At 46.1% G+C, this 56,607-nt stretch overlaps 1 pseudogene; it reads right to left on the reverse strand.

The window, feature by feature from the left end:
* Window positions 1-14,318: 14,318 nt before the first annotated feature.
* On the reverse strand, window positions 14,319-15,545 carry LOC121047225 (annotated as a pseudogene).
* Between the last annotated feature and the right edge of the window lie 41,062 nt (window positions 15,546-56,607).

Raw genomic sequence — 56,607 nt, forward strand, 5'->3', positions numbered from 1 at the left:
GCGGCGGCGCTGCGGTCGTTTACGGACTGGAGGATCCGACCGGCTCCGAGCGTTCCGAAGGCCTTTAGCGAGTAGCTTTGTCTTGCGTTTTGGCCATTTCGCGGTACGGCAGCGTGAAGTGGCTCCCATTCTGAACTGGTCTTTACCCCGTGTTTGCTGTCGCTTGTGGCCAATGAAGTGTCATGCCGAATTAGTGTTTAATCGCGTAGCAAATGCAATGAGAGTCGCTCTGGCTGCCCGCTGTATACAGTCTATCCAGAACAGAATAAAAGGTTAAAAAGCGCGAACAAACGAGGACAATAAAGAAACACGGACGACAGGACAGGCGCTTCTCCTGTCGTCCGTGTTTCTTTATTGTCCTCGTTTATTCGCGCTTTTTAACCTTTTATTCAGTAATGGACCAACTAGCCCAAACCCAAGTTTTAATATCCAGAACACGCTTTAGTGGCGCCCTCTCGCGCCGTCGACACGCAGTGCGGCAGTCGTGAGCGCTCGCTGAGCTGACTATCCCTCCTCTAGTTCACGGCCACTCAAGCAACAAAGAACGTCATGAGGGAGGTTATTTTTCGCTTGTTTTTGTAATTTTAATTTCCCTATAACTTTTAAAATAAAGCGAAATTCGAGAGAAAAAGAAGTTACATTACGTTACTACGGTCAGTGCGCTGAGGTTTGGTGCAAATTAAAAAACAGTAAAAAAGTGCTTGCAGGGCCCCCTTAAAAGGATACTTCAACGAAATTTGAAATATTCCCGTCGTGTTCAAAAATAGGTTGAATATGATCCACAATATCCGTAAATGACAATCGCACGTTTGTATTTTGATCCTGGTGGCTGTATATTTCGTTATATACGGCCCACTCTGGCAAGCGCTCGGAGAAGGCCCAGCTTAGAGCACGCGACATCCAACGCAATCGTGACGTAGGTCGTCTCAAGACGAGCAAAGCTACGGCGAGGCTGACGTAGAGAGGATGGCCTAGTCGTTCCAGCCACCGAAGCGGCTGCTTTTGTACGAATTTTGAGTGACGGGTTAATCTTCTATAATCTTCTAGGGGGACAATAGCGACTTCTGCGACACACAAAAGAGATTCTCGGGAAGAGGGAAGTTCCTCCTTCCCCCCTTCTCTCGTCGTGGCCGAAGACGAGACGACCTCCGTCACTAGCTGTCAAGGTTCCTAGACGAGCATTACAAACGAGGCGTTAGCGACATCCACCAGGTGCTCTTTGCTAATCGTTTAATTCGTTTTAAAATTCCTTTTCGAGACTTTTTTTAACAAGATATTGGTATGTTCCATGTGATACTGCTCTTTTGAACACATATAGACCAAAAAAATGAGCACCGAAATTTCGTTGTAGTATCCCTTTAAGAAACTGCTATTTCCGGTCGATTTAAAGAGCCTGGCGTCTCCTTGTTTCACCCTGTAGATATAGTTTAAGGAGAATATTAGGCTGTGTATATTATACAGCACAAACTAGTGGTAAACGCAGCCGACAAAAACTGGTCCGTGCGCCGCGACTCAAACGAACTCGACGCACCATGTGAGACGTCGTCCTGTCTATTTTTTGTCCCTTCTACGTTTTTTATGTTTCTTCTCAAACCCAGTCTCAGGCTAATTCAACATAGAAGACTGATGCTGCCGCCATCTATGTTGTAGAAAAGGTACTGACCTCAACCCGAAACTAGCGCTTTTCTGTTCGGAGCATAGGCATCAACGAGGTTGATAGGCATGATAGGCATACACAAGATAAAGAGCGGACATTGTCATAGGCTCCAGCGGCCCAGATAGCCGGGTGACAGCTAGCGCTCCTAGCGGGCGGCATTAAAGGGATACTACAACGAAATTTCGGCGCTCATTTTTTGGTCTATATGTGTCCAAAAGAGCAGTATCACATGGAACATACCATTATCTTGTTAAAAAAAGTCTCGAAAAGGAATTTTAAAACGAATTAAACGATTAGCAAAGAGCCCCTGGTGGATGTCGCTAACGCCTCGTTTGTAATGCTCGTCTAGGAACCTTGACAGCTAGTGACGGAGGTTGTCTCGTCTTCGGCCACGACGAGAGAAGGGAGGAAGGAGGAACTCCCCTCTTCCCGAGAATCCCTTTTGTGTGTCGCAGAAGTCGCCATTGTCCCCCTAGAAGATTATAGAAGATTAACCCGTCACTCAAAATTCGTACAAAAGCAGCCGCTTCGGTGGCTGGAATGACTAGGCCATCCTCTCGACGTCAGCCTCGCCGTAGCTTTGCTCGTCTTAAGACGACCTACGTCACGATTGCGTTGGATGTCACGTGCTCTAAGCTGGGCCTTCTCCGAGCGCTTGCCAGAGTGGGCCGTTTATAACGAAAAATACAGCCACCAGGATCAAAATACAAACGTGGGATTGTCATTTACGGATATTGTGGATCATATTCAACCTATTCTTGAACACGACGGGAATATTTCAAATTTCGTTGAAGTATCCCTTTAAACACAATCTAGTTCCAATTCGGGTCAAGTTACTTTCGGTTTGGGTTTCGGCGTTTCTGCTCTGGTTTCTCCGGATACCCTTCTCCTTCTTTTTCTCCCCATCTTTCCTTGTTACGTCGCTCCTCGCAACGCTCTCGGGAGCTCTTCAGCCACTGTTTCTTTCCTTCTTTTTTTTTTTTTAATGTTGACGCACTTTTATTTTTGATTTTTATGATATAATCCATGCAAAATGTGTAAAACAAGATTTCCACTTCACAAAACAGATGCGTATATCATCTTTGTTTGTTTTTTCTACTGCAAAACATAGAAGTTACACAACATCCACATTGACTCTGGTGAAACACTTTGGGGTTAACAACAGTAAGTGGTTCGAAAATATTTTATTGGAACACTCGTATATATATGATTTACTTCAGACGCTCTGTATGTTTTATAAGAAACAAATATTAATACTCACAAAAATAAATCAATATGAAGGAGTTCGGCATATCGTACACTTCGTAATAGAGGTTTAGCGGAATCAAGTTGACGAAAAGTTTCCACAGGGAGCACGCTGAATGGCCCATTCGCTTTCACGCTGACTCGGGCTCGAGAAGTCCAGAAATAATTAAGACATCGCTATCATTACCAGTCATAAGAATATAATAAGAGTGCAAAGCACACAGCGAAGGGTACGAATTCCCAATTTCAGGCTATTATAAAACATACGAATTGGCATAGCCTGAAACACACTGCGGGCAAGCCAATACCAAACACTGGGAGCTCTATTCGGAATCTGACAATATTCAACGTTCCTAAACATTCCTCGAAATGCATTTGATCAGAAAGAAAGTATAGCTAAAAGAAAAGCGGCTAAAAAACTAAGACAGTGGACACAAAAGTGGATACATTTTCTTTCTAATATCTATAGCATCTATACACTATTTTCCATAGAAATTCTGTAGAAAGTGGATAAATACTTTTGCAAAAGGGCCGTGATACACGTTTGCTGGGAATAAGGGAAACAAATTTTTCAAGTGAAAGCTGCACCGCTCAATTAATACGCCCTTCTGTTTCTGATTTGTCAACCACCTTTGTTAATACACTATTAACAGTTAAACTTGTCTAGTTGCTTTACTGCAACTGAAGAGTGTAACCAAACTTTGTCCAGGTTTCGGTTAAGAAATCGAACATGCCAACACAAGCGTACTCTGCAAAACATTTTTAAAAACCATTTGTGGCACTCTGAGCAATGCCAAAACTACCCAGACCTGAAATTGTATGATACAAGACAGCACACACTCCTCAAACATGCGCCACGTACTCTATTACGGCAAGAAAGCGATTTTCTAGTTGCTGAATGAAATTAAAGGCAGCCTGGGATGATATATTAGATTCCCGAAGAGCTTTCCAGGCACGTGATATGCTTTAAGCACAAGTAAGTGCTGGTGAGGCCTGGCCAAGCTGTCAGACTCTTCCCTCAGCGGCTGAGAACAGCCACAGCTGTGGGTTGTCAGTTCAAGGAAATGCTTGATAAAATAGCCCCCAACGTAACAAGTGGACGAGTCATCAAATAAGTACGTTAAACCTGATGTCTGATGTCAGCTCAGAAATATCCTCGACTGGCGGGGAGTTATCAATTGGAAGGTATTTCACATTGTCTGCAATTGAACTTTCATGATGCAAACATATTGGCAACTCCTTCAAGAGGTCCAGCCTTGTCATCCTCTACGTTTCCATTGTTCGACAGTTTGAACAATTCCTTTATCCCTATCTGTTTCAGTCCTGAGGTGAACTGATACACCTTTGGGTTTGTATTGCAGCCCTGCATTTGTCATATAGGAACCGTGCGGATCTAATTCAAGCCCCGACCAGGGCGCCCCTAGCGGCAAACGGGTCCGTTGCATCGGGCATCTTCTGCCAGTCGCTGCGTTGGTTGTGCGTTGTAGTGGGTTAGCGCTGTAATTTCTGAGATAGCTATTCCGCACCAAGAAAGCCGCAACAATTGCTGCGTGGTCGGCAAGATCGCGCACGGCACGAAGTGCTACATCGTCCCTTCGAAGCCGTACGAGGCGGAGTACTGCGCGACCTGGGCACGACTTGTGCGTCCATACAGGTTAGTGGTGTTTCTTACCTTCCAGTTCGCGCTTTGTTTAAGCTGCTGACGAATAATACAATTAACTTTTTTTTTTCTTCTAGCGACGATGGAACAGCATCGACACCGACGGCAAACTCTAAAGTATGCAGCAAATACTTCACCGGAATCGAGAAGCGGAATGCGGTCGCCCTCCTAAGCCTACCGTTGGATGTTTCCATCAGCCTACAGGAAGATAGTAAAGAGAATCGCGGAACGGCGCGAAAAAAAATCGCCCAGTTATTGTCAAGCTGATTCAGAAACAAACGTACATAATTACCGCTGTCCACTCAACGCCAACAAAATTTTTTGGCGGGCGCGCTTAATTTTGTTTGCAGAGTACGGCGCTCCGTGACATCCACTTGTCCGTCGAAACGGACCTCCTTCACGTCGCACACGCGGCCAGATTCATGAAACAGTTTTCTCTTCGTCATAGTGGCACCACGGAAGAAGCTTTCTGAATTCGTAACCGCCTTAAACCCCGTCGTAATCACCCCGGGAACACTGTCCGCTGTGCTGCTAGTCGCCACTGCTTCCCCCGATGATTCTGCACCGGCTACCGAAGGAGCTTTCCGGATTCTTAGTCGCCCACTATCCTCTGTGCTGTTCGTTGCTATTACCTCGCGATGATTCTGAGCCGGCGGCACCGGCTTCCGAAGGAACTTTCCGAACACGTAACTGCCTTAAATTCCGTCGTAATCACGACGGGGACACTGTACGCCGTGCTGTTCGTCGCCATTGCTGCCCGATGCTCCTGCGGTGGCTACAGCCAGGTCGCGGCGAACAATAGGCGACCGCCGCGACACGGCCGGCTTGCTCGCCTCCTATAGCCCCAAAAAACGTTCTCAAGTGGGCAGTGCTTAAAGGCTCCCAGAAGTTAAAGGGCAACTCCGCTCAATTCCGAAGATTTCGGGATAATGAGTGATTTCGAATTAAAAAGCCCTAGTAAAAGACACTACGTCGTTTGCTTCGCGAAAAATGGGATATATATTTTTAAATCTAATTTTAAACACGAGCGAAAATAGAAACCGAAACTTCGGCTCCGTCCGGCAACATTGGCCTCGGGCCGCCAAGTACGTGACCATCACGTGGTACGAGATGTCACGTGATCCTCGGCACAACGACGGGTATGATGGGGGCGGGCGTGCGGCAGGCGGTAGTGTCGTCTGCACCGCACTCTTCGCCACGTTTTGGTGTCTACGGCATTCGACGACGTCTGCACAACTGCGGCATAAGTCTGCGACTCTGCGCACGTGGTGTCCATAGTGTGGACGAAACTCCTGAGAGGCAATAATCACAAACGGTGAGACGACGACGGTGGTTGTGACGCGGAAGACGGCGGTAACGGTGGGACCACGGCGGGAGGTTGGTCTGCTCCCAAGAAGCGCGCTGCGCAGGCGCGTACGCCAATCACGTGGACACCGCTGAGCGCCGAGAGGCAACGTTGCTGACGTCATGCGCTACGCTCGATCGGAGAAGTAAAAACAAAGAAAAAGGGGCCATGATGATGACGTTTAGCTCAATGTTGGCTGCGCCCATGCCGTAGCCTTGACTGCGCTGTTGGTTGCGCCTGAATTCGCCCGCTCGAGACAGCCGATTTCGACAACTTGGTGAGTTGCGAAGTTTGCCGGACCGCTTAAGAAACATTTAGACAGAACTGCGTCGTAATATTTGACGTGTGGTCTTCGTAGGCGATACTGAAGAAAACTGCATTATTTTTTCAAAACCAAAAATGAAGCGGGGTTGCCCTTAAAGGGGTTATGCCATGAAAATTAAACGGATAGATTATTCTTGAAATGGAATGCTCATAGGCTACTTAGTATATACACCAAGTTACGAAATTTTTAGAGCTCTGATGATTGCAATATTCAATTTACGAATTTTTATAATTTTCATCTGGCGATCAGGCAACACTGCTCAAGTTAGTCACACCATGGTGTACATAAACCACGTGACCATGAACACTCTCTCATTCTAGGCGCCCCCATGATCGCCCAAGCTCTTCTCGTCGCGGTACGAACAAAACCGCTCAAACAGCTCGGTAAACTGAAAGCTAATGGGGAATAGACTACTTCCATAAAGCCCTGCATGCAACACGGCGCGCGTTTCACTCTGGGAACTAGTTGGCCAGGGAGGAGGGTGGCATGGTTTCGGTTTCGATCGACACGTCGACAAGAGATTATTTTCTGGTCCCGAGAGCGTCATTTGTGGTCTCTAAACTAACCTAAATGGTCATACCTCGAAGCTTTAGCACAATCCCGAGACGTATAGCTTGTCTTAACACATGTTTGTTGTATTTTTGTAATTGAGCCTTCCTGTTAGCGTTCCAGTCGAGGTATGTGGACGAGCCAGTGCTGGGATTCTCGACGCTGCGAAGCTCGGGTGCTCGGGAATCTTGCTTGTGTACGAATCAACAAGCTGTCAACCAATAAGTATGCCTACATCGAGCTCGCGCCTTTACATTAGTGTTTTTGATCAGGAAGTTTGCTTGGTGCGTCCATAAACGAAATATTACTTTTTGCAATTACTGTTTTTCTTAATGTGCCTGAGTATGCGAGGTAAAACTCGGAGGTGCCATTGAAAAGCTCAATTTTAACACACTTATCTCTGATCTGTACTGACCCGCAGCACTGCACGAAGTGAAGTCCCCACCCGCTTGCATTCCACTAATATTCAACATCGCGTATGCGCATAAAGTTATCCTGCAATCATAGTCGAATTCGCGCATACAGGCCGTTTTAAGAATGCAAAAGTCGAGCACTTGTGTGAAGAATGTCGCACCGTTCGCCGGCAGTGCGTCAGACGGGCATGAACCCCTATGCGCACCGCATTGGGGTTCATGCATGCCCGTCCGGCGCACGGTACGACATTCTCCAGACAAGTGCTCGAACGAATTCAAAGCGCATTTGACGGCTGCTAATGGCCATAATATTTGTTATGTGATTGCTTTCTTCCTGCCTGAGTATGCCGAGATAATTTCAGACACACCGTTCCCGGCACAGATCTCGGGCGTCAGTAAAAGCTCGTCCAAAAAGGCTTAGCGAGGTGTAGGGGACACTTGTTAGGGCCTCCGTCGTAGCTAGCCGAACGCAGCGTTTGCGAAAAGTTAATCTTCTATCAGCATAAAATTCTAGTGGGAGATATATGATGACACGAGGAAGACATCATAGTAACTTTTGTGCAGTAGTGAGGTCGAATTTATTGCGTTTCCTTAAAAGTTCATGCGCAAACGCTGGCCTCAACTTTGATACCCTGTGAGGATGCGGCTTGCTTTTCGCCCAATGAAGTAACGAGAAGCGGACGTTTGGCAAACAAAATGCGTGTAAGGCTCCAGACGAACAAATTTCAGTTGTAGGTCACTGGTACTAAACGGGATTACTGACATTGAGCTCAAAGATGCACTCGTGGGGTGAGGTGACCAAGCCACGACTTACTACGTTCGCATACGCACGCACACTATCCGGTGTTTCGGGAACCAAGGAAAGTGCCCCGGTCTTCGTTTTGTATCGCTCGAGAATGAGTCTATTGCACGTTCGTGAAAAGTCAGATAAGCGAAAACGCAAGCAGCGCGTTTGGTCGCGGCGTGATAGCATGAGATGAAGCTGCTCAGTCGAAACCGAAACCGAGTGGCCAACTAGTTCCCAGAGTGCACTGCGTTCTATTTCGCCGCGATGGGGCGCGTCGGTTTTGGAAGAAGTCCATTGTAGTAGACCGTTCCCGCAGCCCGCTAAGCACCCGGATAGCGCTCCGTAATCCGCCACAAGACCTAGAACTATGCAGACAAGGCTGGCGGCGCGCATGCGCAGCTGCGGCGTTTTCTTCGGGGATACCGTAGCGGAGGAAAAAACGGTCTACTACAATTCCCTATTCTCGCTCTCGCCCCCCGGCCGGTTGACCTTCCAGCCTGCATGCGCCTGCGAGACATTCCCGGACGACGGTGACCACGGCGAACTCGTCGTCGCTGGAACTCGTCGCCAGCGGGTTGCAGTCAAAATGAACAGCTTCCAACATCTCTTGATTACAATCACTCTCATCGCTGCTGCGATCAATGTCGAACACTTCGACAAGGCGATCGATGCCGTAGACGTAATCGTCACAGACCGGATGCTGGAAACGTGGAAGGTAAACGAGGAAGCTGAGGCTCGATACGCCAAGAGAGCGAAGTCTGTGAGTGCGTGCAATTAGACACCACGCTGGAGGCTGGCTACGTCATCACCCTCCAGGTCCGGCCGGATCTGCCCCTCCGAGGGGCCCGCATATAAATCGATTTATCCACGAAACTATCGCGCCTTTTTCAAAACAAATTTAGCAGGATTATAGGAACATACAATGGGTCCTAGCAGTATAGTTATGTAATATTTTATTTTTGGCGTGTCATAACCCTTTTAAAGAGGGTCCCTACGTGAAGGTAGGTATGGGGGGGGGGGGGGGTTGACGAGATGTATTGGATGCACACAAAATAACGTCTACTGCTGACTCTGACCACGCTGAACCTGCAACCCTCAAATTGCTAATCCCCAAATGTCACATCACTGGAAACAAGCTATTTTATTGCAAGATATGATTTTGATTTAACTAATGCTAGGGCTGTGGAGGTGGGTCTCAGACCATCCGTTAAAATCAGTGGGGGGTGCAAGACCCCCTGAGACCCCCAGACTTTAAGCCCTGCAAGTGGGTCTTGCTACAGGCGTCCTGTAAGTAAGAACTTAAAGTCATGGCATAAATCTAGAAGGAGATGCTGGCAGTGGTTTTTGCACTGTGCAAATTTCATCAGTACACCTTTGGTCGCCATACGAGAGTCATCACGGACCACAAGCCTCTACAGTTAATCTCTGGCAAGCAACTAGATCAGGTCCCCAGACGACTGCAAGGAATGCTCCTCCAGACTCAAAGGTATGACATTTTAGGTGTTTGCATTAGAGAGAGGGACCTAAAATGACTTTGGATCAAGAAATGGTATCAATTATAATTAATTCTATTTGTTGATCCAAAGTCATTTTAGGTGTTTGCATGAGAGAGAGAGAGAGGGACCTAAAATGACTTTGGATCAGAAATGAAATTAATTATAATTATTCCATTTGTTGACACAAAGTCATTTTAGGTGTTTCCAATAGAGAGAGGGACCTAAAATGACTTTGGATCAAGAAATGAAATTAATTATAATTAATTCCGTTTGTTGTTCCAAAGTCATTTTAGGTGTTTGCGTGAGAGAGAGGGTTTGCGATGGTCGACGCCTGATTCATTTTCGCATTCGGTCGTGATCATCTGCTATTCTAACTAAAATTCAACAAGTAATGTGTTAATCTTACAAAACGATTGCCACAACAAAATGTAAAGAGTATACATATACTTTTTATCACATTCCATGCAAGTAAAAGTATGATCTCTTTTATTTCGGTTTTACTACTTTCTCAGACATTTGACTTGCTGCCTTGCCTCTAGGATTTCGCTCAATCAATGTATCCAGAGCTACTAGTCTTTTCTTTTTCTTTTTGCTTGTTTTTTGGATTTTTTTTTAATTGTCACAACTGCAGTTTTTATTAATCCTAAAAAGGTGTTTCTTGTTATTTAAAGGAATCGCAGCAAGAGCGTTATTTAAAAACAGATAAAATTGTAAATTCTGGGGCAAGGATGCTTGTTTCGGCTCCGTTTGTGTGAAAGCCATACCGATGCTGTTACCTTGGTTTCCTTTTAATGAACATTATGAAATGATTGTATTAACGCGTTAACTTGCGTTGATCTTATTTTTCTTCCTGGTGTTTCGATTGAACGGGTGGGACTAACAGTAAAAACCGTGTAAGGCGCAGTAGTGCAAGTGAATGATTTCCTAAAAAGGATCACAGTTAAAAAATAAGACACGCGCAAAATACAAAAAAAAAAAGATGTCCGTAGCGCGATTTGAACCCGGAAATTTCGCGCCGCGATGACAAGTACCGGCGCTTTAACCTCTCGACCACAACAAATCTTTTTTTTCTTTAATGTATGGAAATTTTTACAAGTGACATAACATGTTGATACTTATGGTATATACAGTTATAGAACATTCACTTTCACACCTTATTTCCATACCAATGTCACGCACACACACCTTAAATATGGCATCTTGTACATGTGGCCAGTGGATGTGATAAATTTAGACACAGCAATTGCATCGACGAGTGTAACACAATGGTCACAGAAGGATATATCGTCAATAGAGCATTCAGAAATCTGGGAGACCCAGACATGCATCGAACAGGGCAAACCACTCCGGTTAGCTGTGAGGTGAAGCGTATACGCTCCTCACTTGCGCTACCAGTTCTAGAAAAAGAGATTTTGTCGTACGGGGTTTTTCTGCATGTCTGTCGATCATGCGACATTTCCATAGACTATGAAGTCCCAACAGAGCGAACATGTCGTACGGGACGGTTTCGTTTTCAGCGAACGGGAGGAAGCGGAGACTGTAGTCATTAGAGAGTTTTAGTAGATCGTTCCCATGACTCCGATAACGATATCCCGATACTCCGCCACCGCCTCCCTTGCGCATGCATAGTATCGTTATCGGGGCTATAGGAGGTATCGGAACGATCTACTAAAACTCTCTATTAAGAATTAGATCTTTTTTTAGCGTGCGTTGTAGAACATCCCAAAACAAAAACGCGTCGTTGCAATAAATAAAACAGTGCTCTATGGTCTCTGGCTTGTTACAGAGTCTGCAATTAACAGTCCACCGTACAAATATTGCTTTTTCCTGGAGGTAAGTTTTTACTGGTAGGGTTGATGTATGCAATTTGAAGAAGAACGTCTTGGTTGCGGGAGGCACGCCCATTTTCTTGACTCTTTTGAGAACATCATTGATGGGTTCTAGCGTGAAACGGGTACGATAGAGTGGTAGTGAAAACAAGCTTTCCGTAATATTCCTTGACAGTGTCTTCCTGGACACGCTAAACAAATATTCCAATGAAAACCGTGTTTTCAGAAAATTTAAGGTATCGACAACTTCCTTTAAAAATCCCCAGGGCCTATTTTTTGACGTTTCGCCCGTTGAAACAACAATATAACTTAAACTCTCAGCAAGGCGTGATTTGAGTATGACTCTAAGGAACTCGTGATTGGCATTTTTAAAGAAAAAGAATCTTGACACTAACTGGCGGACAAATATGTGACATAGTCCTAAACCACCGGATTCGAGAGGGAGGAATAGGTTGTCCCTTTTAACACGTTCCCACGTTGAGCACCATATCAAAGTGGCGAATATTCTATGGAATTTTTGGATGTCTGTTCGAGCACAATGAAGCACTTGAAGAACGTACATAAGCTTTGAAGCGAGGAATATATTACAGACGCTTGCTCTAGTAAAGATGGAAATGTCTCTACCCTTCCACGCATCAGCCTTCCTTTTCAGTGTGGTCGCAAGGGCGGACCAGTACGTCGAGCTACTACGAATTTGTGAGAGCGGTACTCCAAGATATGTGATCGGACCCTGATTCCACTCTATCCCTGCAAAAAAAACGAGGTTTTGTGGCCCAGGAACCGCACCAGAATCCGTTGCATTTGGATGGATTCACTGAAGCCCCAGTGACTGCGCAGTAACGCGCTGTTTGATCAAGCGCTTTCTCGACACTCTTCTTGTCAACGCAAAAAAATCCAACATCGTCTGCGTATGCGAGGACTTTTACCTCGACATTTTCCACAGAGTACCCACGAATACATTCTATTTTCAGGATGCTGAGGCATAAGGGCTCTAAATACAATGCAAAGAGGAGGGGAGATAGAGGGCAGCCCTGCCTTACCGAAGATTTGATCTTAATTTCATCAGAAAGTGTGTTATTGATTTTCAGTCTTGTCGAACTATGCATGTAGCAAAGTCGAATACATTCCAAAAGTGTCTCTCCCAGGTTTACGTGCTCAAGAAGGGCAAATAGAAATGAATGACTCACGCGATCAAAGGCTTTTGTAAGGTCTATTTGTACAAGTGCAACCTGGTCATTACTGTCTGACACAGACTCTAGGACGGAACGGGCAACATGTATGTTCGTTTGAATAGATCTGCCCCGTATCCCACAAGTTTGGTGCTCACCTACCAGCTTTTCTATTACGCACTGAAGTCTTTCATTGAGAACTTTAGCGTAAATCTTATAATCTACGTTGCAGAGAGATATTGGTCTATAGTTTTCCATCTTTTTAAGCATTTCAGGATCTTTTGTTTTTGGCAGCAATACCGTGTGTCCACGGTAAAATGAAGGGGGAAGAGTTTTCTGAATGTAGGATTCTTCAAATATAGCGAGTAAAACAGGAGATATAATGTCTTGGAACCTTTTGTAAAATTCACCGCTTAGTCCGTCAGGTCCTGGTGTTTTCCCATTTGGGAGAGATTTAATGGCGGCCTTAATTTCGTTTAATGTTATGGGGCCTTCAATTAAAAGCCGATCTTCCTCGTCAAGTTTTGGCATCTCCGTTAGTAGCTGTTCGATCTCAGTCTTGCATTTTGTGGGTATTACTGTTCCAAATATATTTGTATAGAAGTGGTGAAAAGATTTGACTATTTCAGTTGCGTCGGTGAGTATCAAACCACCTTTGTTAATTTCTACTATTTCCTTTGACAGCGCGTTACGTCTTTCGTCGTCCAAAGATCTTTTGGTAGCTTGTTCGCCGAGGAGAAAGCGTTTCTTCCGCGAGTGAATTAATGCTCCGCGGTACCTTTCGGTTTCATACTTTTGAAGCTGGGCTCGTACTATGTTAAACTTCGTCGCTGTACGCGCCTGGGTTTAAGCATTCAAGCTCGTGAAGGGTTACTAAATTTTTAAAAAGGTCGCGCTGCTGTCGTTTGCTTATATATGATGCAATTGTAGCGCGTTCGATTGCGATGTTTTTTGCGTCTTGTTTGAAACTATCCCATTTTGCAAAGATGTGCATGTCAATGTTTTGCAATGTATTCGACAAAAGTAAGGAGATGCTAGTTGAAAATTGCTCATCACTTAGAAGCCTCAGGTTGAGCTTCCAGTGTTCCCACTGCTGATGAACACCTTGGAGTTTGCGCGGCCCAAAGCAGACTGATACCAGGCAGTGATCAGAAAAGAAAACTGGTTTGACTTGGTAATTGCTCATTGAATTGATCATATCACCTGAGACATATATTCTGTCTAATCGTGCGTGAGATGTTCCTTGGAAATGGGTGTAGCGTATCGATTCACCTTTTTTATAAGCTACATCAACAAGGTTATGGTCTTGAAGCGTGCTCCGTAGAGCGGCGGCACTTCCGTCATACCTAGTTTGTGACACCGATCGGTCGTCTGCACTGCAAACGCAGTTAAAATCTCCTATCGCAACTATTGTTCTATTTGTGTCGAAAAGCGGCGAAACTAGTTCATAGAATGATGTTCTTTCTCTAGGGGTATTTGGAGCATACAGGCAGATAAAGCGCCAATTTATCTGCCTAAAACAAATGTCGCAGGAAATAAGCCGCCCTTCTAGGTCATTTAGAATAGAAACTGATGATAACTCAAGCTGCTTACGAAAAAAAAGACAACATCCGGCGGAGACTCCTTTGGCTTGGCTAACGCAGATTTCGTAATCCTTAAGAAAAGGTTCTAATGCGTCCGTGATGCCTTCATCTGTAGACAATTTTGTCTCCTGTATTGCCGCAACGTCCACTTTCTCTTTTTCGAAAAGACGCAACAGCTGAAACTGCTTCCTTCTAGACCCTAAACCTCTTACATTTAGCGTTAGAATATGTAATGGAAGGGCGGGATACATCAGGACATTTTAGTGGTTGTTCTCTGTACCCTTATTAAGGTTCCCCAGTAGCTTGGAGTATGGCTTGTGCCGCACCCCTGCCGGCTGGCGGTCTTTCTTGGACCTCTTGGAAGGGAGCTCGTCGGCAGAGGAACTTTTGGTCGGGAGGGGCGTTGAGGTTCCTTCTGGTTCATCGGATGGTCTCAATGTCTCAGACGCAGGTACGATGGTGGTGGGTTCCACGTCTACCTCGTCATGCTCTTCGTCACACACTGTATCCACTTCGCCGACAATCGTTGACTCTGATGATGAGGATGACGCGCCGTCCTCGTCAGGCGGAGGTAGCTCCGAGAGGCCCCCAGGGCCATCCTTGCATTCATTGATGGCAGGTGCTGCTCTTGGGTGCTCCTGTTCCGCGAACTTTTCAATCGTTGATGCCGGTGGTGTGTGCCCCGATGCGTCAAGGACCTCCGTGACATCCATAAGCAGCTCGCTTTATTCTTCGGCCTCCTGGGTTCTCGGTCCAAGGAGCTTACTTGCATACGTTGTGACGCAAGTATCAGTCGTGTGTCCGTACCGTCCACATTTAAAGCAGCGGGGGGTCTTGCACTGGCGGCGTACATGCCCCACTCTGTTACACCTGAGGCATAGAGGTGGGCGTCCTGGCACGAGTAGGAGGCACTGGCATCCAAAAATCTTCAGGAGATGTGGCACCTTCTCAATCGTGATGTCGTCGTGAAGTGTGATGTTCACTTCTCTGTTTAAAGTGTCCATATGTTTCATGCCGGGGCATCTCCATTTCTCCCGGCTCATGCTCCGCACGGTTCCGTAGGCCTGGAGGGCCTCAGCGACGCGTCGGTCTTCAAGATGGTCTGGTAGCCAAATTATTTTTATCTTGATGTCGCGAGTGTCTGGGTCTATAACCAGACATTTTCGTCCTTTCACGAGAAGTTCTCTTTGTTGACACAGCTTCACTTTTGCGAGCGCGTTTGTGCAGGTGACCATCCAAATGTGACTCATTTGGTATTGTCCGGTTGCCTTTACATCTTGGAGATCTATTACGTCTTTGAGGGCGTCGCGAAAGTCTGGCGCTGAGTAAGGCCTATCGCTTATGTCTGCATGCAGGAATACGGAGTTTAAAATCAGGTTGCCTGTTGGAAAACGGGGAACGATTACCTTGTAGTCGGTTGTACTGTTGTCAGACGATACGGGGTTAACTCGACCAGTGGCCGATACGGTGTTTCCACCAGACATCATAATCCTTGCTGCCGTTCCGAACGGCTTCTTCTTCCTCCCTCCTCGACCACAGTAAAAAGTGCATAGCGCAGCGCCGGCGGAGGTATATAAATATAATGCTTCCGCTTTTATCTCGTGTTTTTTTTATTTATTTTGGCTCCTATTTACCCTCCCTGACCGTAACTTTACCTGCCGCTCCTACAGTATAAAGGGGCGGTCAATTAGACTCCTGTTGAAAGTCCCTGCAATAAGTTTCTGCGAGCGAAATTAGGCTTTTGTGCTTGAAGCGATGCGGATCTCTCCGCTATTAGGCAGGGACGCTAGGTACTTCCTTGTCCCCGTGAAGCTGGTCACGTGACGTAGAAATCCCTCCTGGCCGCAGTCGCGGCCGCAGCCGCAAGATGAGCAAACCGGCCCAGCCTCGTACCTGCTCCACGAGTGGTAACTTCAGCGCACTGTTTCACTTTTCACGCGCTTAACGTCTTTTTAAAAATTTCTGATTTAGGGGTTTTGAACGACGCTCAGCAAATTTGTAATTGGAACCATATGACTGTTTTCACTAATTAAAAAGTTAATTAACAAATTTTAATTAATCAGCCGACTTATCGCAAAGATTAGCCACCCCCATAATGTCTCCCTGGGCATATAACTCACTCGCACAAACCGCATAAGTGTACCTTTTATGGCTTTTTTAAAAACAGATCTGTTAGAATAATAAAAAAATGAATAAACGTATATATATATATATATATATATATATATATATATATATATAAGCTCCAAAGACAATCTAATCTACAAACCTGCAGAAAAAGGCGACGCAATAGTTGGCATGAAAAGGTAAGATTACCTCGATCAAGGATTCAGACAGTTAAATGACGAATCATTTTACCATGAATGGGCAACTGATCCCACTCAAATGTTCAAGTCTGTCATTTTGCAAAAAGTTATTAATCTGAATAAAACCGAAAAAATTACAAAAGAAGTCTTTAGCGCTGTAAGACCATCCCATTCCAAGCCTGACCGTTTCTATTTATTTCCTAAGATACACGAAATCAACGATCCAGTGCGACCCATAGTGTCAGGAGTCAGTACATTTACTGAACGTATATCAAGTCTTGTTGATACCGCCTTGTCAAAGAGATTCCTCCGATATTCCCCTCGTTCGTGAAGGATTCTAACCACTTTCTGCAGGAAATCGCCCCTACTGGACATTCTCAACAATTCTTTCCTCGTTACACTTGATGTGGCTTCGCTGTATACCAACGTACCTCACAAGAATAAAATCGTGGCAGAGGTTTAAGCGTATGAAAAGGCTAATCGCAAACTTGGTATAGACGGAGATGTCATTTCGACACTAATTAAGCTAGTCTTGCAATACAACCACTTTGAATTTGAGAACAAGCACTACCCACAGATCAGTGGAACTGCCACAGGGACTAAGATGGCTTCCAATTACTCGAACATATTCATGGCACAACTGGAAACCAACTTTCTCTCCAAACACCTATTCGACTGTTGTTTTAGAAACGCTATATTGACGACATATTTATGAATTGGACTGACACTGAGGGCGAACTATTGGAATTCATCCTCGCCTTTAATTTCGCTTACCCGTTTATAAAATTCACCCATTTTGTATTATAGAGCTGTATAAACGTTCTGGATGTTACTCTCAGAATCACTGACAAGAGCCTAAGCGCGAAGCTTTATAGGGAACCAACTGATAGACAACTGTACCTCCACTTTAACAGTTGCCAGCCTAGGCACTGCAAGACGAGTTTTCCTTGTTCTCAAGGACACATATTTAAACGGATTCGCTAAAACAGTGGCGATTTCGAACAGAATGCAGCGGAACTGAAACTCGTACTGACACAGCAGAAGTATCCGACAAACGTAATTGACGATGCCGTGAGCAGGGCGAGGCACTTGCACCGTACAGATCTAATAAACAAACGGAAAGAACGTACAATAGAAAACAAGCAATTTAACCTAATCTTGACGTACGCAAAAAATCTTCCGAACATCAACAACATCCTGCGCAAACACTACAATATTTTATCACAGAGCGAATGCCTGAAAGAAATATTTTCCGCCGCAACTCGCGTAGTCGTCCGACGTGGGAGGAATCTCAGACATGCACAAGTTACTCAAAAGAAGTAATTAGGTCATGTTACTGAATATTGGCCTCAAACGTAATTTGAGTAGACTAGAAGTTACTCAAATGTAAAGTAATTGAGTAAATGACTAACTAGCGTAACGAAGTAGCGAATTATTTTTGAAGTTACTTTTATATTTTTTATAGCAACACGAAAATATATAAATATTTTGATTCGTTAGTGAAATTCTGCTAGCCAAATAAAAAGCGACTTGTGTTTTCACATAAATTCTTTCATAGCTGGTTCTGCTTCTGTGCGATAAATTGTTTTGTCCTTTTTGTTTTTTGGTCAGAGATGTACTGCAGATGTATCGTTTCTACTTTGAGGTTTAGCGCTGGCTGAGTTTGATTTTGCAGACAGCGTTTGCTTGTTCACAAAGTCACAGTCAAATTGGACGTTTTAGTGATTTATACAGCGTAATTTATACAGCGTAGATTTATACAGTCTGCCAGGATGAGGCGACACTGGTTTACACTGTAGATGAGCAATTTTACCAGTGCAGTACGACTGCTAACCTGTGGTCTTTAAAGTGCTCACGCAGTAGTGATACACGACCGCACGGCAGTACGATGCTCATCCAGAGCGAAACGGGCAGGGGTAGGGCTCGAACCCAGGATCTCTGGGTTCTGCAGCGCGAGCTTTGGCTCCACGTGCGTCGAGCTGGGTGTGTGCGTTAGCCCACTCGGCCACCGATACTTTTTTTTTTCTTTATTGCCGCATTTTTTACATTGTCAAATAGGCAGGCATATCGCTCAAACAATAGGAAACAGAGCAAGGCTAAACTAAACCAGTCCGAAGTGACTGGCGTCGGAGGCTAAAATTGTTTCATGGACAAAAGTACCTCAATGCGCGGAAGCCACACAGGCTCGCACTTCTGTGCTCTGTTGACTTCAACTAACAAAGCTACACTTTCACGAAAATATTCCCGCGGCTCCCGTACATTATTGTCAGCGTTGTTCACAGCCATTCGGGACTTCCAAATACTGTGCAGACCCAACAGCATAACCAGATCAAAGGGGAAACCTTTCTCGTTTTTACCCGATAGATAATGGATTCCATGCGCGTCTAGAGGGAGGTCCTTTTTCAGGGTACGTTGGCGGACGTCCCAGAAGAAGATCCCATCCCAGCACTCAAGAAACACGTGTTCGACCGTCTCTGGCTTCTTGCATAAAAAGCAGTGATCCCCCCACGGTACAAAAAGTCACCTCTTGTTTAGCCATGTCTTGACCGGCAGTGTACCTGAATGTAATATAAAGAAGAAAGTCTTGGTGCCTGCGGGTACCGCCATACGCTTAACGCGCTTCAAGACATCTTCCCCTGGGCCTGCACAGTATAAGGCTCTGTATAGAGGTACAGGATACACAGTATCGCACACAGCCTTATACAATCTTTTCCGAGGAACCTCACTCAAATACTCAACTGAAAAACGAGATAACAGAAATTTACATGAGGCAACGACTACCTTTGAATACCCATGAATACCACCCGACATCGAAGACGTGGAAACAATCAACTCAGGCAACCCGCTTGCAACTCTCACTTGACAAACGGTGCGCAAAAAGGGGTCACTTATGCCCCGAAAATACATGAACCAATTAACAACCTGGCGTAAAAGCAAATGCGAGAAACTAAGCCCCCCAATGCGTACGCGCCGCAAAAGATTCGTCCTATTTGATCGCTCCTGAGTGGAGCCCCAAATAAACACTGAAAATACCCTGTGCAATTTCTGCACATTTACCCGCGAGCAATGCAAAACTTGTAGAACGTACCACAGTTTACTGACAAAAAACAAATTGCAAACTGTGGCCCGTGCAAAAATAGGCAGATCACACCTCCGACTTCTTTCTACTCTTTCGCGAAGCTCCACAACCTGCCGGCGCCAATAGGGTTCCCTATCGCAATAATTTTCCAGAGGCACTCCCAAATATTTTACGGGGCTGGTCACCCACTGCATGTTGGCAAACGAACAAGGAGTAGAGCTCCACTCTTCATGCCAAAATCCCAGGCACTTGGCCCAGTTAACAGAGCTGCCACTGACTTCGCAAAAAACGTTTAAGCGTGTGAACGACCTGAACAATACTTTCGCGGTTCAAACAAAACATTGCAATATCATCAGCATACGCTAACACTTTAACTTTGGTCGCATGAAGCTTAAAACCACCGATAGTACTGTTTTTAAAAATACTAATGCAAAAGAATTCTAGGTAAATGCAAAAAAAAAAAAAAAAGTGGTGACAAAGGACACCCTTGGCGGACGGATCGATTCACTTTTATACGTTTTCCAACCGACTTGTTCACCATAAGTCTCGACGAGCGACAGTTGTACGCCATGCTGACACCTTCGCGGATAACAGCGCCGACGTTTACATGATCGAGAATGGTTAAAAGCAGGTCGTGAGGCACGCGGTCAAAAGCCTTTTCCACATCACGGCCGGACTGGAAGCGCGTGCTCTCTTTCTCTTCATACGGCCTTTGCAATCGGGACAATCACCACCTCCCGCCGCTATTCGCGGGGTGGCCTGTCACCTCACCCGTGGGCTACCCTTTGCCGTTTGCACACAGCGCGTCCGACAGTGTTTCTCAGCGGTGTCGCAACTTGCGGCCGAGTTTTTTATAGCCTTTGACACCTGATCCTTACTTTTATACCCTCAGCCACTATCTAATGCGCTTCTGATGAGCCCAAAACGGAGCATATTTGACGCACATCTCCGAGAGACTCGGGAGTAAAAGTAGTAAGTAGACACGGCGAATGCGCGGAAAAACTATACTCGTCTTTTTTTTCAAGACTTCTGTTGCAACTCAAGAACAGGAGGAGACGGACCCTTTCTAAGTGGAGGAAATTTAAATGATAAATAATTCGCACACTCTCGTGAAATGTAAGCAGGCCCAATCTATCCATTGCCGTGGTCTGCATCATCACTTCATAGGTCGCACATGAAGTCGGTCAGCTGCCTTAGACGAGGGTGTTTTTGAGACTTTGTGTTTGTCCGTCCCTTTTTGTCCCAGTCTCGGGGTTTTTGTCAAAAGGGTGTAGTCGTCTGTACAATTTTCGCACAGTGCATATTACAACCTAAAGTGCTTCCTCGAGGGCTTGTGCACATATCCAGTTGATTTTTCATTTTTGTATACGCGACCGTCTTTGCATAGTGAATCAGAAGTATTCTGAGGAACCGTTGCCAAAACAACAACCTACGAAGCTCGAACGCCAGCGCAAAGCAGCTCAAAGGGACTCCCCGATTGGGGTGAAGTGGGGTGAGGTGGTTGCGTCCCTGGCGCCAAGCAAGTGAGCTACACACGGAGAAAAAAGGCCATTGACTCCCGGGCGATTGCAAAGGCCGTAAGAAGAGAAAGAGAGCGCGCGCTTCCAGTCCGGCCGTGTCCAAATCTACCTGGAGCATCGCAACGCAAGTACGCATTGCGTCGCAACACTCCAGAACACTGCGTGCTTTATGAATATTGTTGAAAATAGTCCTTTCTTCAATGCCGCAAGTTTGATGGGGCCCCACTATTTCTGATATTACAGATTGCAATCTCCTTGCTCAGATCTTCATTAAAATTTTGTAGTCGACATTAGTCAGATTGATCGGCCGATACGCTATGACGTGCTGCAACTTAACTGCGTCATCTGTTTTGGGGATTAACACTGTGTGCGACGACATAAAAGATGGAGGCAACATATTCAAATTATATGCTTCATTGAACACTTTGGCTAGGACTGCGGCAATCTCTTGTTTCTGAGTCTTATAGACCTTTTCATCCTCCTCCGCATGGGCGCTGCCATTTTGGAATCACGTGACGCGGGGAGCCATTAGGTTGCTTCAACTTGCTGCTCCGCTTTCCCCTCCGCGCCTTGGTGGATGCGTTGTATTCGTGTTTTTCGTCGCGTTTCACCGCGCTTTCTTGCCTTACTTCGGAAACTGCACTCGAATACGTCTACTCGACGACTAAGGCATCACGAGGGTTCAAAGGTCCTTATGACAACTGAGGTTTGTTTACTAATAGTGGTGGAAGGCGTCAATAGTCAGCGCAAGGAGACTGTCTGTATTTCCTGAAAGTATCGTTCTTTGTATTCATCATATATCAAGAACACTTTGTTTTGATGATGTGAAGAAACTCGCGGAGGAGATAGACAACGAGCGTTTAGCTTGCATTTTATTTGAGGCTAGAAGCAATGGTACGTCAACATCAGACGATTTGTTAGTTCATAATATCACACCTACATGTGTATGTGGTTCTCCATCTTTTTTTTGGCGGCGTAATCATTCGGTTGCTCGGTTTACTTATGAAGTTTAAGAAATTGTATACCGGTGCTCGCTCCCATTTCGACAGTCATTTATTTTAACACAAAGGTTGGGACTTCCCGCGTAAGAAACTTCCACAGACACTTATCAGTAGCGAGCTTTAGAATGGCGTGCACAAAGAACATAACATCGTCTGTATTTGTAAATCCAAAACGAATTTTGGGTTCGGCGCATGAGCAAAAATGACAACGCTTTTCTCTTTTTTTTTTTTGCGTACATTGTTTTAACTTTTGCTAGTATCTAAAAACCACAATACTTGACGCCAAAAAAAAAAAAGAAAAAAAAAAGAACCGTTTTTATAACAATTATTTTAACTTTATTTGGCCAATTTTACGAGATACAAATGTCAGATTCAACTTGGCAGACCTGTCACTTACATCATATCTTGAGTAAGCAAATGTTAATATAAAAATAATTTATTTCCTATGGCCTATATCGCAACATTCTGCTTATCAGAAGTTTAGCAGTGTTGATAATTTAGGAAATCTCCTACTCGGCCTGTCAAAAGATGCTCGAGTATTGAATTAAAAAAAGAGGCCGAAACGATACTACTTTTTTATATCAATTATCTGCGTCATTACACAATACGTCTTTAGTCTGCGAAGTTCACTAAAGGTTGGGTGCCCACGAAAACCAAACAGTGAGTAGTAAACTCGCGAACTCATCCGTTCTGGCCGATTCAGCACATTGCTAATCAAGCTGGCGACATGCTTTTTTATATTAACGTGTTAGTCTCTTCATTGGTTGTCTTTTCTGGAAACTGGTGTCATCACTGGTACGGCCACAGACGATGGAAATCTTCCCTGTACACCAGTCAGGCGTTTCGCAACCGACCATAATCAGATACACCAAAGGGGTTGGAAAAACAAAGCCCACAATTTAGGCTAAAATGCACCTCGTAGTCCTCAAAGTGGCTCAATACCACTGTTTCATTGGTTGTGCGCTGCAAGGAAAATAATCGTATCACAAAATTAAGCAAAGACAACGTAAAACAACAACACAGCCGCGTTCACGTTGAAACCGAAACCCACCAAATTGAAATAACCTAATGGCGCCGACTGCGTGAGCGCCCTCTATCCACCTGAGGCAACCACTAAAATGAAAAGGTCTATAAAAAGCTGCACTTAGGCCGTCTGGGCCAGGGGACTTTCCCGGGTTTAGGGCTTCTATTGCAAAGACCACTTCCTCTACGCTGATGGTCGATTCTAGTAATTTTTTCGTTTCGTCATCTATGCGCGGCATGAAACCCAAAAATTCATCTTTAAAAAGCCGGACATCTACTGGACAGGACGCAAATAATCTACTGTAATATTCGAAAAATGCGAGTTCGATTTCTTCCTTATCACTCGTAACTTATCCGTTCCTTTCTACCCCTCGTTATATCCGCAAATTATTACGTAATAACATTTCGTTGCTTCTTTCAGTGCTTTTAAGCACGCCTGTCCGCTCTTACGCTTTCATTTTTATTTCCTGCTTAAAAAGCTCCCCCATCTCACACCATACCCTAATTTTTTTCTGGCTCTCCAGTGTTTCAACCACGGCCTGCACTTGGGCAGTGAAAACGTCATCCTCCAAAAGTTTGGCGTTCAATTTCCATTATTCCCAGCTGAAAACTTTCCTGGCTTGGGATTTACTACTCATACAAAAGGAAAGTAGACAGTGATCACTAAAGGAAGCAGGGTACACGCGATATTCAAAACATAATGGTATCAAATATAAAGAAACGTACGCTCGATCTAGACGGGCGTGACTCGACCCTTGGAAAGGGGTGTACTGGATTTCGCGGCCATTCCTCAAACATTCCACAACGTCATCAAAGCCGGACTCGTTGCTTAAATCGCGATAGGCGTTGAGCTGGACTTGTCCCCAGCAGAGCAGATGCAATTAAAATCGCCAAGAAAAATAATAAGACGATCACTTTTGCAATACTGATGCATGAAATAAAAGAAACACCCGACGCTCATCAACCCTACTGGAGGGGTACACACAAATGACCATCGAACCATACGATGAAAGAGAAAAATCACATACAACAAAGCGTCCTGAAGCACACGTCCTCACCGCCTCGACTGTTGCACCCAAGCACTGGCGCACTAACAACATATAGCCCGCCGACGACCCAACCGCGTGACTAACACACACTTCGTAACGCGCCGTAAATGGTCTAACCATAAAATTGGTCTGGTCCTCACTCTCGACCTTGGTCTCCTGCACAGCGATGATGTCGAGGTCCTGTTCGACTGCTAGACGGTAGAGTTGCCTCTGCCTCCTGCGATCTGAGAGGCCTCGGACATTAAGGGTCGCTATTCAGACAGGACTTTGTAAGGAGACCATGGGTTAGTGAGGATTAACCCGCCTGCACTGCCGTTCACTGCGACATTTTGTCGCGTGATCCTCCGCGGTCTGCGCCAGACCGCTGGTGGCCATCCACTCCGCTCCCGCCCGACACCATTCTCCACCTGCGCTCGAGCTGACGCAGCCGAAGTTCCTGACCAGTCGTGCCCGTGACGTCTTCGAACCTACGCTTCGCAGAGCCCAGCTCGACGTCCATCCCTGGTGTGATGGAGACCTCGTCTGACAATGGCGAAGCACCAGCTGCGCCGCCGGCGCTCCCTGTTGGAGGTACCGCCGAGCGCTCGACTGCAGGTGGCTCTGCAGGAGCCGCAGTCGACGGCTTGTCCGGCAGCGCTGGGCTGCTCACTTCGGGGGAGGTGCCGGAAGCGTCGTCGCTCTTGGCTTGCTCGGCCTTGGTTTTCACGAGTGCGGCCGCTCTCTCCGCCTCTTCCTCGTCCATCATGTCGTCTACGTGGTCTTCGTTGACTCCTCTTCCCACGGCTTGGGCGTAGGAGTGGACACAGTCGTCACGCTCGTGGCCATAGGCGCGGTACTCGGAGCACTTGGAAGCCCGGCAGTCTCGACGGATATTCCCCATCCTACGGCGCCGGAGGCATACTTGCGCACTCCCAGGAACGACGACCAATACCAAGCCGCTTCCGAAGCGCAGCTGGTAGGGGAGGCGGTCGAGGTTGACACCCTCCTGAAGTACCAGCCGTGCTATCCGGGTGGTAGACTCGGCTCCCTCGAAGCCCGGCATTTTCCAGCGACCGGACGTAATGTCCTTCACCTCGCCGTACTCCGAGAAAGCCTTGCGAATGGTGTCGTTCGACACGTCGAACGCCACCCAGTGCAACTTGATGCGCACCTCTTGCCTGGAGGGGTCCATGACGATGCAGGTGCGTCCTTTGACAGCGAGCCGCCCTGCGTTCACCAGCTTGAGCTTGGCCGCGTCGGTCTTCAGGTCAAGCAGCCAGACATGGGACATCCGGTACGCCCCAATTCCGGTTACCTCCCTGAGGACCCCCAGCTCGTCGAGCGGTTGCCTGAAATCTTCAATCTTATATGGCCTTCCGGCCATGTCGGAGTGAAGGACGACCGCTTTCTTCATTGAATCACCTGATGGAAGCTGGGGCAACAAAAACCTGTACTCACTTGAGCCGGGAAAAACAGTATCTCCGCGGCCGGCGAGTACTCGAAGTACACGAAGTAAAGTACAAAGTCGATTTGAGGTGATGTATTTCAAGTATCGTAAACACACCGAGTGCAGTGTACTTGAAGTAAAGCACTATAAATACGACATACTTTTAAAGTAAAGTACAAATAATTTTTTATCCAATCTTTCGTGATGCTATTTCATATCGTATTTTTCCTTCTTTATTTTATCGGGTAGCATTGCTCCAATGGTGATCGGAGCAGCATTTGTTTTCGGAAATGGCGGCAAATATTGGATAAAATGAAGTCGCCACGGAGTAGTTGTTTTACTCTCGCTGACGAACTATTTAAAGGAGCGGTGCAATGATATTCAATTGGAGTGTTTTTCACTTTACACGAGCTTACTGAAACTAGTGGGACTCAAGGATACTCGCACGCAACGCCACTGGGCAAGAAACTCCTTTGTTGCGGTGTAATTTCAAGGACAAAAGCGATCATTTTCATTCAATCTCTCCTTTGCAAAATGTGATGACGTAACGTGGGGATCGCAATATATCCCAATGACGATATTTGAATGCGGTTCATAGATTGAACCCGAGCATTGCGTGGGCACTCGATTTGGGCTCGTGATAATTACTAGTTCGAGAAGCATTCGGGTAGTGGTCCGTGTCCAATCGCTGCAACGACGACAATAGCCGAACCATGACAATATTTGGAACTCAGCGCGTGTCCTGTGCCTTGCCAACCCCACCGCGTGGCTATGATCAACATTAGGGGCTATAATCGGCTCCAGATCACGTGGCCGCTTGTTCTGACTGCTAGTTGAGGGGATAAACTCTGCTCGTGTTAGGGGCGAAGCTCCTTTGGGGCTAAAAATGTCCGTATGTCCGTCCGCCGTCCGGCGTACCCCTGCTCATGAGCTCACGAGCTCCTGCTCGTAAGTTCAACAGCGAGAGCAAAAAAAAAAAAAAGAAAAAAAAAGAAGAAGATAAAAAAAAAAAAAAATAGGGGGCTCTGAGATGACATCCAATCTGTCTTCTTAAAAAAAGAAAAAGAAGAAAACTATACATTCTTCTACTAACATGAATGAAAACGGCACCATCAGCACTACCTACGACCAAAATCAGTATCAAGAAAAAGAAGAAAGAAAAGAGTAGGGGATTCTGAGTTGCCATCCCATCTGTCTTCTTACAAGAAGAAAAGGAAGAAAACCACACATTCTTCTACTGACATGGATGAAAACGGCACCATCAGCACTATACTCTGTTTTACCTCGTGTTGTACCGCACGAAAGGCTACAAGCGCGAGCTCCTTGCTCTTGGGCATATCCCGGCGGCACATGCTCTCGTGCGTTAAGAGCAGCTCCCAACGCTATGAGCTCGCGCTTCTAGCCTTCTCTGCGGTACAACATAAGGTGAAACAGAGTATACCTATGGCTAAAATCAGTATCAAGAAAAGGAAAAAAAAAAACAAAAAAAAAAAAACTAGGGGGTTCTGAGTTGCCATCCCATATGTGTCTTCTTAAAGGGCAACTCCGGTCGATACTTTCGATTTTGAGATTATGGCTGTTTTTAGTGCAGTTAGCGTCCCTGAATTGCAAGGTGTAATTTTTTTCTCGTTATTGTGCGTAGTTTTAAAGATATCGACGTCTCAAAGTTTTGTTTGGGGCGCGGCCGACAAAACCGAAACTAGCCGCTCGAGGTTCCGGCAACACTGGAAATCAGCCGCTATGTGGACGTGACGCAAAGATCGTTCTCGTTCAGCGAGTACGCAGTCCAAGCGGCATCTACCTCTGTTGCGCTAGCCGTCTAAAGATAGAAGGTAAGCTCATTTTGTTTTAATTCTGTATACGTGGTAGTTATCCAGCATATGTAGCAAGAGTTAGTGCGTATACCCAAAAGCTAGCGACTGGAAAACCCGTCAACTCGTTCGGTGGCGTACTCGGCGGCCGCCGCCGCGCGTGCGCTATGCCGTGCCGTACTCGTTGCTTGTATATATATACCGAAAAGCTAGCGACTGGAAAACGAGTGAACTCGTTCGGTGCCATACTCGGCAGCTGTCGGAGTGCGTGCGGTCTCCCGCACTCGTCGCTAGGCCTAAATTGTCATCGGGGCTCCGTGGATGGAGCGGCGTTGCTCTACGCCGCGCTGCCAGTGACGTACAGTGCTGGCGCTTTCGCGCTGCGGGTCAGTCCCAGACATGAAGCTTTTGATGCTCTCCGGCGCGTTCCGCGACAACCAAACAGACGTGTGTCAAGCTGTAGACGTCTGTTTTTTCGTTATTTTTTCCTCAGGCGCGTAAAAGCCGAATTTGTAAGCTACGACACTAATTCACCACATAAGTTCGTCCAGGTAGTGAATCTTTGTACAAATAAAAAAAACAACTTGCCGCACTAAAAAAAAAAAAAAAAAGAAAAAGGTTCTTTGGGCAGTCATTTTCTTCTCAAAGCTAGCAGAAGTTTTTGTGGGTGATAAAGGAAAACAGAGAACGTTAGCAAGGTGAGAACACTTTCCTTCCCTTCCGCATTCCCACCCCCACCCACAACAATCTTTTTTATTAGAATACATAGGATTTTAAGTTTTCCTCCGTAACTTTTGACTAAGGCAAATGTTCTTTTTTTTTTTTTTGCATTTTTAAATATTATATTTACCTCCTGCCGAACTCGGGCAAATTAGAGAGTTGTAACTTACAAATCCGAACTTTCGCGATTTCTTTAAAGTCCCTTGTGGTATTCACAAGCGCAATGTTAATTAATACTGCTGCGTAACGGGTTCGAACGATTGGGAGGCGAATGTTTATATCGCATGAGCTTCACGCGCCGGCTGTTCGCTAGTAGTCGTTACGGACCTGAATACTACGCACGAGATTGCGTAGTAAACAAGCAGTGACGCAAAGCAGAACATTGTTTTCGTTTTCATTGCAAACTTCAGTGTTTGGAGCTAGTTAGTGGTTGTACCCTACATGCCCACCATTCCCCATTCAACAGACATTCAATGGAGCGTGAATGCTCAATCTTCAACACTGCAGTTGACAATGACTGTTTTATTTATTGATCAGGATACTTTTATCATGTTTACCTTTCTGTACATGTACGATGGGCAAAGAGCGACGGCACGGCATCCTTTTAAGCCTCGACACCTTCGCTGACAAGCCACAAGCAACCAACACCCGTAGGTTTCGTTCGTAACTCTCCGGCGAAAAATGGTCGGAGCAGAGCTTCGATGTGGGGGTCGACGTCCAAGGCTTTCCAAAGTCCACTCGTCGAACAGCGTTCACCCACACCTTTTACAATTTCCGATCCGTTGGACACTTGTGAAAAAGCACCTCCGGGTTGCGCAGAGGCTTGTTTGAGCAGCCCACAGCGCTTTAAGTAGTACTCGGCATCTTTCGAGGAACAGCTGGGCAGTCTTGGGCGCAGCGAGTTGCTCGCTAAAACGAGTCTAGGGGTCCTCACAAGCAAATAAACAAAAGTCTATACCGAAGCTACAGGTAAAAGCAACGGCTAAACACGCAATTACAAGCCGAAGTTGCGGTGGTAGCGGCACAAAGAAGCGCGCGCGACGGCTGCGCCGTGCGCCCGTCCGGAACGGAGGAAAAAAGGAGTACGATGTTGACATCACGGCCCAATGTTGCTTTAGCGATCGGCAACCCGCTGGCCGCCCGCTAAGGAGCAGCGGCTCGCGGCGGGTCGCGTTTTTACTATCGGCATTAGTTGAGAATGCGGCGTCCCACGGACGTGAACTTTTGGCTGGGGTCGTATTTTGTGTAACTAAAGCGATACCAGTAATTTAATTCATTTTGAGTTTTGGCCGGAGTTGCCCTTTAAAAAAAGAAAAAAGAAGAAAACCACACATTCTCCTACTGACATGAATGAAAACGGCACCATCAGCACTACCTATGACCAAAATCAGTACCATCAGCACCACCCGAACTTCTCCCTAATCAACATCATTCACTACGTGGAGATGCAGATGATTTTTATACAGCTTTTTCTTCTTTTATATTTTTTTTCTGGGACTTCTATTGCGTGGGGTGAAAAACGACCGCGTGTTTCATCGGTCGTTAACGCCAGGGATCCGTTCTAAACGGTATTTTTGCAAAGTACAATAATTGTTGCAACGCCCCTTTAACGTAATACACTTATAAGGCACGTACTTGTATCGGTCTTATAGCCGCCATTCCTTCAGTGAGAGAAATTACCAGATGACGTTTCGAAAGACGGTAGCGCGTTTTCACATGACGATACGACATTTTTTGTTCCCAAATTTGGAAAACAAAATACGTCCTCAAAGAATGTACTTTAAGTAAAGTACACATTTTTTAATCCTAGTTGAGATAGTACTTTAAGTGTTATAGGGGCCCTGCAACACCTTTTTGACTGATTTTTATTTTGCACCGATCCTGAGCGCACTAAACGTAGTAACTTAAAGGCAACTCCACTCGAAAAGTCGACCCTATCGAAATGACTGATATCGTTTTAGGCGGACAAAATACGGTCATACCCAAAATACTACGTCAAACCGACGCCACATTACCGATTAAAACCAAAATTAAAAATGTTCTCCCGGCTCGGTTAGCGGCCCGAAAGCGGGTGAGCAACGCTGGCACCGGGTGAGCTAGTGGAGCAACACTGGGCAATGACGTAGGTCTAGTCCTACGCTCTAGTACGGACGCCGCGGACGCTTCGTTTCCCGTGGCATTCTGCGATTCTGCTGACGGCAAGAGGTGGTTACCACGTTATCCTGTGTTCTCCTATTTTTATTAGCGTCCAGGCAGTTAATTTAACTCCAGCATTACTTTCGCGACAGCGCGAAAGAGAGCGAAGCGGTGCTGCTCGCTCACGCGCGTGTCGTGGAGCCGGAGAGACTCGCCGGACTCGCGTTGGGCGATGTCGAGCACGACTTGTAGTGCTCTGCGTTGCACCAACAATCCGGTGCGCAACCCGGAGCTGCGGTTCCACAAGTTCCCAAGAGACTGGAAGAGGCACAAGGTGTGGGTCGGTGCCGCTCGCCGGATAGACTTCGGAAGACCGTCGACTCCGAGCTCCAACGCGAAGCTCTGCTCTCAGCACTTTACGTCAGACACCTAGACACGGTATCGGCGGCTGCTGACCGTTGCGGGTTTCTCCACGAAACACGCGTCTTTGAAGAACGATGCGGTGCCGTCGCTGTTCGCGTACCGTCCGAAGGCTGCTCCAGCACGATCGGGCGGACGCAGCAGGTCGCGGCTGATCTAACTAGCGTGCACATAAAGGCACCTTAGCTTAGCAACTTAGACCGCTTGTGGATACATATGTCCCTATATCTCCCATTATTCCTTTTTCTCTCGGTCCGCGAGCAAGCAACAAATACAGTCACGCTGCGCCGGCACTGACCGCGTCATAATTATAGCCGTCGGATTCGCTTTTTGGCCGGCAAATTTATAAATCCCCACTAAAACTTACTACATTTGGTACATATCAACAAAGTGAAGCGGTAAAAAAGAAAATGTGCAACTTGCCCTTCTGTTTTGAAACTCCACGTGCGACTGAGCCGACATTGTCGGTGCGTCGGCTCGGGAGCGCGGGACCAAAATTAGGTCATGCCGACGACGCGCCACTAGTATCAATGTTGCCAGGCTGCTTCAGCCGGTAGTTTCGGTTTCGCCGTGCCGCCGTAACGATACTTGGATTCGCGATATCTACAAAACTATATACACTACTGAAAAACAAATTATATCTCGTGATTCAGGTCGCCGACTTCAACTAAATAGATCATAACCCAAAAATTGTAAAAATGCAGTGGAGTTGCCCTTTAATGAAACTTTTCTTTTCTCGGAATTCGCTTTATTTTGAAAGTTATAGGCAAATCAGAATTACAAAAAGAAGCAAAAAATAACCTCCTTCATGACGTCGTAGGTCCTGGCTTGAGTGGCCGTGAACTAGAGGAGGGATAGTGAGCTCATCGAGCGCTCACGGCTGCCGCACTCCGTGTCGACGGCTCGAGAGGGCGCCACTAAAGCACGTGTTGGATAGGTTGTATGAAGCGGGCGGTCAGGGCGGCTCGCGTTGCATTTGCTGCACGATTAAAGACTAATTTGGCATAACACTTCATTGGCCACAAACGACAACAAACACGGGATAAATATCAGTTCAGAACGGGAGCCACTTCGCGCTGCCATACCGCCAAATGGCAAAATCGCCAGCCGAGCCCGCGCCGATAGCCTTCGGAACGCTCGGAACCGGTCGGATCCTCGAGCCGGTATACGATCGCAGCGCCGCCGCGTACATCCGGGACCTTTCTACGCTCGCCGTTCGTCAGTGCCTCATCCCACTAGCCCTTTCTAGTATGCGCCGTTTTTTCCGCCGCTTGGTGGTGGGTATGTCGACGGGTCATTTCTTGTTTCCGTATCTTATAAACTGCATTTGTTTCTTTTGTGATCTAAAATACTGAACAAAAACTACTTTCATACATAATTAAAACGGTTCGCGACACTTATATTTTGTATCTCGACTAAAAAAAAAAAGATTTTAGCGGTTCTGACCAGTAGTAAGCCCAGGACCAAAAACGTCACATATCGCGCGCTTTCGCCAACGCGGGTCGCCCTCGTCGGTGGAGGAGGTTTCCGCGTCGTCCGGTTAAAATATGACGCACTGATATTTAGTAACTCTCTCCGTGCCGGCTGGCTTGCCCGAACCCCAAGAGACCTGGAAACCACAAAAAAAGTAGACGCTTAAATGTGATTGCAGGGCCCCTTTAATATACTTCCCAATTTAGCTTATTTTCTTTTTTTTTTTTCCGTTTCAAACTTTTTGGGGAAATTATTAATCTTCTCGAACGATATGAAAGTCCTGCATATTCTGAGTTCTGGGAGGAAAGGCAACGCAAAGAGGTCCCCTTTGCGATGCCCCTTTAGCATACGATCCTTAAAGTACAGCACAAACTACGGAAGCACCTTAGGGGCTTCAGAGCTAGTGCTGCATTTTGTTGACTCCTTCGGATGAGGCTACAGTGTGTACACCTCTTGTACTGGGCGACAGTTTCTACGTTGGGGAGAAGCGAGGACAAACCCTTTCTTTAAAAAGCGTCGTCTTTCTGAGCTTCGTGACACGAAGAAATGCCAGTCCTCGGCGTTAATCCCGGATTTACTGGGCCTCACTCGCGACATGTCTGTCCGCTCCGCGCGCCTCGTAGCAGGGTTGTTGCAGTGGCGGGCTCGTAAAACGTTTAGAGGGTTTGGAGTTCTCCAAATCACTCTCCCCTCTCCCCTGCATATGCCACACGCTTCCCTCTCTTTGCAGATATAAGCTGATCCTCCAACATCTTATCATTTTAGTGCAGGAACGTTTAGATTTCAAAGTAATTTGTAATTTGAGTAGAAGTTACTCGGAAAAAGTGAAAGCCGCTTACAACTCCCTGTAACGCCGAATTAGAGCGCAGCTCTTGAGGAGGAGGAGGGAAGGGCACTGGTGGGGGGTTAAACTAACCAGGGGGGGTCACGTGACCTTGGGGGTCGCGTGACCCCCAATGCCGATGATGTCATCACTGACGTCACTGATGACGTCATTAGTGACGTCACTGATGACTTTACCAGTGATGATGACGATGACGATGCGAATGTCGGTGACGTCATCAGTGACGTCGCTGATGACGTCATCAGTGATGATGACGATGACGATGCGGATGTCGGTAACGTCATCAGTGATGATGACGATGCGGATGCCGGTGACGTCATCAGTAATGATGACGATGACGATGCGGATGCCGGTGACGTCATCAGTGATGATGACGATTACGATGTGGATGCCGGTGACGACATCAGTGACGTCACTGATGACGTCATCAGTGATGATGACGATGACGATGCGGATGTCGGTAACTTCATCAGTGATGATGACGATGTGGATGCCGGTGACGTCATCATTACGTCATCATTGATGATGACGTCATCAGTGATGATGACGATGACGATGTGGATGCTGGTGACGTCATCAGTGACGATGACGTAATCGGGGGGTCACGCGACATCGGCGGGGGTCACGTGACCTCAGGGGAGTCACGTGACATCGGGGGGTCACGTGACCTGGGGGGGTCACGCGCCCCCCATGAGGTCACGTGACCCCGGTGGGGGGCTCGCGCGGTGCATTATGGGACATTTCCCATGATGCACCGGGGTCACGTGACCCCGGTGGGGGGGGGCTCGCGCGGTGCATTATGGGACATTTCCCATGATGCACCGGGGTCACGTGACCTCGGGGGGTCACGTGCCCCCCACGAGGTCACGTGACCCCGGTGGGGGACTCGCGCGGTGCATTATGGGACATTTCCCATGATGCACCGCGCGGTTACGCCGACGGCGACGGCGACGCCGCTCAAGCCGGAAACGGACCCCTAAGAGCTGCGCTCTAAAAGTAATTGAAGTAAAATACTAATTACCGAATTAATAATGTAATTGAAAGTTACTAAACTACTCAGAAAAGTAGTTAAACTACAGTAACTTGAGTAGAGTATAGTTGAGCTAGTACTAGTCTGTCTCAAGGACGTACTTATCAAATCACTTAAATGTGAACATTTCGGCGGAACTCCGCCTGGTTAGGTAAGCAATAAGAACTCTAACCCATTTCTACCTGCCTGGTTAGGTCAGCAATAAGAACTCTAACCCATTTCTTCAATGTGCCCGACGTTTCGAAGCCGGCTCGGCTCCTTGTATGTACGTTTGTGAGCCCATATACTGTACTCTATGGGCCCATATACTATGTATATACCATGTGGGCCCATATACTGTACCATATACTGTGGGCCAAAAAAGTGAAAGCCGTTTACAACTCCCTGTAACGCCGAATTGGAGCGCAGCTTTTGAGGAGGAGAAGGGAAGGGTACTGAGGGTCACGTGTTCTCGGGGGGGGGGGGGTCACGTGACTCCCCAAGTCACGTGACCCCCCCGGTCACGTAACCAACATTTCCCCGCTAGATTTAGCGGGAAAATTTTTCCCCGCTAAATCTAGCGGGGAAATTTTCCGCTAAATTTAGCGGGGACATTTTTCCGCTAGATTTAGCGGGGGAATTTTTCCGCTAGATTTAGCGGGGAAATTTTTTCCACTAGATTTAGCGGGGAAATTTTTCCGCTAGATCTAGCGGGGAAATTTTCCGCTAAGTTTAGCGGGGAAATTTTTCCGCTAGATGTAGCGGGGAAATTTTTCCGCTAAATTTAGAGGGGAAATTTTTCCGCTAAATTTAGCGGGGAATTTTTCCGCTAGATTTAGCGGGGAAATTTTTCCGCTAGATTTAGCGGGGAAATTTTTCTGCTAGATTTAGCAGGAAAAATTTTCCGCTAGATTTAGCGGGAACATTTTTCTGCTAGATTTAGCGGAGAAATTTTCCGCTAGATTTAGCGGGAAAATTTTCCCACTAGATTTAGTGGGGAAATTTTCCCGCTAGATTTAGCAGGGAAATTTACCCATAATGCACCCGCGGTTACGCCGACGGCGACGGCGACGGCGAAGCCGCTCAAGCCGGAAACGGGCGCCTAAGAGCTGCGCTTTAAAAAGTGTCATATTTCGCACTATATGTAGGCCCAAAGATGGCAATCTGTCGTTGCTTTCTTCTTCTTTCTCGCAGTATCATTTTCTTCCGTTTTTGTGTGTCGCATAGTAGCCCATGTATATAGCTGCTTGGCAGCGTTCCGTTGGGTCAGTTCAGATTGTTGTTCGTTTTTCGTATGTGCAAAGATTCCAATAAGAGCCGCTTACTCCAATTTCTTTCTCTGTCGAGGATGGAACTGCTGTCAAAGGCGATGACGTGGCCGGTCTTCTGAGCATGTTCCGCAAACGCGTTCTCTTGGATGCCGGCGCCTAAAAGGGCAATACGTTTTAGGCGCCGCGAGGTAACCTTAATAAATAAATAAATAAATAAATAAATAAATAAATAAATATATACATACATGAATAAATAAATAAATAAATAATGTGTGACACAAGGAAATTCCAAAAGAGCGAAGATTTCCAACGAACTGACTCAGATTCAGCATGCGAATGCTTAGAGATGAGTGGCCTTGGCTACGGGAAACGGGCCCCATTTTCTCGTTATAAATTTATGAAAATCGCTTATACCCTTCGGACCAGATTACAACAAGCTCTTAAACTTGGCATATGGTCCGAACCGCTACAGCTACATTCCGATGTAGACGGAGCGTTTAACAATGCAAAGTTTTTTTTAGTTTTTATTGTGAATAGTAAGCACAGTTTATTTAGGAACATTCGGTACATATTTGCTTGCAGTTAATCTGTGCCAAAGTTCTACTTCCAAATGGTGCTACACACGTGGAGAAAGTAGATAACCCACATGTAGTACTAAACTTTTTACCGAATGACTTGGTGAGTTTATGTTGCATCTGCTGTGTTTGTGTGTATGCTTTTTGCGGGCTGAAGTTTGCCTGCTTCAACTGGCGACTTGTCTCTCAGCTGCAGATGAGCAATTTAGCCAGTGTACAACCGCTCGCCTGGTGTCTTTAACGTGCACCACGCAGTAGTGATACACGACCAGACGCCGTTACGATGCTCATCCAGACCGAAGCGGGCACAGGTGAGGATTAAGCCAAATATCCCTAGGTTCTACAGCGCGAGCTTTCGCTCCACGTGCTCCCAGCTGGTGTGCGCTAGCCCACTCGGCCACCGATTCCCCCCTCCTGCATCTGGAAGCAGGCAAGTTGGGACAACTTCTCGCAGTTGAAATTCGAAAGCTCTCTTGTGTTTTGAAATTAAATCTATCGAGACATTAGCTTGCGAATTATGTTTTATTACTATATCCCTGAATGATATGTTTAGAGAAAGTTTTCATTGTAGTTACTCAGATGTCAAAACTGCATTGTTTTTTTTTTGACGTTCCAGTACCGGTTCTTCTTATTTGATATTTGATTTGGAAGTTTGATGTTTATGTTTTCATCAAGTACAACGCACAAAATACTGGAAACTTGTGGAGAAACCTGCCACAAAGACAGCTTTACAAAGCCACAAGCCTCGCCATTGGTATTTCTGCAGCACTAAAAAATTCAACATACAATATAATTTTTAGCATATGACTGCTTTCTGCTCGTACTAGAGTGAAGACGTAATTTATGCGGCCTGCCTTTTGTTGTGTTCCATTGAGACAGTCTTAAACTTTCTGAGCACTTGCTTGTCCGTGCAGAGGCAAGGAAACATTTTAGAACGATTGACATCACCGGAGGCCTAGCAGCACTGATGGCAGCGTTATAGATTTTCATTATCAAGTATGCTAAAGGGTGCCTCAATACAGCATCGGACACTGAAAGGTTGTTTTTCAGATGAAATGCATATAACGAGGCTGAAGCCTCCTATCGTCTTGCTCATCAACCAGTACAGTGACTTTGCATCACAAACGTTGTTACCAGATTAGCGGTTTTCCCTCTAGCTTTTAGCTGTTTTGAGAGTCGTCTGGAGAGTCATATTTTTGTTCTTGAGGCGGCGGGTTTCTTGAGGATTCTTTTTACATTTTGCTCATTTCTGGTGGTTTAATAATGTTTTATATATATTGTTTTAATTTTTCTCTCATGAATGGATTAATTTCTGTGTAAGGTAGAGCCATATATAGAGAAGAGTCACCTTTGCTTACTCGTAGCAAAACTAAAAAAAAGGACCCCTGCTACGCCTGATTCCAGATGCGTTTCCGTACCCGCCGACGTAATCCATACGTTTTGCAGAGATTTTTGTTTTTGAATAGCGTAATCTGTGTCGTCTGATGATACATGAGACATTCAGTAACCACGTCAGAAAGTTCTGGGTTCAATATCCCCCTTTTTTTCTTTTTTTTCAGTGGTTATAGGACCCGAAACTTAGACATGTGACTAGTGAAATTTAAAACCTCTGTCAGACAAACCAAATATCGGGACTGCAGAACAGAGCTATGTGCAAAACATGCGGATAACCTCGGGATAGTGTGGTACCACGGCTAGAATCGGGAGTAACAAGTCACGTGGATGTGTATGGCTCAAACCAAATAATGAGGAAACAGGTGAAGGTGAAGCTCTTTATTATGAATGAATAAACATTATTTTCTCTCTCTCTCTCTATGAACAGATATAATCTAACAAAAAGTCAGGAAGTGTGCAGGCGAGCTGGTGATAGTTGCTCCTCACCACGGTCTCTGCAGTGAGGCAAAAAGTAGAAAGTGACACATAGGAGAACGTTTCACTAGAAGAAAAAAGGGTTATTGGTGACATGGGCGACCAGAAATGTCATTTTGACTTAAACGCTCACTGTGATGTCTTTATATTGAGTCATTTTGCTTTCATCGACGGAAATAAAAACGATATCAGACTGTCAGCTTTCATTGTGTCATTCGTGCTCTTTACACACAGCATCGAACTTAGTTCGCAACTGATAATAAGTAGCCACGATTATAACTTGTGACGCCGCAGCGAGTCAAATCCTGGTCGTGACGTCATGAACCAATGCCACAACCAAGACGGCCGACCGCACTCGCGAAAGTTCTGTTGGCGAACCTGGAAACCACATTTGTCGCCTACGAGGTGAAGTTCTACTCAAGCAGCCGGTGGCCCAAGCCCTACAATGAATAGATCAGTATCCCACGCTGCCCGCAAATACCACCCGGTTGGCAGCCCGATCTTCAGTCCAACCCACAGAGAAATCTTCCTGATGCATCCAGCATTCATTTTAGAGCGCAGCTCTTCTCGCCTGTTTCCGGCTTGAGCGGCGTCGCCGTCGCCGTCGGCGTAACCGCGCGGTGCATTATGGGTAAATTTCCCCGCTAAACCTAGCGGAAAAATTTTCGCGCTAAATCTAGCGGAAAATATTTTCCCGCTAAATCTAGCGGAAAAATTTCCCCGCTAAATCTAGCGGAAAAAATTTCCCCGCTAAATCTAGCGGAAAAATTTCCCCGCTAAATCTAGCGGAAAAAATTTCCCCGCTAAATCTAGCGGAAAAATTTCCCCACTAAATCTAGCGGATAAATTTTCCCGCTAAATCTAGCGGAAAAATTTCCCCGCTACATCTAGCGGAAAAAATTTCCCCGCTAAATTTAGCGGAAAAAATCTCCCCGCTAAATCTAGCGGAAAAAATTTCCCCGCTAAATTTAGCGGAAAAATTTCCCCGCTAAATCTAGCGGAAAAATTTCCCCGCTAAATCTAGCGGAAAAAATTTCCCCGCTAAATCTAGCGGAAAAAATTTCCCCGCTAAATTTAGCGGAAACATTTCCCCGCTAAATCTAGCGGAAAAAATTTCCCCGCTAAATCTAGCGGAAAAATTTTGGTCACGGGACCCGGGGAGTCACGCGACACCCCGAGGTCACGTGACCTCTGAGGGGGGCACGTGTTTGCCCCCACGTGACCCCACCAAGGTCACGTGCCCTCGTGGGGGTCACGTGACCCCCCCCCCCGAGAACACGTGGCCCTCAGTACCCTCCCCTCCTCCTCCTCAAGAGCTGCGCTCCAATTCGGCGTTACAGGGAGTGGTAAACGGCTTCCACTTTTTCTACATCTGCCAGTCTCAAGGCTCCACGGCCACAAGCCCCGCTGAACAACAACACAAGGGGTCAGGAACATGCCATTAAACCTAGCTACAAGTCGTTAGCCAGTCTATCTATGAATAGTCCAGTGGATGTACCCAGTATACCTGTGAACAATCCTGTAGAAGTATCCAATTGGTCTGTGCCGGGGCTTGCAACCGGCGGAGCACCAGCAGGCCGGTATCTCAAACCAAAAAAAAAATATAACGTTTCGGTTACGGTTACGGTTACCGTTTTCTGTTAATAGAGACATTTCGTAGACCGCGTTTCTACCTCTGCTAAGCCCTCCGCAATGAAGAAGTTGCTACTGCGCCTGCGCACCGATAGCATTGACTGTGGAGTTCCGGGTGTCGTCGCGGGTTGCGGAGGGCGTTGCGGGACGGCAAAAACGATCTACGAAAGGTAATTATAATACAATTAAATGCAAAGGTGCGAAACTACGAAAACTCCCTATTATCGCTTCAGTTTCGGTTGTTAAGGTTTAAAATTTTACGGTTTTGTTTAGCGGTTACACGTTCAAAAAAAAAAAAAAACTTTTTTTTTTTATATTTTTGTTTTATTGAAATGCTAGAGAGCCCTTATATAATAAACGGTTTAAAGTAGTCCCAAATATCCAACAATGGGACATACGCAATTACAAGGACTTAAAAACTTCTTAGTACTTCTAATTGGTCAAAATTTGCACACGCTTCTAGCTCCAACACGTTTTAAATACATCTATTTGCATTATATAGTTTGATACCCAAGCATACGTTACCTCCGCTACTCAGGGAACATCGTATTTTATATAATAGAAATAAAAATAAACATCACTCCTTTGTTGTTCGACGACGCTAAAAAAATAAAAAAAAAAAATAAAAAAAGACGCGCGAAGTTTTTACGGCTTTGAAGAACTATTCGCACCTTCTCGTCGCTATAGTTTGTTTCAACATAGGATACCCAAAAGTGGCTTCGCCCACACTGAAGGAAGTAGCAGAACTATCGCCTTCCTCTAGTAAAATACTGCTAAGTGGAATAAAGTAATAACATTAAGAGCTGGGCTAGTTGGTGAAAGTCAAACACAATGTAAATGCAATAGCGCACAAAAGGAAGACTAAGGATAGGAACGAACAACACAAAAGACTGTAAAAATATGTCCTGTGTTCTTCGTTCCTTTCCTTAGCCTTGGTTGTTCTGCGCTGTTACACCTTCGTCATGTATGCTATTTCCAAGCGAAGTCCTGTGGTTGTAGACGCGCACATGTCTCGCTGTTCAATTCTGTGACGCTAGAAAATTCGGTTCTTTCTATACTAGCGCCATTAAGGCCGGTTCACACATACAGCGGAGCGCTAAGTTAGCGCTACGTGAGCGCTCGAAGGAGTGCTCATGTGGCGCTTCCTGGCGCGTGATGTAGCGCTCTGTTAGCGCTTCAGAAGCGCTTTGTTAGCGCTCTGTTAGCACTACAGAAGCGCTCTGTGACCGCTCTCACACCCCTTGTGCATGCCGGGCTTGCTGCTGCGGAATAGCGCGTGCACGGCGTTTCCTTGGTTGTTGTTTTTCCTTTGGCATTGGAAGATGAGAAAGTAAAAAAGCCGCTCTCTAAGCAGAGGGTCGGGCAGGCGACCCAGAGTCATGGACTCTGAGCGACTAATTGATTGGGTACGACCTCATAGCTTTCAATTCAATATGTGTGACGCTGGTTTCAAGGACACGCAGGTAAAAATAATCGCCTTCGAAAGAGTTCTGTGTCTCGGTCACTCAGCCTAGGAACAAGGTTCGCCGGGTACCCGTCGGTATCTCGGTGGCGAAAGATTTCGCGCACACAAAAGGCTCTTCTGGGAGTTAAGCCGTCCACACAGATATGCACTAATCGCGTATGTAAGAGCATTTGTCGCATTTCTATTTCAGCATCCCACATGTCCGCCATGGTGCTGCTGATGCACACCCAACCACACGAACCGAAACCGCAGTGCACCTGCTAATCTGCAGCACCGCGGTACATGAAGCGCTAATGACGCGCTAACACGGCGCTACTGAAGCACTAACAAGGCGCTACTGGAGCGCTACTGGAGCGCTAACAGGACGCTACTGGAGCGCTAACAAGGCGCTACAAAAGCGCTAACCACGCGCTATATTAGAACGAAGTCACGCGATGGAAGCGCCACATGAGCGCTCCTTGGAGCGCTCACGTAGCGCTAACTTGGCGCTCCGCTGTATGTGTGAACAGGCCTTTATCCTCCGGGGTTTGGAGGCGGAGCTTCTCCTACAGATATTTGCAACTAGGGATGTCACGACTTTCGTCGAGCCGGATTTTTACGTCAAACATCAAGATTCGACTGGTTCAACGGACCTTCGAACTTTTAACCAGGTTTACAAGGTTAGACTTTGTGGATAGTGTGGCAAGATTTTGATATATGCATATGCACCACTCGCTTACGGTAACTCTGTCAAATGGCCATGGCATTTCAAGACCCCTCCTCGAAATCATTCTTAAAAAGCACTAATCTTTTTATTTTTTTTTCAGGAAATATTGGCGAATATCAGTTGCCGTTAAATAATTTACGCTTACAGTTACGGTTTTCATAAATTTCAAATAACGGTTTCGTTTCGGTGACGGTTTATTGAACAAATTTCATTCCTAAACGGTTTTCGGTTTCGGTTACGGTTTAGGTTTGAGTCCTCGCCAGCAGGTGCCACAGTGGATGCTTCTAGTTCCGCTTTTCCAGAATCTGCATCCCAGACTCCTGATCCTGGGAGAATTTCTTCAACTCCTGATCAGGAGCGGCTCGTATTCAGGATTCCTGACCCTGAGAGGGCCTCTAGAATCAATGACCCGGAGCGGCTCGCAACCAGGATCCCTAACCCTAGGAAGTTCTTTTTTTCAAGCCCTGAGCTACACCACATCCATACAGGGCAGTTGACATCGCCACTACGGGCACACAGCTCTTCTGTTCTTTTGGCACACTTTCATCAACACCACCGATCGAAAGAGACAGCGACTAGAGTTGTGTGAGTAAGCCTGGTGAGCTGACAAAAAGAAATAAAACTCTCCCATCTCATTTGGAAGGTTCTATGGTACATATGTACTCAGCGTTCCATTCAGGTATTTCACAGTTGGAGAACATGGAGTATATGATGTCTTTGTAAGCACTATTTCAGTTAATGTATATTCACATGTTGACATTTCTTTAGCGACCGTGCAAACACTTTTTGCCACTAATTTACGGGATTTTTGCGGACATTTGCTAAGTCACTGTTCAGCGTTCAGTACATGTTCAAGTGCAAAGCATGAAAGGTATTGAACTAAAAGTACGTTTTTAGGTCAAAGTGTCCTACTGGGAATATCCAAAGACTTCTTTTCTTTCGTGCGTGGAGTGTTGAACCACGAGATTATAAGGATTTGCCGCACCGTTTCATTTCAGGCTCTACGGATCTTTGTTGCACATAATTTTACGCTTTGAACAGGTAATTTTTTCTCTGTCTCTCGGAAATATTGAGATTCATGCAGATATGTTTTATTTCCTCTATTTTGCGAGTGTTTTGTTGAGGATATTCAACAGTAGTTTTTTACCAAAAAGCTATAAGCTTTGTCTATAATATCAACGTAGATTTTTCAAAGGCGTTCGACCGCATTAATCATGACACGTTACTTCAAAAGTTGCATATCTATGGCGTTCGTGGCGTTGCTCTAGATATGATTAGAAGTTATCTTAGTTATCGGTACCAGTGTGTTGAAATAAATAACAAACAATCGGATCTTAGGAAACAGACTGCCGGCGTACAGCAAGGGAGCATTTTGGGACCACTTCTTTTTAATCTATACATAAATGACATCGTAAATATTGATCAAAATGTGAGTCTCATTATTTACGCTGATAATACCAGTATATTCTTTTCAGGTGATGATACTGATCAGATTATAAGTGCCGCAAATATTTTTTTGGAAAAGTTAAATGCCTGGACAAATTCAAATTCATTAAAAATAAATGGCAGTAAGACAAAAGCCGTATTATTTAGATCACGAAATACAAAGTGTTTCTATACGTCCATTCTTTCTCTTGGAACACACTGTATAGATATAGTTGAAAGCGTAAAAGTTCTCGGAATTATATTTAATCAATACATGTCATGGGACGAAACTGTACAACAGACATGTCAAAAATTATCAAGAGTTGTAGGTATTATGTACAAATATCGCCACATCCTCCCGATCTCGGTTATGCTCCTTATATATAATTCCCTTTTCTACTCAAAATATAATTATTGCTTCTTGGTATGGAGGAATACGACCACTACGAGCATAAAACTGCTACATAGTCTACAAAAAAAGCGGTTCGTATTATATGTAATACTGAGTATAATAGTCATACCAGTTCATTATTTATTAAATTGAATATTGTACAGATTCCTAATCAGTATTATTATAAACTTTTTATTGCATTGAAAAGATCTTTTTGCAAAAAAAAAAAAATATTCATATCTATTTCCAACCTTAGGATGAGGGAGGTTACTTATGAAACTAGGTCTGCAGACGCATGGTTAGTGCTGCACTCCAGAACGAACTACAGAAATCAGACATTGAAATATATAGTACCTCGTTTTTTAAATCGCCTGAGTGAGTTGAATGTAAAAGTTTTGAATGAAACCATAAAAAATGTACGTTCCATGTTTGTGAGAGAGTGCCCCCGGAATTTGTAAACTTGGCTAAATCGATTACTTTTTCCCCTTCCCCCCTCCCCCATCTAATGTTGTTTATTTTTGTGCTATAAGTGTGATGGTGAAAAAAACATTATGTGTATGTACATGCTGTCCTCTTTCGCTGCTGTGGGGAGGCAGAGGCTCGTCAAGCAACAACTGAGTTGCATTTTTCTCTGTCTCCCCTCTTCAAACGGAGAGAAATAAAGAGTTTGAGTTTGAGTTAACGTCAAGTCAGCTTTTTTTTTGTTAAGATAAGGGAAAAAGGTCGTTCACTTTCTTGATCTAAAAAAATGAGACGTTTGCAAATCTCTGTAATGCAAAATTAGAGGGCAGCTCTCGAGGAGGAGGAGGGGAAGATATGGAGGGCAGTGTATGCCCCCCACCTCCTCCGTACCCTTCCATCCTCCTCTCCTCCATCCGTCCTCCTCCCCTCCTCCTTTGCTCCTTACGCTCCCCTCCTTTTCTACTCCCCTCGCCTCCTCCCATCCTCCCCTCTTCCTATTCTACCCCGCCTCCTCCTTTCCTCCTCCTCGTCTTCCCCTCCTCCTCGTCCATACCCTCCCCTCTTCCCAGTTTCCCCGCTAAATCTAGCTGGAAAATTGACGCCACGTGACCTCAACACCAATTCAGTTTCCGAGCTAAATTTAGCGGGGAAATTATTCGTCATATGAATTCCTGTCACGTTACCCATGAACAAATTCAGTTTCTCCGGTAGATTGAGAGGGAAAATTTACGTCACGTGACCTCAACACCAATGCAATTCGTGCTAAATTTAGCAGAGCGGTTACGCCGACGACGACGCCGCTATACGCCGCAACGGGCGTTTAAGAGCTGCGCTTTAAAAAAGGAGCAGGACCGGAAAAAGACGTTGTGTGGACTGAAATGTTTTGAAGTGTCACCTGTTTGTTATTATGTAGTTTTAGAGCGCAGCTCTCAGGCGCCCGTTTCCGGCTTGAGCGGCGTCGCTGTCGCCGTCGGCGTAACCGCGCGCTACGTTATGGGACGTTTTCCATAATGACGTCACACGTGACGTCACGAAGGTAACGAGTGACATCCCGAAGGTCACTCGTAAAGGTCACGACCTTCACGAGTGACGCCACGAGGGAGGAGGAAGGGAGAAAGGGGGAGGAGGAGAGGGTTCGGAGGCGGGCCATACCCTCCTCTCCGTACCATCCCCTTCTCAAGAGCTGCGCTCTAATTCAGAATTACAGGGAGTTGGAAACGTCTTTCATTTATTTATCTTATGTTGCGCCATACGTTCTTCTTTATTTTCTCAAGAGAGGGAATATGTAATATGATATTTTGAGTCGTTCGGAGATGACGCCGCTGTACTGTCATGCAGTGGCTTCAGCATATGACGTCATGTTTCTGAATACAAAGAGGGCGCGCGCTCAGTGCGCTTAGTTGCTGTTTGGGATTTCGTCCCGATCAGTCGTCTTATTCATTTCGTCTCGGCGCGGCCTGCTCCGGCCCTCGCCGGTTCCAGCCTGAGCCAATGCCATGGCTTAGACCTCCGTGCCTCGGCACACCGCGCCCATGGGCGGTTAGCTACGGCCGCTGTTCCCGCTTTCTTAGGCGCCGAACCGTCTTTATAGCCTCGGTCGATACTTAGGTGCTCGGGCATCCTTATAGATTACTACAGTAATAAATGACGCACGATAGAGGAATCATGACCCTGGTGTCTGCTTCACCGCCTCATGTACTCGACAGTTAAAAATACTAATTCGTAGCTCAACACCTCCACGATTACGAAGTTTACACATATGTTGGTTTGTTCTGGCCAATATTTCATATAATGCATAATGCCTCTACGTGCAAGGAATGTATCAAGGAACGCCCCTCACTCAAGGAATGAGAGGCGTTCCAAATAAACCACTCCACCAATGGAGGATTCGTCACGGCCGTCGTTCTGGCTAATATATATAAGGAGAGTGTACTGTAATTCACGTAAAGAAAGTATTAAAAAAAAAATTGGGTTGTAACATGTGTCATAGCCTTCTCTATACTCACAAAGGCTGGCAGTTCGTTGACAGAGCCATAGAGTGCCCGGTCGCAGATTGGGAGCACGAGGCATTTTTCGGGGAGTCTGGCATTCAGGGCTTAGCTTCTGCAGCGGCGAAGACCCGAAACATGGCTTTCAAACCCGACTAGAAAAGAAGCGGTGGCCCGAGGAACGCGAGAATCACGAGCGAACATTCCATCGCTCGGGACAAGTGTGTTTCGGCGTCTCGCCGCAGCGGGGCGCCCGTTACATGACTCTTGTCTGCCGCTTTACCTTTTCCATATCGGCGGCCGCGCCACATGACCCATCCCCATCTCCCTCTGTTTGTGAGTGCGTGGGAAGCTCGTCGAACTACGTCGAACCATTTTCGCAGCCGTTGGGGCCACTTTGGGGGATGGGTTAGCCCTGGCTTAGCCGAACGCTCGGAGCCTTGCCAGTCTAGCTGGAGTCAGTTGCTTCCGGGGAAGAGCCGTTCAAAGACTCCTCTCCCTCACGTGTCAACCCTTCTGACATCTCCTTGCGGCTGGCGCCGAGGAGGCGGAACGCGACAATGTGTGTTTCGGACCTTCCGGGGATTTATCCGTCACTGTGGCGGGAGGAAGGATTAAACGGCGCCGGCTGTCTGCGGGTAAACAATCCAGAGATCGTCCAGCAGCCAATTTGCAGACCTTGGAACTGTTTTCCACCCCTTTATAGGACTCGAGTGTGGGGGATAATCGTCGTCTTGCCGCTCCCAAACGTTAAAGGGGTACTCCACCGATTTTTTGAGCTACCTCAACTAACTATATTTTCTGACTCCCCGGCCTTTACTCTCTCCGGTATGCTATTCAGAATCGCGAAATTCATAATAGTTATTGCGAAATCGGCAAATGAAAATGATGCAAAAACCAACATTCAAATATACGCGCGCTTTTCAGGGCCGTGACGTCAGTGGCAGGCAGGCTTGCCAGTCGAGCAAGCAGCCAAAAAATAGAATATGCCGATCATTTGCTCCGTGCTGGAGCGCGGGTACTGCAGCGAGCTTCCCAAGCATTCATTTGACACCATGAAACTCCTTCGAATCAGTTTAAAACAAAATCTACAGCCCAAAGAGTGAACCCCTGCCTTCCACTGACGTCACTTTTTCACTGTTGCCAGCAGAGACTTCGAGCTTGAAAAACACGGTGAGGACCAAAACTGTAAATTCAATAACTTCGCGAAAAAACAATATTTTGACTTAATATTTGGGATACTATTTTCGCGATGTTTGTTGGTTAGTTTAGAAAAATTTCAAGCAAATCGGAGACAATGGAAAAATTGGCGGAGTAGCCCGGTCCCACTGAATGTGGCAGTTTAGGTACTTTTTGACAGGTCATAACTCATCTCCTTTTTAATACTGCTTTGCGGGATTGATGTCATTCGAAAGGCAATGCAATCCTCTTTTATTTGATATTATGTGTGTGTTGGTGTTTACTGTTCATGCGCATTTGTGGCGTTGCGAATATGATGACGCGGACCCTCACTTGCTCCGCTAGTTCATGTCTTATGAACGATCCATTAAAGATAACGCGGTTCCAATATAGCAGTTTTGTTAAGATGATGTCCGAGCAGAATGTAACGATACACTTTTTTGGTATTCGCACTACTTTGTTTTTTTCATCCCTCCAAATATTGCCCTAAAATTGACATATTTTAGCACAAATATTTTTTTAATGACAAGAGCTAGGACAATGAAATTAGCTACAGATGTAGTGCTTATAATTGGTAATATGCAGACAAAAATTTAATGTTTTGTAAAATTTTTTTGTTTAGATATTTTATATCAAACGTAGCACTTTTTTGTGCTTCGAGTCATGGTACTTCAAATGCCGCTGAGGAAATAATTAAACTATGATAAAATCTTTTATCACATTTACAGCTATAATGGTTGCCCAAGAGGTGCACGATGGCTTTTTTTCATTTTCAAAGTCATAACGCTCCAGGAGCCCTTCAAACTTACCTGTTTTTGACGCATATCTTTTTTGGACATCAAACAGATTCATTGGCATCTAATAACATTTATTGTTTGGTATAGATATACATTGCGATGTATTAGATTCTCAGAATGATCTTGCTTTGGTTTTTTAATAGGTGTAGAGCTTAACTAATTTTAAAAACAATTAAAAACTGTTTGGGTGTTTTGTTGCGCTACCTGGCGGATGACAGACAAACTGCTGATTTCTAATGTTCAAAACATTTCCGAGGGCGGCGTTGGCGTCTGTATCATCATCAATCTCCGTGTCTTTTTACCTTCACATTTAAAAAATATATTGGAAGATTTAGTATCGATAAATGAATGGTTTAAGTACTGGGTCAGGTTAATAAATCTAAGACAAATAATTACATAAGCGTAGCGTGATATCATGTGTTCATTATTCGATATGATTGAAATCAATAAACAATAAAGACGAAGAGGAAAATAATACACCCGAGTTCACTTCATGCCTAGAGTCACTAAATGAGCTCTTAAGTATCGGCACTCCGTTCCCCAAAATTGTTTTGGGCGCCGCCATTTTGGGTCTTGTTCAGAGCAAATGCAACTGCCGATCGTCATGATCCAAAAGTAAAGGAAGCTGATGCAATATTGCAATGCTCTGTCGCGGGTTGTTTAAACATTTGTGGGGGACGGAAAAGCGTTTCCTGTGATTTTAGATAAAGCTTCAGATAACTGGCAACCACGATTTTAAGCCACAATATGGCCAAGTGTCGTTACTCTGAACCGTAGCTAATTTACTGGCACAAGCGGGAACAATGAAGAAGAGGCAGGTGTCAAGAGGTAGTGGCTTGTGGAATCCACGGGGCTTACGTCATGGCCCCTCCAGGTATTACAAGCCTCTTTAACAAGAGCATGAATAGTGTCATTAAATAAGCTACGCTTCAGAGTAGCGACACTTGGCCATATTGTGGCTTAAAATCATGGTTGCCAGTTATTTGAAGCTTTATCTGAAATCACAAGAAACGCTTTTCCATCCTCCACTTTAAACAGTTTGCGACAAAGCAAAGCAACATTACATGAGCTTCCTAACACCGAATCTAATGCTGAGGATGTCGCACTTTTGAATCATGACAATCGGCAGTTGCACCTGCTCTGCCCAAGCACGAAAATGGCGGCGTTCACAACACTGTAGGGGAAGAGAGTGCCGATTCTCTAAGCGCAGCTCATTTATTGGCTCTACTTCCCTCAAATCTTCTTTTCTCTGACTGAAACTGAAACTAAATATGAATAATACACTATTATTATACCTTATTTAGTTATAACCAACTACACATAATGAGAGGAGGAAGCGGTCGGGTTGGAAAAACGCGGGTTTTATGTGCAACCGTTCTTACCGTCTCAAAAGAAAGAACGCGGGAGCTTGCGGTGGTTTACAAAAATACGATCCAAAGAAAAGAGGCGGCATGCTGTGTTCTTTGTGATTGTGCGTCTAATTGCAAACTGTTGTGGGTATGTTTATACAGCCAGAAGTTAGTCTGCCTTAGTGGGCGTCTGGTGTCTCAGCTGCAGATGAACAATTTAGCCAGTGCGGTACAACCGCAAACCTGGGGTCTTTAACGTGCACCACGCAGTAGTGATACACGACCGCACGCCGGTGCGATGCACTTCCAGATCAAAACGGGCAGGGGCGGGGTGGGTTCTGTAGTGCGAGCTTTCGCACCACGTGCTCTGAGCTGGCGTGCGCTGAAAGCGTCTATAAGACGCTTTCAGCGCGCGCCAGATCGAGCCGCCATAGCCGACCTTCTCTTGTCTTACCGAGATGCCGAGCCACTGAAGCGGACTTTGACAAGCCTCCACAACGGCCTTGGCTGGGGAGAAGGACACTGTAGCACCTAAAGTGGCAGTAACCTGTCCTGCTTTCGCAATGATGAAGTGAAGCGAACGGAATAAGAGGAAACAAAAACTGAAGGTCGGTTATGGCGGCGCCCATGCACAGCTGCCTGAAAGCGTCTATAGACGCTTTACACACGCGCCAAATTACAGCCGCCATTGCTGACCTTCTCTTGTCTTACCGAGATGCCGAGCAACTGAAACGGCAGTTGACGATCCTCTACGAAGGCCGATGCTTTAGAAAAGGACACAGTTGAATCTAATGTGGCAATAACCTGGCCTGCTATGGTAATGATGAAGTAAAATAAACGGAATAAGAGGAAACAAAAACTGAAGGTCAGTTATGGCGGCGTTCATGCACAGCTGCTGTAAAGCGTCTATACTCCGTTTCACCTAGGGTGCCTCAATGTCCTTCTGCTTAGAGTGATGCCCTCCTTTGTAGTACCCGATGCCGACAGCACGCGCTCACGGGGAAAATACAAAGAAATCGACGAAAACAAAATGTCGCCGTAGCACAGTCAGCGCCACACACGCGTGCCGGGGTACGCCCTTTCACGCGCTTCTTAACAAAAAAAAAAAAATAAAAATAAAAGTGGGGAACAAAATGGCGAGATGTCTCCACCCTAAGCAAAGCGCACATGAAGGCACCCTAGTTTCACCTTATGTTGTACCGCAGAGAAGGCTAGAAGCCCGAGCTCATTAACATACGAGAGCTTGTGCCGCCGAGATGTGCCGTAGAGCAAGGAGCTCGCGCTTGTACCTTTTAATCCGGTACATCATAAAGCGAAACAGAGTAGAGACCATGCACTCGGCCACCGATCCCCCTCCCCCTTCGTGCGTCTAATTTATATACAGGTATAAGTATTTGAAGATCGACGATGGACTTCGGTCGTCTCAAGGTAATGTAACGTAATAACATTATATAAATAATAAACTTGTTGAAGGAATGAACGACTAAATTTTTCAATTCTTGGATTGTAATAAAGCGGTAGCCTATTGTACTTACTGTTGATGAAGAGCAATATGAGGTGACGAGGTAATGATTAAATGATGAGGCTCTATAAGGACGACGACATTAGTGGGTGTCGAACCACAACGTACATTGCCAGACTTGTTTCAAGTATCGTGTACCCAAAGACCTTTCTTCACCCGCAATAGAATATGGTAGAATCAATGACGATGCTGCTTTACAACTGTATGTCGAACAGGAAAACTGCACAGTGCAGAAGTGCGGCTTATTCGTTAATATGAGAGACGGATTTCTAGCAGCACTCCCTGATTGACTGCTTGGAACAAATGGCTTCGTTGACTAAAAGTGTCCCCGTTCCAAAAGATTCTTAAAGCCTGCTGAAACCGCAAAGAAGTATGGGGCGAAAAATAAGAAAAATGAGCCTGGTGTGAAAGGTCCAAATCACCACTATAGCTTCTACTACCAAATACAAGGGCAGTTACACAATACACAAAGAGAGTTTTGTGATTTCTTTATATTTACATTGAAGGGCATTGATATCCAACGTATTCAGAGGGATGACACCTTCTGGTCAACCAACAAAGAGCCTTTGTTGGTTACATGGAAGGCCCGACTTCCGTTGAAATTCCTCAGGTAGACGAGTTGTCCGACCGAATAAACTGCCATTACTCCCGATGTGGGAATCTCTCGATCTTCGTTCGTAGGCCATAGTATCATGAGATCGAGGGGTGTGGTTCTTCGTCCGCCGAACATTGCTTTGGCGGGTGTTTTTACCATGTAAGATGAGACCGTCGCGTGTTGCTGGAACAAGAACCTGGCGATTCTTTACTGAACTGCTTCTTCCGTAAGCCTTAAGAGAGCTTCCTTCGTTTCGCACACCATCTGTTCTGCTTGCCCGTTAATCAGAGGATGGTAGGGTGCACTAAGGTGATCCCTCATGCATGCCGGTTTTCTTTTTTTTTTTTCAAAAACTTTTTTTATTTTATTTGAAGCAAGATTTGGCGCGTTATCAGAGAAAAGTGTTTTCGGTAGGGCAGAAGTAGGAAGAACAGAGCATATAGAACGTCAATGACGCGTTTGGACGTCGTGGCAGGCATCGTGTAAACTTCCAACCACTTAGAGTACGCATCGGCAATGACTTCGCAGATGCGGATACGTTTCGCCACCCACCGACTCAATAATGGATCGTTTTCAATTACTGTTTATGATGGCGCTGGACTCGAGGAAGACTTTGAGTCTTTCCACAAAGTTAGTCCAGGTGCCAGCACTTTTGTCGAAAGCGGTAAGTGTTCGAAAAGTCGACAACGTCGGTTGCCACGTGCTGTGCTTCATACTGGACGCTTACCACTCGCTGAGAAGAAACTTGCTTGTTCGTCTGCCACGAGTCGTCCGATATCAGATCGCCACCGCTACTCCATATTTCGACAAAACAGGTCTTCATTGTCCGCATGTCCATAGTTAGCAATCACGTGAACTTATAAATTCCCGAACGCTCATAACTTGCCGTCTCTAAACGCCGTTCATTCATAGCCTCTTCATTGCAAATAAACGTCTTCCTGTTTATTCTGATGGTTTTTATCATATTCCTCCTAAGCTGTACTTACAACATTATGTGTGTCGGTACTTCCGAAAATATTGGAGCGGCGTTTGTTTTTTCTGGGAACCTCCTATAATGTAACAACCTTTACAACATCTTCCGGATCCCGTGAAACACAATATTTTGTGACGTCACTTTTCAGTCGTCATTATAATGTTGAGGTAAGTACCGTAAATCGCGAACGAGTTTACTTGACGGCGTCCGCTTCCACTGGTATTTTGGAAGATTGAATCTGCTGAGCGTGCATTCCTGCAGAAGAAATTTTCATTGATAGAATATTGACACGTCAATCAACATTTGATTCCTTCTTGGTAAGATTTATTGCGAAAACCCGTGACAACCGCCGAACCGCATTTATATCCAGCCTGACATTCTCGCATACAGGAGTTTGCTAGGCCACGCTACTTGAGCCAGCTGAGCACAGCTGGCAGCGGCGCGAGCAAGGCCACGAGGGGAACGTGATGGTGCTCGAGCCATTCCACCGTGAAACAATGTTTCGGCCACCCCACGGGTGCGTGTCGCCATCTATTGGTTGAACTAACGCTTTGTTCAAGATGGCTGCCGTGGGACCGCAGCCTTAAGCTCCTCTTTGGGGAGAGCTCCGCTGGACAGGTTGCCGTCGGTAACTTCAGAAGCACCGCCCACGGAATCCTTCATAAAATAAACCTGTTAAGTTTCCCGATCTGTTTCCCCGACTGACTGGCTCGGACGTTGGACGCCAGCGAGTTGGCCACGCTACCCGAGAAACAAGGCTGGGCGTCGACACTTAGCATTATGTTTATACAGCCTAGAGCTTGGTCTGCCTCAACAGGTGACGAGTCTACCAGCTGTAGATGAGAAATTTAGCCAGTGCAGTACAGCTGCTAGCCTGGGGTCTTTAACGTGCATCACGCAGTAGGGATACACGATGGAGCTATAGGGAGTATTCATTGGCGGCCATAGCTGTGTGCGCGAATGCTGAGTGCGTGCTGATGGCGAGATTCCACAGTTCTTTTGCAACGTGCATTACGCACCATCAAGAGTGCCGGTCTTAGCAGCCTATTGATATGAGCTCGTTCTGAGCATGCGCTCTAAACAGCACCCACAAATGTGACGTCCAGTGAATACTCCCTATACACGTTTGCAAGAAAGGCCCCTGTGCGCTGCCATTTTGAGCGATGCTGGCGCCCCGTACCGTTTCCGCCATGCTGGGGTGCGCCAGGGGCACGTCATTGGGGTGCGCGATGACAAGATGGTGCCGTTTGCTGCATCGCCGATGGCTTACGTTAGCGGCACACTTACTGTTTCGGAACGCAGGAGGTGGCATCCACACAGAATCGTAGCGTCACATATTGTAGGACGGGGCATCTTTCAGGGTTGGAGCTGACTTTATAACGATCGCAGCCTCTGTTCCTGCATGTTGTGGAAGCCAGAGCTGCCGCGAGCGCAGCCATCGTTGATGCAAAGGCCATACGTCTTTTGGCGCATTCTGAAGAGAGCGCCTTGAGACTTTAGATCTTTTTGAAAATTTTCGATTTGTTACCGCCTTTAGGCATTTTATTTAATTGTCCTTGCTATTTCGCTGTCGAAGACGACACGTGTACGTTTTATAATTATTTTATAAAATTTCTTTCTGCGCTCAGTGGTGTACGCTTCGGCGAGAGACGCTTGGCAACATTGTACGACAACCAGCGAGCATCCTGGCTGGAGAGTAGGTCCGCCTCACCTTGGCGCGCGGTTCTAGGTTAAGCCGGGATCCCACTTGCAAAGGTGTATACTCTGCGTCAACTATTTTGTGCTGCATTGTCAAGGCTAGTGTAGCTTCCACTGTGCAGCAGTCCTGTACTGCTGCGAGAGCGCGTGACTTTGTCTTTTACGCCTCATTCGCATGCTTTGGCGAAACTATCTTTGACAGAGTTGGTAAACTTTGAAAGCTGAGCTAGCTTTGACGAGGTAGCACAAAACTGTTGCTCATGCACAACATACAAATTGGCCTACCCTTTTTGGTAGCGCGCAATCTGAAACCCAGGATCGTCGATAATTGTGCTCATGCGCCACATGAATTTCTGAAAAGGTGGTTTGGGCCAGTCTGGTTCGATGTCAGTTTTCGCCGGTACCAATAGAAGATGACGATTGCACGAGCTAGAGTGTCGTTGAATATAAGTAGTTTCGAAAGACGTGAATGAGCAAAATCAGTGTTCCAGAAAACCAGCACTCGAAGTCTGTGAAGGACGATGCCTTGGACGCGGAGCTCGGGCAGATCTTCGACACTATCTCCACGCAATACTTCTTCTGGCTATGCGTTGAGTGCCTGTTACTCTCCGAGCGAGACATTGGAAAACCAACCAAGCCCTATGTAGCCATCAAGCAAGAGATGAAAAACTACGTGAGGACGGCTTTCAAGGAGATCTTCCAAAGCACGAACGAAGAGAAACTCCTCGAAGCCGCTGGGAAATCTCCGGAAGTCCGAGTTGATTTACACGTCACTCTCGTCCAGGCAGAGGATCTTGTCGCCAAAGACGTGAGTGGCATGTCCGACCCTTTCTGCGTCCTTCGCGTCGGCTCTTCCCAAGCGCAGCACAGCAGCGTGAAGCATAAAACCGTCAATCCGTGCTGGAATGAAGCATTTCAGATTCGAATCGAGGACCCGGCGAATGACGCTTTTTGCATTGAAGTTTGGGACAAGGACCCGCGAACCCTGTGTGGCGTCTGTCGGGAGCTGTATGACGTGCGTTCGTGTGCCTCCTGTTTAGTCTTCCTCCGGGAATTCCTCGAGGTGGTCTGCTATCGCAGCGCAGACGATTTTATGGGAAGCGCCGTCAAGACCATCAGCGAGATTCCCTGCACGGGAGGCGAGATGTGTCTCCTGCTGAAGGATAAGCGTAGGGAGGGAGCGTACGGAAAAATCTACCTAAAGCTTGGATTCAAGTGCCGGTCTACCAACCCCCCAAACGCGTGGGCTGTCTTGAAGTCGCACTACTACCTCAGCCTCGTTTTTCTTCTTCAGCATGCTACGGCGGTTCATCCTGACATTGCTCTTAGTTGGTGCGAGTGGGACGAGTGTCTTTCCGAAGAAGGCTTAACGTTGCTATTCAGGCATGCACTGAGCAAGGGCATAGTAGAGGTCGAACAGTGTTTTTGCCGCATAACGGCCCTGGCAAATGTTTCAAGGTCGAATAAAGTACGAGTGAACTTCTCGGTTCTCTACCAGTTGCTTGCACGGATGAAATGGTTGCTTGTCGACGCGCACCACGAACTTGTTTCAAAAGCTCTCGAGACTGTCCTTAGGGCCCTCTCCAAAATGTGCCCGGCTAACTTCAGCGAGCTGCACGAGAAATTTAGTTTAGAAAAAAAGCACCAGCGTATGGACTTATCAGGGCTTCTATTTTGCTGCGTCACAATCGAAGCTTTAAGTGCTATCGAGATAACCGACCCTGCGAGCACTGTGGTAAGGGGCGAAGCGGCACTTTGGTACGAAAGCCTTGTAAACAGGGAAGACTTGAGATCCGAAGATTTTTCCTCGCTTTGTCAGTGCCTTGGCAACGTGCTTTCAACCATACAGGCGTATCACGAAGAAGCGGATAAAATCTTTAAGTCTGCATGGAACGAAACGTACAGTCAGATTGTGCGCAAGGAGCTTGATTTTTTTTCTCTCAAGTACTTTCAAGCCTCGTTTAAGAAAATTTTGCTCTGAACTGCAGGACGGGTCAAAAGAAACCGAATCCGGCTATTCAGCAAAAATTGAAGTGAGCCTTAGGGCATTTTATCGCCTCCACGACTTTCATCGCACGTTGAACGAGATGCTACCAGTTGAGAGAGAGAAACTTGAATTGGATAAGATTGAAGAGTGGTTTGGCTCTGAAACGGTGATGCTTTGGTTTGATTTCGCCAAAGTCCCAGTGTCTGGATGGATCTCGGAATCCGTTAGTAAAGACGACATGTCACCTCTTGCTCGTGACATCAAATACGGTACCGCAGTTCGTGACACACTGGACATTTTTACCAGCCGTTACGTCCAATTATGGGAAGAGCTCCAGTTCCGGGACTTCCGGTGTGCCCTCGCTTTTGCGACATGCGTGGGCGAGGGCGGTTTGCAATTTTCGAAGTGTCTGGCCCATCGAATCTCAGCCGAACGATATTTTGACGCTGTCGGGGAATTCCAGATTTCGAGACAGCTGTGCGTCGCTATCAGCAGCCTGACGTCCATGTCATTCTTTCTACAGAACACCCTCGCTCAGTTGGAACTTTTTCTGTCGAGGAACTCAGGTCTCGCTCCCAATGCGAATCAGATCGTTTCCTGCTTGGAACTGGCGCTCGACGAGACGCTCGCAATTGTAACCCGCGTGTGTTCCGAAGCCGCGGATAAACTGAAACCCGAACTTTGTGCGAGCTTGTCCCAAGTTGCGAACGCGAGCTCGGAATGCATTCAGGAGAAGAAACTGTACTTGTTGCAACATTACTTGGACACTCGTATCCGGATGCTTGATGAGCATCTCGAAGCGGTTGCGTTTCGAATGATTCTGCGCTTGCTGTGGAAATGCGCCTTGA

This window comes from Ixodes scapularis, unplaced genomic scaffold, assembly GCF_016920785.2.
Source record: "Ixodes scapularis isolate PalLabHiFi unplaced genomic scaffold, ASM1692078v2 ptg002371l_1__unscaffolded, whole genome shotgun sequence".
NCBI classification, from domain to species: Eukaryota; Metazoa; Arthropoda; class Arachnida; order Ixodida; family Ixodidae; genus Ixodes; species Ixodes scapularis.